Raw genomic sequence first — 60,807 nt, 5'->3', positions numbered from 1 at the left:
AGAAATTAGAGAAGTGTATCTATTAGTAAATGAGTGTGTGAGCGGATTATTCATGGCTGCAAATATCCCAGCTGCAGAAGTGCTACGTTTTTATTTCTAGCTGCTTTTTGTGGCAAATTAAAGAATTTTGAATAGCAAGGAAGTAATTAAGACCTAATAAAGCAACTTGTGCCTGCCGCTGCAGCGAGGATTGTAGCAGCATCCCTCACAAACTCCACAAAGCTGTTCACCTGGATAAAGTTACTCCATGTTTGCAGAACTGCAGCTTAAGGCAGCACGAAAATACCCGAACACACGCAGCATCTGGACAGAAACAAGGTACCATATTCAGTGATGGAGCAGGGATGTGTATCAGCTGATGCCCTTCACCATGGGACTTTGTTTTTGGTAAGTCATCAAGGTCCTGCAGCCCCAAGGAACCATCACTGTCATCCCCTTGACCCCCAGCAGTGCCCATTGGAGGGGCGCAGCAGGACTATGGAAGTAAGATGGGGGGCTGAAAGTGCCTGTGATTTTACTGCCATTGCCAACCCCACCACAAAGCGGCTGTTAATTGTTATGCTTGGCACCTCCAGGCAACCTGGCTACATCTGGTTGGCTGCCTGCCAAGTGTGCGAGCAAACGTGTAGTTCTGGGGAGACACGTTGTCACGCTAATGGTCTTATGTGGAGTTTTAAGTAGAGTGGGGACCTGCGGCTCTCCAAGCAGGAGAAGCATTTCACTCTCCTCTAATTAGGCTGATTTCTTGAACCAGGGCACTGGAGCGGGGCTGTGATTCATGGAGGAAGGGACAGCTCTGCAGGCTGTTTGCCAAACCCGCTGCGGGTGAAGGAAAGAGGTGACTTAGCAGGAGCCCCCATGCAAGGAAGCTGGAGGCACGCTGCCACACTGAGCCTTCTGCTACAGCCTCTCCTACAGCCACCACTGGTTTTGTGGCTCTTAGGCGGCCAATACACCATGGCACAAGCCAAGACATGGAACAGGGGAGAGATGTGAGATCCAAATGTTAGCCAGGTTCTGTATCCACTGGGAAAGCCTATAGCAAAGGAATGAGGGTAGTTTCCAGAAGAAGAGTGGAGATCAAGAGAGGAGAGAAAAATACATTGTGACAAACTTCATCTGAGAGGTGGCTGATGCCTACTGAACCACCAGAGTGTGGACGCTCCGATAGGAAATTTCAGCAGAGAATATAAGTGTTTCTGTATTTCTGAACAAAGAAAAATTAAAACTGGCATGGCTATAAATACAGCCATGTGAGAGCGCGCTGCCTGGAGGGCCCTGCAATGATAAATGGCTGTTGAATGCTATTTAGGGCACGGAGGCCTAAGGAAGTGCCAGAGAACTAAATATCTAGTCAAGTCTTGGCACCTTCACTAATGAGTTCAAAGGAGGATGGCAAAGGGAGCAGCTCCAGGCTCCCTACTGATCCACGGCTGGTGAAGTCCCCATCCTGGAAAACAGCTCTGATAGGCACAAGCTGCAGCAGTGTCACTGCAGAAACTCCCCCATCACAACAGGGTGATGATGGCCTCATTAGGAGGCACATTCACTAAAATACATTAAGCAGATCATTTAGAGTAGGGACGTGTCCAGGAGGTAGCACAAAAGTGGGCCATGGCATGTAGAATTGGTTGTGACAACCCACCGGAACATTAGGAAAATATAATGGGCATTGAAACCAAAAGGATTTGATGGGATGCACCATGTTGGAAAGCCTCTGGTGAGAAAGCCTTATGGAGCTGGGCTGTCCAAGAAGCCTGATCTCCATGCCCAGTTTCAGTCCCTCTGCTAAGTCATAAAAGGGTTTTCAAATCAGAGTGATTCCCTGGCCAAACACCAATGAAATTCTGACTTGTTATTCCTGCCTGGTATGTAAACACATTTCGAAGGGCTGCAGTGGTGAAGGAGAAGGAATCTCCTTTCCAAGCCAGCTCCCTAGCAGGGAGCAGCAGCTGTGCTCCCTGGGCACCAGCCCTGCTGCGGAAAGTTGCTGCTCCTGGTCTGTGGGGAAGAGGGAAGGAAGCAGCTCTGGAGTTTGGTGTTTGAACTTGCCTCAAGCTGCTGACGCAGCTTTATTGCTTGGTGGGCTGAACTGTGCAGCATCCCTGTCCTCCTGCCTGCCCCCAGGCTGCCCTTTGGCTGTTCTGGGGGAACCAGAAGAAATCAGGGATAACAAAATAACCCAGGGAGAAAAGAGATTAAATAAAAAAAGGTGGTTTTCAGCCAGATCAGTTCCCCAGCTGGGCCTGGCGAACGGACTCACGTGCAGCTGAGCTGCTTGCAGGGCTGAGTGTTGGAGCCATTCCCACTGCAGGGGTTGTCCAATGGACAGTAGGCTGGAGGGGTGCAAGGGGGCCTGGGAAACACGGGCAAGACACAGCACACCCTTGCTGAGTGGGGGCCTGGCCAGGACTGCTTGCGGGAGGAGGTGGAGTGGGAAACACATCTCTGAGGACCGGGTGATGGCAGCGTGGGGATGTGGGCAACATCAGATTTTGCTACCCTGAGGGTAGAAAAGGGCTGAAGAGAGGAGGGTAGAGAGGGATAGTGCAAGCACAGAAAGCAGAGGAGGACCCAAGTACCTGGCTATGCTGCTTCCACTGGTCCTGGCCACTCACGGCAATAGCAAAGGTGGACCAAAGCTTCCTGACATCAGGTGGCTCCAAGAGCTGGTGCTTGCCCAGCAGCTGAGGAGGGCTGCACTGTGCTAGCATGGGCTTGGCAGGTCGAGGACTATAAAATGAATTCAGCTCCCTTCTAACAGCTGGTACCCAAGGAAAGATGTGTGGTGTCCCTGTTTCTGCAGAGCCAAGGACAAGACTCCCTGGTCTCCTGAACTCAGCTTCCATGCACTGGCTATGTCTGTTCACAGAGATGTATGGTAATATCTTGCTCATTCCCAGCTCCCTCACTCTCCTCTTGAGTCCCCAAATACCTCTAGTTTATCACTCCAGCAGCAGTGGCGTTCCCATGAGAGAGCAAATGTCATTGCTCACTAACCAAGGCATGTCTAAGAGATACTTTCTCCCTTGTTCCAGCTACACTGAGTGTGCAGGCTGGCTGGAAATGAGAAAGACCAGGGGAGACTGGCCCCGTGGGGGGTGCATTCTCCCTGTGGCATTGACCTGCTGCTCCTGGGGATGATCAACAATGGGGATAGAGTCAATACTCTGTTATCCGCAACACAGGGAAGGCAGCCAGGGCTCACAGGGAGCTGGCAGGAAGATGGAGGAGCTGAAGGGATGCAGCAGAGTTTTCAGTACCTTTATTAAATGTGTCTAAAACATGAGGCCAAACCATTCACTTATGGTCTGGCTGATGTGCCAAATTTTGACCACGGTGACTGCTACCATAGGGAGATCAGACGCCATAGAAAGACTGCCAGCACAAACTCTCTGCGTGCTGCATTCCTCCTACACCCATGCAAAAGGCTGCTACGGCCTCACAAGAGTGTGATGCAAAAGCATAAGGCTGCAAGTCCCAGCAAAGGAAAACTGCACTTGAAGAGCTGCTCTCAGCTATTCTGCAGGAGCCGGAGCCTGTGTGTATGTCCTGCCCCAAAACACTTCTGCTTATTCCCAAATGTCCCTGCCCATGGCAGGGGGTTGGAACTAAACGATCTTAAGGTCATTTCCAGCCCAAACCATTCTGTGATTCTGTGAAATACCTGTGAAACACCATACCTGGCCACTGCATTAAAGCAGATACCTGAAGGCAAGAGAGGATTGTAAGGGGGTATGAGGGTGGAATGAGGTAGTGTCATGGTTTGAGCATGTTTTGAGCCTGGGTCAGGTGTCCTGTCTCTCCTTCCTCCCAGACTCCCCCTGGCTGGAAAAAACCTTGAACAAAAACACCCTCAAAACATGCTCAAACCATGACAGGTAGCCATAAAACCACCACCAGCACCATGATGAATCTTGCTAATTTAGCTAAACCCCTATATTTATTCACTGATCCATAAGGCCTTGATTAGAGATTGGCTTGGAAGACATTTGTCTTAGATTAAACACAGGGAAAATCTCGTGCTTCTGGGAAGGCTCTGCTCTGTGTCACTCGCAGGTGTTCAAACACCATGAATCAGATCCCCTGATATTCTTGTGTGTGGCTGAAAATAAAAAGAAAATAAGACCAGCTCCCTTCCATTTGTGTTCTGCTCTCCTGGCCCCCGAGGTGCCTCAGGTAGCTTCTCCAGGCAGCTCTTTGCAACCCCCATGGCTCAAACCTCCTAGAAAACAAAAGGGGCAGAGCGGGGGGGATGCAGCTGGGGGATGTCTCCTCCTCACCCTCCTTCCCAGCTTGTGATTTCTCCCATTCCATTGATGCTAAATGCAACTTCACCAGGCCTAAGCTTGTTCTGTACTTAAGGCATCTGTGGTATTTTGGACACATGCATGTTCCTCCCACCCTCCAGTTTCCGTGAGCCATCTAATGGGCTACTGCTTGGCCTTGGGTGGGTGAGCACTTCCCCTCAGCACCAGCACATCTGCTCAGCCTTGGCTGTGAGCAGTGGGCTTTACATGAGTGATCTGGCAGCCCAGGGGCACCCAAACTTGAACTAAACCATGGGAACATCCCTCTACATCCCCATCAGCCTCAACTGTGAAAGCAGCAGCCAGGGAAGACCTTTTAAATACAGGCCGCTGATCCCTCTTAAACCTGGGGGAAAGTTCCACCAACATCTAAACCCTGCCTCCTTTCACCTGCAAAGATTATTCACTACAGGAAAAACAGGTTTAAATAAGCAAAAAGAAAAATAAAAGAACACTTGAAAGGGAAATAGTTTTGCAAATTGAGACCCAAAGAATCCCGGAGGTATTTGATGCTTGAACAGCTGAATGAGATGCCATTCTGCAAGGAGAAGCATTTGGACTCATCTATTTATTTAAATTGGCATCGAGACGCTGCTCAAATTTGCTGCCTACAGCTATCCATCAGCTGGGATCCAGCGCGATGGCAATGGCACTGCAGGCATGGGGGGAAGCAGAGCCCTCCTCGCTCAGCACCTTCCTCGGGAGGGTCTTCTTCCACACAGCAGGCACAGCAGTGAGGATAGGTGAGGGAGGGGATGGCATAAACCTCAGAAACCCCAAAATGCATCATCCTCTACTCCAGCCAAGATATCCTAAGCTGGATGCCATTGCATGGGCAGCAGTGAGGCGACCCATGGGGCTGGGACCATCCTTAACTTCCTCAGGCTGTGATCTTTCTGATATCACATCAACTGGTGTTAAAACAGCCCAGCAGCAAAGAGAGCAATAATTCACCCAGTGTTTTGGCCCTCAGCCGACAGTGCATAACCAAAGAAGGGAAACCCATCTCTGGGGCACCTGCGAGATGGGGCAGCCCATGGCAAGTTGCCCCAGATGAATTTGTGAGGAGGAGTTAGCAAAAGGCAGGAGCAGCCTGTCAAACCAGTCCCTCCTGAGGGTCTTACAGCACCGGTAACTATTTATACATGCCCAGACAAGTCATCAGCAGTCTCCGGGATGGGATGTAGACCCCGTGCAGTGCTGTGGAGCTTGGGCTGGCAGCCCAGACATGCTGCTGTCTCCCTGCAGGGGGTGCACACAAATTGGATAGCTGCTTTTTCCACCCTGTGGCAAGCCGGGATGGAACAGTTTTGGCCCTGGCATGGGACAACAGCCAAGAGAAGGAGTCAATAGCACTCTGGAGCATCCTCATCTCCCAGGTGCGAGACTCTGCTGAGCAGGAGTGGAATGGAAAAGGTGCTAATGGAAAAGGTGCTGATTTGGACGGGTGGGTCCTCCAAATACAGGACCCACATTGGAGGATCCTGCCAGCCCCTCTCCTGCTTCGTGACCCAAACACAACCACTGCAGCTGGTGGGGACAAAGGGTTGTTGGGGCAGAAAGCAGCAGGAAGTGGGAATTAATTGCATGAGGTTTGACAGGCTCACATAGGACCAGACCACCTCGTTTTTGGCCGCCAGCCTCTTCCTGGCCTCTGGCAGCTCAGGATGTATGAAACAGCCTGTGGGTTACTGCAGCCTGTCAGGACTGACCCACAAAGAGAGAGGCAGCTAGGGAAGTAAGAATGGTGTTTCCCATCTCCAGCAGGCCCTAAGCTCAGCTGCATTCAAGGAGAGGTCTGTTGGTTCAAGGTGGAAATAAAAGTGAGCTAAACCCAATCCAGGCTTTGCTTAACCACGCTACACCCTTTTCTCTGGGGGTCTGCTGACATTTTATGTTCCCAGACTAATGCCAGACATTTTCTGTGGGCCAGATGGCTTTCCCAATGAAGAGCTGTGATAAAAACCTTACCTGTTCTATCATGGGGCACTTCCTCTTTACCCTCACATAATCCAGGAATGGGCTTTATTTGGTATATTTACAGCTGCAAAGAAACAGCACCTGGGTAGAACATCTCACCAAACCAAAAGGAAACCCCCACAATTAAAATGCAGCTACAGAAAACATGTGAAACCCGAGATATGGAACAAATCCCAGCTTGAATCTTCTGGTTCCAAGACCTGCGTAGAGCCCATTGAGCTTGAGCTAATATCTATTCACAACATGCAAGAAGCAAAGACAAATAGGAATGGCCCAGAGCTAAAGTTACACAGTGCTGCATCCGGAGACAGTAACAGCCCTCTCTCATGCTCCAGCACCCAGATAAAACACCGGCCCCACTCCCTGTGTACGTGCCTCTGCGGTGCCTCCCTCATCACACTCTCCTGGAAACTCACATCCTTTCTTCAGGGATTGCAGGAACACCACCAATGTGAGCATGCAGCCCTCTGCAAACCGGGGAGGTTTCTGGCAACTGGACTTGTGGCTTGGAAAGCATCTTGTGTATTCCTGGCCCTGTGGCAGCATGGTGGTGCTGGTGCATGTTGCATCCTGAGGGCTGGTGGTTGCACAGAACCATTTCTGCTACCCCAGCCCCCAGCTCATCCCCAGCAGGGAGCCAGCGGGGGACCCAGCAGCTCCTGGCCAGGTATGGGTGTTCCTCCCATGGCTGGAGGGATAACATGCAGCCCCCTCCTACATGTTGCTGCCATGGACATGCCTCCCAGCATGCCATTTAATTCTGGTGCTGCATCTAGGGAGGAAGACGAGCAAGCTCTTTGTAGCACTCAGATGCCATCAGACCTTTTGGTGTCCTTTCCTTCCCACGTCTCACTCCGCTTTCAGGGTGTTTTCCTAATTTTGCATTTCTGAGCTATCAGGAATCTGTCCTGACTTGGAAGATGAGTAAACCTCTGCTGAGAGCTCTGGGAGCTGCAAGGCCCTGGGCAGGGACCGTGGGTTTCCACAAGAGCATGTGAGGCTGGGCAGAGCAAGAAGCTCACAGTACCAGAACCACATTAGCCCTGCAATGAGCTGTCACCCTGAGCTGGGTTTAATAGTTTAGTTAGGTTAATGAGCCAGGGAGAGCTGATTGGGTTCAAGCCCCAGCCATGTGGCTCAGTCACTGTAGGAGCACCATGGTTAAGCCAATGCAGCCAAATTTTGCCATGGGGGTCCTGCCAGTGATGATCCTGATCACCTTCCCACCTGCACCCATCACCTCTCCCAAGACAGTCCAAATGATTCTGTCTGGGATGCTTTGATAAGCCTCTGTGTCTCACAGGTACTTCAGAAAGGAGCAATAACTGGGGGGCTGACAGGACAGGCACATGAGGGGACAGCAAATGGTGCACATGATGTAGTTGCCCATTGCCACATGTAGACAGCAGCCCCCACCTTGGGGTACCCTTTGAAGAGACAGGCAGCTGCTGTCCTTCCAGGATGCCTCTCTTCTCCACATCCCCATCTCCCAGGGTGGAGGAGCCACGAGTTAGTCAATATGACCCAGGTCAAATGCAGGCAGCACACAAGAGTGGTGTGGGACATGCTGAGGTCTCCCTCCTTGTCCCAGCTACTGCCCCAGCCCAGACTTGGGGCACGGAGCTGCCCTGGCTGCTCACTACTTGTAAGGGATGTTATTTGGATGTAAGCACCTGCTTGTACCTGCCTCCAGCTCTCCTTTGCCAGCAGTGAGGGAGCCGTACCTTTGAGACAACTCTGTCCAGCACTGATAGCTGCTCTCTGCAATGTTATCAAAGGCCTTATCAACGCATGAAGCTGGCACTGGTTGGAATAAAATTGGTTTCAAGCCTGTTTTCTTTACAATTCCCTGGCTGGGCATGCTTGTATCAGTCACAGGGGCCAGGGAAATCGATACAGCCCCAGTCAAAGCGCATTCACTCAGCAGCATTTTAACTCGTTCAGCTGTAAATCCTACCCTGCCTTTGCCTGTGTCAGAGGCTGGATGAGGGAAGGCTGGGTGGCAGCACCCACTGGGCTCACAGAGGTCAGCCGTAATGTGAAACAGCCTCTTCTTGCCCGGGGCTGTGCTTACAGGGTCTATAGAGCTCCCAGCCATCATCCCCTTCCCAAATCCACTTGCCATGTCTCTGCATGGCTGGGTGAGTTACAGCCTGTGGCTTTTTGATAGATGTAATCCTGATGAGATAACAAAAGATGCTGAATCAAGGGAACCTCAGATTGGCATCAAATGCTAGGAGGGGAGAGCAATGAAAGCAGAAGGGGTAGGTGGACTGGCACATGACCTGAGAGTGCCGAGGCAAGGATGTGGTTTCAGCAAGGCTGTGATGGGAACCATGCCATGGGGAGCAAACTCCAGAAAACACCATCCCAGGAGCAATTCTGCAAGTGGATGAGGATGGCTGCAGTTTAATGTGGCTTTCCCACTTCTGACCTTAGTCACAATTTAGACGCTTTGGGGCCATCCCCACACAAGAGGCAGCCAGAAAAAATTCACTGGCTGAGGTAGCCCACATGATCCTGACCAGCTCCTGCAGGAAACACCCAGGATCCCTTCCTGGGTGCCCCGAGGCAAATTTTTCCCACTCTCTGTGCTGCTGGCACTCCATAAACACTTTAAGCCCCTACAGCACAAGACAGAGTTATGATGTGCTGCTTTGCTGTAGCCACACTGAGCTTCCTGTGGTTGCACACACCATGTGCCATCCATCCCTTCACCACTTTTCTCACCCACTCGCTGCCCCAGCAGCTCTCCGCATCCCTCTGACTGCAGGCTGAGACCACGCTGCTTGACAAATGGCTCTGTGGCTAAACAGCTGAGCTGCAGGTATGTGCGAGGGGGTTGCTGCAAGTTGGGCTTCATGGAATGGGGAGGACATGGGCTCCAGGGTTTGGCCATGTGCAGTCTGGCAGCACCTTCCCACACGTTTCCAGGTCCCCTTGTTCAGCCCCAGAAGTTCCTGACTGAGTTAAACACTGAGATCCATACAGCAGGCTGCAGCACTGAGGGTTTTCATCCTCTTTGGGTACTGGAGGTGGCCAGTGTCAGCAGCACTGGGGTTCACCCCAGAGGCTAATGGAGGTTAAGGTTCATCTGGAGTGAATGGAAACAACAGAATAAAACAACTCCAAACTGCAGCTACCAGACAAAATACACCAGCGTGCCATTTTGCTTTCCTCCCACTCTGGTAAAGTGATGCTAAGCCTCATCTAAGCATGTCCAGGCATACTGCTGCTGCTCCACTGGATGGGTCTTTGGAAGGTGTTTCTCAACATATCCTAGTTTTGGCTGTGGCTATTGCCTGGGACTGCTGGAAGGGAATGATGTACCTGGAGATACCATGTCTGGTGAGTAATATGACATGAAGATGCTTAGGTCTGGAAGAGGCCCTGGGGTGGTGATTGAGGCTGACAAGGCTGGGGAGAGAACACAATGGCTTTGTCTCCCTCCTCAGCATCCCTGTGAGACCAGGGCTTCCTCCTCTGATGTGTGGGAACAGCTCTATTTTAGGGGATTTGGAAACTATACCTAAGTGGCAAATGAGAAACCCCTCTTTCCTGCACCGTGCTGCCTGTGCTGTCCCCATGTATTTCTCAGCCCTTCCTCAGGAGCTCCCAGCAGGCCAAGACTGCAGCAAGGTGAGATGTGAGGGGCACAAGAGATGGAGCTGCAGCAGGCTCAGAGAAGTGGAGAGGAGGGTGGTTTTGACCTGAGCCTTGATAAATGGGGAGAAATAGAGTGTAGGTGTCTGCAACACCACAAATTGGGGTCCAGAGAGGTGTGACAGGCGATAGCTGAGTGGTGTTGTGTGTGAGGAGGAGAGAGAAGCATGGATTGCTTCTCTCCAGGCATTTTTTCCCCCTCATGTTGTGATAATTATGTTTGCAAGACTAAATTAACACTCTTAAGTGTGAAAAGCAGAACTCAGCCCTGGGAAGAAAGGAGAAAACTGCCTCTCTCCAAGAGGACACCTGCTTCTCCTCGACCACAGCAACATCTCTGTGCACCCCCAAAGGAGGGCTGCTGCACCCAAATATGTGCACCCAGCATCTTCTCACAGTCCTTCCAGTCTCTGTGGCTGCATCACCCACAGAGTTGTGCTCCTTTAGGCTTTTTCTTTATCTTTATTCTGTCCAATTCTGCACACTGAAAAGAAAAAAAAACCAAAACACACCTCTGGTTTATTTGTTTTCCAAGGCTGAATGGTGATGACTTGTTGGCTCATGGTCCACCACGGGGAGAGCTGGCAGGTACTGGGCCCCCTGCAATTGGAGGCTAATCTGAGCTCAAGCAGTTACAAGAGCTCAAGAAATTGAGGTAGGCAACATTCTCCTTTTCTATTTGCTGTTGCTCCTGAAGGGAAGACATCAGAAAGCTCCCAACCAGGCAGCATTTCTTCCACAAGAAGGGCTTTCCGTCACAGTGAGAACAGGTGATTCAGGATAACAACACCCAGTGACACCGGGACTGCCAGCACCCTCCACTGTGTATATCCAATTGCTGTTGGAGACCTCTTCTGCCTCACTGCAGAAATGCCTCTGAAGACACTTTGGCATGTGCTTTTCTTGCCTACATTTGATTGAGTTGCCTACAAATGCTAGATTTGACAGATCTATGTAGAAACATACTCAGTTGATGCCAGGCCAAATGTTTGCTCATCTTTTCCTTCACCCTTCTTCCAACAAGCCACCACTGACTTGCTATTACTTATATTTCAGTTGTTCTTAGAGGAAGCGGTGAAAGCTTCGATACATCAAGTGGTCTAAAACCATCCAGCACAATACAGCCCCATGCTAAAGAGTTTGCAGGCCGGAGAGGCACAGTGTTAGCAGGTACCAGTGCTGTGACTTGGGGCGGGCAGGATGCTGATAACAGCAGATACCATCACATCCGTGTCCACTGCCTAGGGCAATTGTGCCATGGATGCTGACTGCCTTTGCCCTCCCAGCTGTGGAAAGATTGGACTTTTCATGTTGCCTGGAATCATCTACAGCAGGAGATGAAGGTGAAACTCAATCACTTTGCCTTTAAGATCGCAAACTGAAAACAAGCCAAATGCATTTCAGCAAATAATTCACAGAGCAGGGCTGCCAGAAACCCCTAAGTGAGAGCAAACAATCCTTATCTGGCAAAGTCCTACATTACTTAACACCAGTGCAAATTTAAAGGCATTTGTTTGTTTCTGTTACACACAAGGCATCTTTTCTGGGCGGATCCTCTTATTAGGGTTGGTCCCTGAGTATTTGTACCAGCACTTGTTCATCTTCCCACTTGCTCAGCTACAGCCTGATTGCCGAAGATGGGGATTGCCAGAAAGTGCATTTTTTTTCAAATCTGGGGCCTCAAAGTGCTCAAGGATGAGATAAATATCATTGTCTTGTGACCAATGATAGAAATGTCACTTGGTTGTTTTCCTCCCTGCCACCAGCAGTGCAAAATGAAGGGCATCGGATTTCTAGGCTGGCTGGCTCAAAGGAGTACTTTGTTCGTGAAGTCTAGCTCGAAAGGGTATTAAAAGGACTGTGATCTCAAAGGAGGGGGAGAGAGGTGACCTTTTGGTGATCTTCTGGGAAAGTGCAACGGTGAAAGTTCATCTCTATGACCATTAACTCCTCTCTGTAACTCAGTGTGAAGGAGTTAACCAATGGCAAATGACTTGCACACAGCGAACCTGAGAATGACTTACCAGCAATAGCCACTTGGTAAAAAAAATAACTTCATAGCTACCGAGTGGGAAGTGTTTATAGTTCCTCTTAGGAAAGGAACTGTCAGTTACCTCTTGCTATAGCAGCAAACCCTTAGGCACAGCCTCTTGAATGTGAACTGGGTTCAGCCAGAAGTGATGGAGAAGTTCCTTTCTACTCGCTACCCTTGACTGGCAGGTTGGAGCTACCCAGCCCTGCTGGGGTTGGTAAAGCCCAGCAAACACTTGACACCCTGCCTGGAGGCTCTTGCCTACACCACCCACATCTGGTGCTGCCCAAGAGGAAGAAAATAAAGCCATGTCACAGATTCCGACCACAAAACCCTAAAAACCCACACAGGGCAACGTTTTGTTTCAAAGCTTTGCACCGGACAAGACAGCAGTGTGGTCTGGGGAGGTGCAAATCATCACTGGGGCTGAGCACATCACCCAGGAGTCAGCTGCAAACACACAAGTGTGTCAGTTAGCAAACAGGCTGAGCTGAGGGCTTGGTTATGGTTGGGTGCTGTTTTATCTCGCTTCTTCCATCAGAGCTCATTTGCATGCAGAGTTTTGGAGTTTTAGAACATTTAAGGTTAACTCATTGCAATATGTTAATCGGCTGCTTTCCCAGAGGAGCAGCTGGTGAGAGTTAGGGAGCAAGGAGAGCAGAAGTAGCTCTGCCAGTGGCAGGATGAACAGTCTCTGCCACATGTGTGCCTGGGGTCGCTGCATGCCCAGGACATCTCTGCAGTGAGCTCAGCTCCTTCCCACCCCTGCCAGCCCCAGTGTTGTGTCCTGAGCACAATCCCTCTCTCTCACCCCGAAGAGGAGCAGGAAGCATCACACATCATGCAGGAGTGGTTTTCAGCTGCCCCATGGCCAGCAGGCACACAGGGGCATGCTCTGCTTCCTCTCTTCTGTCTGTCCCCTATTTCTGCACACCATGGATCTCATCTGAATTGCTTTGCTGTAAGATCCTTTCCTTGTTGCCAGATTTGGTTGAAATTGGCCGGTGGATTCAAACTGTATCGTGGGTGGCTGATAGACAGGCAGATAGACAACATGATTGTGAGAGCTTCATTTCTGTAAGAAATTGGGCTAAAAATTACTCTTTATCCCAAGGGAGCTTGTCCAGCATGTTTTAGACTGAAGTATGCAAAGCAGAGAGAAAACACTACACAGACAGCAATGGTTAGGGTGTTAATTCGAGATCTGCAGTCAAATTTCTTCCCTACCGCAGCCTCTCTGTTTGGCCTCCAGCAAATCACATAATTTTTCTAATCCTCTGTTGCTGTTACATAAAACAGAGCCAAAGGTTTGGGGTTTTTACCTTTCGGAAAGGGGGTGATGGCTAAGTAAATTAGAAACCAGGATGTGCTTGGATACTACAGGCGAGTCTACAGCCTCAGCCTGGAGTCGTCAGAGCATGTAAAACCATTTAAACTAATAGTAATAATAATAATACAAATAAAAAGACTTCTGCTGTCTGGACCCACAAACCCAGCACCACATGGGTCTGGAAATAAAGTCCTCCTCGGGAGAAGGTACAGATACAGCTCGGACGAGGCAAAGGAGGTACCAGCATGCTATTGCATCTGGTAACGTAATAGCACATGCTGAAACAACAACCTTCTGTACCATTCTGCCCCGGGGTTAGCCAGGGGAAGAAGAGCAAAACCTTGTCTTTCCTCACAAAAAGACTGAAAGGCAAAGCTAAAATTCCCCCAAATCTTTGCAGGGTGTAATAGAGGAGCAAACACCCCCAGGGAGGCGACGGGAGCTTGCCTCTCTAGTTATGAGTACCCAGCGTGGCAAACGCTGTTTGTCACAGGACAGGGGAGCTCTGGTACTGCAGCTGCCTCTCCAAGCACAGGGATGTTATTCTGCTTCTAGATTTGTGGTCTGATGTTCCTGAATATTTGCAATCTCTGGATGAGCCCATAAGCCTTTAGTTTTATCACATTAACATGGAAAATTGTTGGCTGTCCTCAAACTGCTCTTGCAAACAGTATATGATGCAAAGGGCTAATGTTCTGCAGGTGAAGGAGGTCCAAAATAGCAGTTTCCTTCCCATTAACACCAACAACCTGTGATGGGTGCTCGCTGGCTGAGGGAAATGAATTGATAATTACTGCCCATCCCTAATAGCATTTATACTCCCAGAGCTGAAATCACCCACACAAGCAAGGCCAATGCTGTCATTTGCCAGCTCTCTCAAAAAAACAGTTGTGGACTCGATGCAAATCAAATCACAGCTGCCAATCTCTCCCTGGAGATGCAGGGGGGGCTTCCTTCAAGCCCAGTTTTCTGCCAGGGACCCGATGGCTGTCCCAGAGGGCATTGTCCTGTGGGTGAGCGACCTCATCCTGGACTCACAGAGAAGAGGATGTTATTGTCTTGACAGTGTGTTCCCACCAGTATGCTCTTGCTGTCATTTGGATGGAGCCTTTTGGTATCCTCCTCAGTGCAGCATTGTGCTCTGCCGCAAAATTACCTTCCTCAGATCGTGAGAACTTCGCTTGCTGTCTCATTGTCTTCCTCCTCTCTTTCCCTCAGTACTTCCACAATACTCCTGAGGCACTTCTGAATCCAGCTGACCTCTGGCTGTCTTTAGCCATGCTTCTAGCTGAGTATGCAGTGGGGAAAATTCCCCTTCACTTATGCTCTTTGTTTGAGCTCCAGTGTGGTCTCCATCTTGGCCTTAAAACTCAAAATTAGGCCAGCCCTTTCCCAGGGAAGCCCTCTCTGGTGCCAGCTAGGTGAGATGAGGAGAATAGGCAGAAGATCTATATGCAGGGCAGGTTCTTGTGCATCCCCTTTGGACTGCTGCAAGGTCTGCCCAGGAGAACAGACGTGCTTCTCCCCAGCAAGCTGCCCAGCTCACCCATCTGATAAATGGCAGGTTGCAGGGGCGTTGGCATCAGTGCCTTCATTTCAATGCGCTGTTCTGCTAAATTCCCATCAAAACATAAGGAAGGGTGTACTCTGGTTCTGCATCCTTCTGACTTCCCGTTAGCTGTTGGCCGCAAGGGCTGAGGTCTCGTGCTTGCATTTCATCATGTTTGTAGCGGTACCGTTCAGCCTGGGGGGTTGTTTTGGGTTGGCTTGGCTTTAGCTTTCCTTTCCAAAGATGGGCCTGATGGGGAAGAAGGCAGGGAAAAGTTGAATAGAGAAAAGGCAGCTTTTGCGGCTGGGACGCAGGATCGGGAGTCAGCAGACGCAGGTTCTATTTCTGGCACCACAGCAAAACTTCCTGGATGTCGCTGGGCAAGGCAGCTCGCACATCCCCACCTCGCCTTGAACCTTCCTCCAGCCAAACCACGACGCTCCTGACCTCCCCCGCCCGCCGTGGCACGGGGAGGGATGCTACTGCCGCGCCGGGGCTGCGAAGCGGCACCGCGACGCTGCCTCGACCCCGCAGCATCCTTGGGGGTCACCGCCTGGCCCGGCACTCGCTACCGCAGCCCGCTCAATAAAGCACCCTCGGCCTCACCACGGACCGCCGGGGCCCCTCTGCCACAAGGCGCTCCTTTGTGCGGGGAGGCGGGGGGCGACCGGGCCGTGCTCCGGGGGGCTGTTCGGCGGCGGCCCCGGGGGGGCGGGCGGGCGCGCCGGGGGAGGAGACTGGCGGGGAGGGCGGCACAAAAGGGGCTGCTGCAGCCCTGCCCGCCGCTGCCGGCGGGGCTCGGCTCCGCATCGCATCCTTTCCCGCGGCCGGGAGGAGGTGCCGGGCCGTTCCGCGGCGGAGAAAGAGAAGGAGGAAAGCTAAGGAAGGCGGCGGGGGGCTGCGGGCTTGCCTCGCCTCGCCGCGGCCGGCGCCGAGCCATGCCGGGGGGCGGCGGGCGGGCCGGGGGCGAGCGGCAGCCTCGCCCCGCCGGGGGCCCGGCGGGCACCGACGCTGAGCCGGCCGGGGGTGAGTGAGTGAGCGGACGAGCGGGCGGTGGGGCGGCGGGGAGCAGCGCACACCCGCCCTCCCCGGTGGAGGCGCCCCGGGGCTGCGGGCAGCAGCGGCGGGACCCCCCTTTTCCCCGGTCTGTCCCCCACCCTCTGCTGCCGCCACCTGCAAGTTGTGCCTCGGCCCGGGGCTGCGGCGTCATCCCCTGCGGGCACTGCCGGGGAGGTTTCCCCGGAGAGCCCCCACCTCCCGCTCCTTATTTATTTATATTAGTGTTATTTTTTATTCTCTTCCCCGCACGTCCCCCCCCATAATCCCGGCATCCCCTGCTAGGGAGCATCGGTGGTGGGGAGGGAGGCGGGAGGCGATGCTGCCAGCCCCCTGCCCGCAGCCGCGGGCTCGCCGGGGATGGAGGCACCCTCTGGCCGGAGCACTGCAGCGAAGGCCCATCTGCTGCCCATGCTCGGCTTGCGAGGAGGGCACGGGCTGGGGGATGCGTGCCAAGCCTGCAGCAAGAGAGAAGGAGTAGCAGGAGTGTGTGCGTAGGAGGACAAACATACATACAAATGCATGTGTATGATCAGCATCAAACGTCCCCTCTCCCCCTGATCCCTCTCTGTGTCACGTTGCTACAGTCCCCCCGTTGGGGGCTGGCTGCAAAGGGACGTGGGTACCCAAGTTCTCTCCTCCACTCGTGCAGGGGGTTTCAGGTCGTTTGCGGGCTGGAAATAGGTGCATGTCCTGCTGGAGTGGCACAGGCTGCCGTAGCTCTGTCCTTGTGAGTTTTGCTCTTTGGGTGAGCGTGACAAGGGTGATGGGAAACACGGCATCTGCTGCAGCTCTAGACTTCTTCAGCGAAGGGGGGAGTGCGCCGCGGGATGGAGAGCACCCTTAGCCCGTGATTCTCCTCTGGGGATTTCCATAGGCTGCTTTTCTGTGAGCCATGTCTGGGTTGTTCCTGAGAGCCCTTGTTTCCCAGAGCCAAAGCTGGGGTCTCACGCTCACCCTCCCACCTTAGGGCAGAGCCTGGGTCAGGAGAGAGCCTGCCCTGTCTCCAGCACACAGCGTGGGTGCTGAGCACCTCCCTTCCAGGAGAATGGCCCTCCAGTTAACTCCAAATCCCTCCCCTTGAGTGGGAAGTTCAAGCCCGTGAAAACACTCGGTGGCACCACTGTTAACAACTACAACTTGAGGCGCTAGGAACCCCCAGCCCTCTGCAAGCTGAATTTCAAATTCCCACCTACTTCTGCCCCTGTCTTCCCCACTCCGGCAGGGTGTGAGTCAGCAGGAACTTTGCATGTCCCTTCCCCAAAGGGTGGCTCTCGTGCTCTGTAGATCCCACCTGCAGAATGGCGTTCGAGTCCAGCTGTGACTTTGGAAGAAGCGCCTTAGAATCCCTGTTGCCGAAACCTGGTTGCTGCCAGCTCCTCAGAGGAGAGCTGAAATCAAGCAGGGTGTGCCACTGCTTGACCCTCAGAGAGCAGAGAGATGCAGGTTCCCTGTCCTCCAGCACACCTCCAGTTTCCACAGCCCCCTAAACACAGCTGTAGCACCTGTGTAGTGCTGGGAATGTGTTCTCTCAGCTGCGGTGGACAAAGAGTAGCCCTTTGAGCTATTCCTGGGGAGCCTCCAGCCTCCCTGAAGTGTTATAAAGCAAGCTTTGAACGAAAGCTATTGCGAACTGCAGAAGAGGAGTGAAGCTGTGACTCTGCCACTGCAGGTCATAAAAGTCAAAAAAGATTTATAGCTACTCTACACCCTCAGGTGATTTTTGCAGTAGTGGTGAGAAATCCACGGTGAGGTATAATGTTCTCTCCCTATGAGGACTCTCAGTGATACCTGCATAGCTTGTTTATTAATGCTCTGGATACAGCAATTATATCCTTTGGAGAGGAGAGGGATTCTGGCTAGCTGCAGGCTAGTTTTCTTGCCCAGTTTCCTAGCTGTTGCTTTTTGTGCTGGCACACCTTTGGTTCTGGGTGCTGCTGAGATTCATCTCCATCGGAAGTGCCCAGAATGTGGGAGACCATTTCCAAAGTGGGTTCAGGGACTGTGGTGCTACCTGCCTCCCTCTCTCCCTGCAAGTGCTGGTAAGACTGGGAAAAGTTACCTATGTGGCATGCAGGGGTTGCCTTAGCAAGGAGGTCAAGAAGAGGAGGTGGAATATAGCATGTGTACTTGCATGGGCGTTAGCTTTAGGGGATGCTAACAACTGTAAACACTTACCTACAGTACTTGTGCCTGAGACCAGGATAGCTTGGTCTGGAGGGTTGCTGGAGCTGCTCTGTGGTCACAGAGCCTGCTTAACCTAGGCCAGGCACATGGCAGTGTGCACAGATACACCAGGTTTGTTTGCCTGGGGAGTGTACCTGTGAAGTTTGTGTGCTCCTGCAATTCCCATATACCTTGTTTACTTTCCTCCTCCTCCCACGTGCAACTGGTTAAGTATGGTGTGACTCTGTGGCCTGCCAGGTTGATGTACATGCTTCTTGTGTGTCTTCAAGGGAAGCTTGTGTGACAAACATGGGTGGGTGTTTGCTGGGTGCATGTAGCAATGCACTTGGATCCTGCTGGGTACAATTACCATGGAATGCATGCACTTTTGTAGTATTTATGCCTACAAGCAGTCATGGATATAGTAGTGGTTCAGGACAGTATGTGTAGATGTTATTGTGTATGTACAGTCTGTGAAGGATACCTTAGGAGAGACAAGTTTCTCACTCCCTCCCTTGCCTTGATCTGTCAGCAGCAAGTAGAGAGAAACTCAGTCTTGTGGCAGGGTTCGTAGCTGAGTTCTCAGCTTGCTGTGTCTGAGCTTCCTCTTAGCTTGAGAATAGAATCTTTAAGGTGCACCTGCTATCACAAATTGACATGCTCCTCCAGCCCCTGCATTGAATCATAAATGTGGAGGGAGGAAGTAAGGGAATTTCATAAGGAATAGATGGGGCAAGCTGGGCCAGCATTCATTCCTAAAGGCTGCCTAGGTTTTAGGTGGGGTTCATTGCTCTAAAATGAGCCCTTTGTACATTGTTGGAATCTGTGACCCAATCAGTGGGATGTAGCTGGAGGAGGTGGTGCTAACGAAGGCTGGTACTGCTGACAATTGCTCTTGCAGAGAGGAAGGCGGAGGGGGTACTGACTGGCACAAGAGCAGTCTCCATGTCTTTAGGTCAGTGTAAGGTGCCTCAAAGGGCTGGTTCATGCTCTCATCCCTGACAGTGGAAGTGAAGTGTGGCTACTTGTCCCCACCTGCTTTTCCCTGCAGTCACTGTCACCCATTATTTCTGCAACAAAAGGTCAGGCTGCACTGCATTCTTCTGACAACAGGATGGCATCTTGTGGTACTACAACGAAGTGTTACAGTGGGATGTGAAATCTGGGGAAGGTAGGCACATGGGGCAGTGCAATACAAGGGGACTTTGAGGAATGCCTCCTATTCTCCATCGTGATTGTTCTTGGAAAGGTAGTGACGTATCTGTGGTGCACACATGGACTGTGCTGTCAGGTCAGTGCTGCAGGCTGGCCTTGAGGAGCCTTGGCAAGGAGGTCAGAAAAGGGGGCAAGTCTGGGATTGTGGGCAGCTCTGGGTCAGTTTGGGGTGCTTTGGTAGAGTTAGGTACTGTATTGCTGGGATTGGGCTGTGCAGCACTATCAGTGCTGTATAGAGTGCCAGGACCAGATGCTTGGCCCAGGAGCCAGGGCAGAGGTGCAGTCCTGGACCTGCTGAGTTCCCCCTTTTCCTGGAGGAGGTGAGAAAAGATGCTGCATACTGGATCAGTGATGTAGGGTACATAAGAGCACTCCATGCCTGCATGCTTGTGGAATGGACTCTGACTGCAGCTCTTGGGAAGGCAGAAACAGGATTTCTTTACCTTCTTTTCCTGCCTTCTTTGTGCTCCCTGCGGTGCAAACCCTTTACTTCCCTCAAGCTCCTCCTAAAGCACAACAGGTACCTCCTGTTTTTCAAACCTCTGAACACCTGGAGCACGGTGGGTGTATTTTTGTGCTCAGAAACTTGCCTGGTAAACCTGATAGGTGAAAGGGAGTGCAGCACTGCACTCTGAGCTTTCATCAGGAGGGCTGAGGGAAGAAGCAACATAAAGGGAACTGGCTACCTTACAAAAAGCAAGGGCTTATTCTCAAGCCATGGTTTAGGAAGTGATTATTCCCTGCTTTAGAATAACAAAAATTACCTGAGCTGCTCACTGTGGGGGCCTTGGCCTTTCATGCCAAGATTACAGAGACCACCTCCACCCCCACCCCACCCCCCTCCAGATTTGAATAGGCAGCTTGATGGGCTCAGTTACCATTTCCAGTTTCCACAGCTAAGGGAGCGCCCAGGCCTGTGCCTAAATAGGCTTTTTTAAATGTTTTCTTTTGGCATTTTTCTTTTCTAAAAAATCGGGCATGCCTGTTGTGTATGACCAAACAGAACCCTGCCAGCATGCGTTTTCAGCCTGTAATGTGTAAGCACACAAGCAGCAGGAGAGGTGGATGTGGCCGTCCAGAGACGGGCAGTGGGGGCAGCTCCTCTTCCTGAGGATCATCCATGTCTTGCATTTTATGACAAGTTTTCTCTCTGAGGGCCTCAAAGCAACCCATTAAGCTTCTTTTAATTAAGCAAGCCCCTTACCTGGAGTAGAAGAGGTCTCTCCGATTTCCCATCGGGTAAACTGAGGCACGGAGCAAGGCTTTCACATCCTCATTGGCATAATCAGGGGCTCAGCAGGAGAGCAGTGACTGAAACGCACCACTTCCTGTGCTTGCTCTGTTGCCAGCCTCTCGGAAATCCCAGAGAACAGCCGGAAATCCCAGAAAACAGCCGGCTGCAGTGCTGAGCCAGGGGTTATCAATAACTTTCTAGTTGCTGCTTGGATCCTGCTATCCTTTTCACTGCAGATATCGCCTCCTTCTTGATCTGCTGCCTAATCTATAATCCCAGCTCCCTGCTGCCTTTCCCTTGGAGGCAGCTTTCCCGTTTGGTGTGTATACCCTTACAGGTGGGGCCAGGGTTAGCGAGAAGAATCAAACTCTCTCATCTCTTTCAGGTTTTTGGGGTAATTTTTATCTCGGAATATTGCTGATTGTGTCTTGCATGATACCAAAGCTGCAGCGAGCAGATTTGAAGCATACTGAAAGACTAATGCAAATTAGACCTGCAGCATAACGGCTTCAGCAACTGTGAAACCTATGATCTAAAAGCAGGTGTCTGCTACACTGACTTTACTGGTGCTAGGATCCCCTGTTTCAGCATGCAGATCCTGGAACTGAACAGAAAGCAAGAGAGACAGCATGGCAAAGAGACATGAAAGGGAATCTCTCTCCTAGATGCTGAGCCCTTTAAGAAAGAAGGGGAAGGTAAGCTAGAGCCCTGAGGTTTTAAGCTGGTTGTGCTGAGGCTGAAGAGAGGGCTATGGTAGTGCTTTCAATTCCTCCTTCCTCTGGCAGAAATGCTTCTAGCTGGGCAGCAGGGAAAAAGAGGAGGACAGAGGCCTATGCAGACTGAGCGTGTCGGGCACATGGACAGATCTCAGAGGCTGCAGGAGCTGGACAAAGGTAGGGCTTTGGAAGAAGGGTTTGCTTGCACGGGGCTGAGAGTGGATGGGGCTTGCTGTGTGTGAGGAAGTCCTGTTTTCATGGAGCTTAAAGTGCAAGGGCTGGCCCTGAGGCAGAGCAAAGGGCAGAGTAAATCAGGAGAGCGATGCCCTGGAGTGATCAGTGTGAGCTGCACTCTGTTGCTTAATGACCCCATTGTCGAGGGAAACCTCTGTGGCCCTGATACTCAGGGAGGCAATATCTCCCAAAGGCAAAGGAGTGGGACAGCAAAGCAGACCGTGACTGCTTTCAGCCCAGCCTTCCCTGTACATTATTTGTGCTAGCAGAACTGTTCCTTTTTTCCTGCCTCTGTAGTAGTTCAGTTCCCTTTTCTCCTTCCCACCTGCCCTGGCAGTCCTCTCCTCCCTGTCTCACTGTGCCGATGCTGACTGGCTGCTGCTCTCACCAAGTAACCATGATCAATCAAGGCAAGATGTACCAAGCAGCCTCACTTGAAGGGGACGTGATTTGTTGCTTTTTCTCTTGGGGCCATATGAGGTCCCTGGAGAAGAGGTGGGTTGAAGGAATTGCTATTTCCCCATCAGTCCTGTGTCCCCAGATGCCTCCTGTCATGCTGTTGTTTGGTGCAGCCAGCCTGTTAGTAAGTGGCCATTGTGCTTTCAGATATGTGCTATTGGCACAGAGCCTCTGTGGCCTTGAAATCCCTACACAGCAGCAACTTCTAGAGCAAGGGTTGACCACACCTGCATTCAGCTTGGCCAAGGGGATGATGGGATTGCTTTTGCATAATTTAGAAGTCTCTTAAATTATTTATAGTGCAGTTGTGCTATGGAACAGAGTCTTCTCGCTTCTCATGTGTATTGGGGGAAGAGGGGGAAGGGGTGTTTGTCAGCCATCCAGAGTCTACCACTTAGTGATGAGGAAGTGCTGTAGGTTTGCTTTCTGCCCATGTTTGTTCACATATGCCTCTGTGCAGCTTAGTTACCCTGAAAATCCAGTTCTGGTTTCCACATCACTTAGGAGTGTGTGTGATAGTGCAGAGCATCTCCATGACTTGGGGCTGTGTGAGAGGTGCCTGAGTTCAGAGCCATGTCTTTGCGGTAAAGAGATGGTGCCAAGCTGGAGACAGTGGGATTTGGTCCCTTGACTCAATTGCAGTGCTGTGGGTCTGGGACAGGGATCACTGGGACTGTTCTCTAAAACATTCAGGTGCTTGAGAGCATTTTTTTTTCCTTCCAAGGTCCACCTTGTCCTCCCAAAGTGTTTTTAGCTTTGGCACAACACGGTCTGTTGGACCTTACAAGAGCTCATCAGGACCTGAAGACATGAAAGGTCAGGTGGTTGAGCAGCAAACTGCGCAGCTGAAATTCCCATCGCTTCTCAGTGATTGAACCCTGAATGGCAGGCAGCTGAGGGCAGAGGGAGACAGGGGCAGGTTTTATAGAGGCTCTCGCAGCAGAGGAGCACCATGAAGATGAGCTGGGCAGGCTGAGCACCCACCTCAGCCAGGCATCAGCATCATGCCTCTTGGTCCTCTGCCTCACTGTGGCAGGTTGCTGTACCGCGCAGATGGGCTGTCCTGCTCCTGCCCTGCTTGTCCTGGTGACTTCAACATGACCATGGCTCCCCCTCTGCGTTGCGCATCTGTTTTCACAGTGTGCTCACACATTGGTGTTTTCCTGCTTGACCTGGCTGTGGCAGCTTCTCAAAAACCGAATTCAATATAAATGTTTGTGTTGCTGAAGACCTGAAAGGGAAGTGAAAGGGCTGAAGGTGGAAAAGGAAAAAACTTGGCCTGTAATCGAGTGATGGTGGCAGTGAGCTGCTGAGTCTACTGCACTGTTGAGCAGAAATGCTTCACTGATTTTATCTGTACAATGTCAGTTTGTGGCTCTTTCATTTGGGGAAGAGTTAGCCAAACAATCACCAGGTGTGCCATGGACAAGCCGTGCTGTCCCACCTGGCCCTGGCATGGTTTTCAGGTTCTTCAGCCTGAAACAAAACCTATTCTTTCGTTGACTGGTTTTACCTCACCAGGGATGTTGGCAACTGGCTAAATGCAAAATTTCTCCTCATCCTTCTCAAGAAATAAAACCATGTAAGGGAAGAATGGGAATGCAGATTGTCCCCAGAATGTGTGTGATGTCCAGAATGGCATTTTGTTTCATTGAAGACTAGTTCTCCCCCTCTTTTTCCCATAGACCCTGTCCCATATCTTTCCACTTGGTGTAATCTGGCAATCAGGGTGGTGGTGCTTTGCTCAGTGAAAGGGAATGTTGGTACAGAGGAAGTAAACATATTGTTGAGACCCAGGCCTACTGCAATGCCTGTAAACAAGATCCAGCCATCTGTGGGAGGCAGGAGAGAGATTTATGTGACCCTGAGTGAAGTGCATTATGAGGCTTTTGATTTCATTCTGGGAAACTGCCCCTTTTTGTGGTACCATATGCCTGTTACCGGCATAGAGCTGTTACTGAAGGTTTGATTCGTGTGGATTTAATCCGAGGGGCTGTGATGCTGCAGTCAGAATGATAACATAAGCAGGGGGTTGTCTCTGCAAGCCAGAGCCCGAGGTGCTCTGCAGAGCCCCCAAGCCTGTGCCCTTTGTCCACCCCGGAGGTGGGAGTCTGGGCTGATTTACTCCTGCCTTGGGGCGAGGCACTGAGGAGCTCTCTGCCTATCAGCACTTTCTTTCCGAAAATAATAGCCAAGTGGCGTGGCAGCGGGGGACCCGGGCGGCACTGTGTCGAGGTCTTGCTGAAGTCTTGAAAGAGGAAATGAAGAACAAAGGCAGAAGAGACAAATAAATAAGGGTCTGTTCTTGGTCCAACAAAAATCCCCATGGGTTCGTGTAACATTCTCGGGAAGACGCGACACTCCCAGGGCTGGAGTTAGGTTTTGGGAATAAAAGGGAAGGGGGAAGAGGCAAGAGAATGGGGAGTGTGGAGGGAGCCAGGGATGGGAAGGAGGGAGAGACACCCTGGAGAAACCTCTCTGCATGGAGTCAGGTTACTCCGGCTGTTCCTGGTGAAGAGGGGTTAATGCTCTTTGCATGGGATTGGCTGGTCACCAGACATTCAGGGAAGAGGGGGATCTGGGGGCTGCCAAGCAGGACCCCTGTGGCCTGAAAGGAGGGGAGGAGGGGAAGGAAGAGGCTGGGAATGCTCTTCCAAACAGTAATAGATCGGCTACTGTGGGAAAGTGAGCACACTGCCAAACCCCAAGTGGTTGGTGATGGATGGGGGAGGAAAGAGGGCGGGAATGGGTGGCCAGCTCTTCTCCGTGGCTGCTAGGATCTTGCTGCTGTTCCATGGCCTCTCGTTATTTATTGTCTTCCTGGGGTTTAATTACTCCCCTCCTTGATCCATCTTGGAGAGCTTTTATCCCTGGGATGCACAAACAACTGCCACCTGCTTCAAAAATAGCTGGAAGCAATGTGGTTCCTGCCTGCCTGCGTGGGTCTGTGCACTCTACCCATCACCATGGCATCAAGTGTTTCTTGCCTCCTTCCTCCTTTAACTGCCTCCCACGGGCCCACCGGGCACCCGTCTCACCTTCCTCTGGGCTGTTCAACCTGCATCTCCCTGTTGCTTGGGCTGTTACATGCTCCTCAGTGTCTCTCCTGCTTTCCTTTGCATAGGGTTTATGTGTATGGTGTGGCACATGGTTTGCCATGTGCTCCTCAGAGCCCAGGGTCCATGAGTGATTGTGGGCCAAAAGTAACGATGCTTGCAGCAGCAGAACGTGTTTGTACAAGCACTTGTCTTATTCATGACATGTGTCGGCAAGCACTTGCAATGTTTGTAGCAGTAGAAAGAACATATATTAGAACATTAGAACATGTTTGAGCAAGCACTTGCCTTATCCTGAAAAACAGTTGCATATGATTGGTTGAAAAGGCGCCTGATCAGTAAAGCCATTTCCTTATGATGGCTAGGCAGAATACGATAAAAGCCTGTAAGCTCACTCAATAAAGGTCTTTAGTTGCACCATGACTGGAGTCCATGTCTCATATGCCACAGGTGATCCTGACTTGGTGCTCCTCTTGGTGCTGTGCTCAGGATTTGCTTGGCAAACACAGATTGCCCGCCAGGATCAGCTTTGAAAGCAGTTACCTGCTGCTTCTTCCAGAGCCCTCCTTGAGATATAATCCTTCCCTGATGCTGGTGGGAAGAGTTAGCTCACAGTATTTGAACAGGGGCCTCAACAGATGTTTGCTTAAATTAACAGTGTTTTAAAGAAGTCCTGTAAGTTTGAGTGTCTTGAGGATGTATCTGCACAATACCACGGGTTTGGTGAGAAGTGAACTGATGCAATAATTCACAAAGTTCCTCCTGGTCAGCTGCTTGTTCTATGCCTAAGCATTTTCTTGAAGTTTATTTTTAACCTAGCTAGATCTGCTGCTGAATTGGCTTTAAAAGCAGACATTAATGCAATTGACAACTTGGATTCACACAACTGACAGCTGAGGGGTGGTGAGTGAGGGGAGAACCTATGAAACAACAGCCTGTGTTACCACATGCCTCACTTGGTCTCTGAAATATGATTTTCTTTTGTCCTGTGACAAAATGGTTTTGTCCTACCCTTCTCTGCAGGACACTGAGACTAGATGGGAGTTCTTCCATACTTCTTTAGTTACCCCATGGCCTGTCTGAGGACATAAGTTGCTTTTTCGTGTAGTTTTTTTTGTCCCTTTTTTCTTTCCTATTCCTCATCTCATGATGGAGCATTCCTTCCCCGTAAGATCCCAAAGTCAAGAAGCAGAAGAACTAGCCCACTCCGTTCACACTGCTGTAACTGCTGCAGTCTTGGAGCAGTGAGCACCCGCAGTACTGTATTTGGCTGGGAGAAGGACCTTGCAGCCTTGGTGTATGTGTACTACAGAGTGCAATGAGCAATGCCTCAGCTCATCCTCTGATGTCCTGAGAGACCCAATCTGGGAGCCAAATGGTGATGCAACCTCCAGGGCCATCACAGCAGTCTTCGTGGAACCAGATGTTTTGAGGAGGCAGGAAGCAGGGCTGAGGAAGAGTCCAGGATATTAAGAGTAAGTGAAGGAGAGAAGAGGATAGGAGAGTTGCTGCTTCTATCCAGCATACTGGTGCTAAGAAATTTAAACCATGGCTTCTGAGAGCATGTGAAGGATCAGAGTGTGTTGAGGTATTTCTGGATCCATGGAAATTTCTATACTGAGAATGGCTTTAGCTGGAGAGGGATTAGTTACAAGGGAGCCCAGTACAGCTGAAGGATACTGAGAGGAAGTAGTGTTGGAACTAGATGATCTTAAGGTTCTTTCTAACCCTAACTATTCTATGATTTGATAGATTCCAGGGGAATTTTTTAGCTTGAAGTTTTCTTTAGCATCTTGTACCCTTGTGGTGTCTACATGCTTCTTGGATAAAATTAATTTGGTGTCTCATAGACCATTATTGGATTTTAGTAGACCTTTCTAAGTCTTCTCTGAGCAGATCTTTTAAACTGGGGGTTGGAGAATTATATAATTATGCTGCTATTAGTATTATGGTAGTTACAGTAAGAACAATCTGTTCGAGTGGAGGGTTTTATAATGGACTCTGAAGGTGTTCAGACACTGGTCTATCCTGCTGACTTATGGAAGAACGGTCTTGAGCCAAAATTCTGTTAACAAAGACCACTTTACCTCCAGGTCCTGTGTACTCTGTACAGAGGGTTAAGAGCTGCTTTGTTCCAGGCTGTACAGTTATCTCACTGAGGCTGGAGATGTGGCATCTGAAATAGCCAAGGCTTAGTTCACCAAAGAGCAGGACAAGACACTCAAGAGAACAGCTGAAACAGTGAAAGCCCGTGGGAAGTGTGGAGTCTAAAAGTACTGTGCTTCCAGGAACTGAAGAGGTGAGCAGCCACAGTACTTAAAAAGACAGAGGCTTTATGTTGCATCTGCCTTAGTTTCTGTATGCAGCAGATCTTAGCTGCTGGCACGGAGCAATTGGGTTTCCCACAGGAATGCGTAGTAGAAGACACCTGCTTTCTTTTTGACCACAGATGCTACTGATCTTCTGAGGCCTTGCAAGATCTTGCACACATCTGGAGGCTTGTGGCTGATGTGATGTACCTCTTGTGTCTGCCTTCACTGGCAAGGGAGAAGGCAATGCCTTTATTTATCAGCTGTTTCCTCATCCTTCCCATGCCAACCCCACCTTTAGGTGTCTCTTTTTTTTCCACCAAGTTTTCTTCCTGCTTGATGCCACCCATTAATACTGTGTGGATGGCACCTCTGGAAGTCACAAGGATGCTGTGGTATGGCACCATATGGCTGCTAATTTGGCACCCTGTTGAGCGTGGCTGCCATGTATCTTTGCTGATCTCCCTGTTGAAAGGGGGGAGAGATGCTTAGGCCAGAGCCTCGTTCTCCCTTAGGCTGACCTGACTTGAAGAATCATAGAATCATAGAATAGTTAGGATTGGAAAGGACCTCAAGATCATCTAGTTCCAACCCCCTGCCATGGGCAGGGACACCTCACACTAAACCATGTCACCCAAGGCTTCATCCAACCCGGCCTTGAACACTGCCAGGGATGGAGCATTCACAACCTCCCTGGGCAACCCATTCCAGTACCTCACCACCCTAACAGTAAAGAATTTCTTCCTTATATCCAGTCTAAACCTCTGCTGTTTAAGTTTCAACCCGTTACCCCTTGTCCTATCACTACAGTCCCTAATGAAGAGTCCCTCCCCAGCATCCATGTAGGCCCCCTTCAGATACTGGAAGGCTGCTATGAGGTCTCCACGCAGCCTTCTCTTCTCCAGGCTGAACAGCCCCAACTTTCTCAGCCTGTCTTCGTATGGGAGGTGCTTCAGTCCCCTGATCATCCTCATGGCCCTCCTACCAGTGCTGGATGGCTTGCTCCAGCCGGTTGTGCTGGCAGCAAGTCAGTGTCACCTCATGGTTGGTTGCCTTGGAGCTGCAAAGGAAACGCATAGAGAGGTATTGCTGTTTCACATTAGTGCTGTGGGCAGCAGCTCTTGATGAAGGTCGTGGGAGAATGTTGCATTCTGTCCTTGGAACTCGAATGGAGGCTGATGCGGCCCTGCTTGCATTCAAACCACCTTGTGCTGTGACTGACAGATGTCCTCCTAGCTTGCAATCCCTGGAAAGGCCATGGCATCCTTCACTTGAGGCAAATGCTGAGGCCTAGCAACCCTCTGGTACATCCTGCTTCTCTCCGCCTTCCCTGCTGTCCAGCTTCGTAGGGTAATCTTCTCTTCCTATCCTTAAGCAAAGCACAGCTCTTCTTGCCCCTGAGCTAGTCTGTAGTGTTTCAGTTGTGGACAAATAGTGGGTTTTATAGTTTCTTACTTCTGTGGGTGTTTGCAGGACAAAAGTAACTTGAAATTATAGTGTTCTGAGGTACTGTGATGATGGCAGGTACGCCTTGTACTTCAGAAGCAGGGAGCCTGTTCATTTGTCCCTAGCTGGAGCAGAGAGTTTGGCCCTCAGTGTGGAGTGGGGGATGGAAGTCATTGCTGGATTTTAGTCGGCCATGTGAAAGCAATTCTAATGTGAATTGTTGCTTTGTGTTAAAGTGTCTGAGTGATGGGCAAGTATGGTACTCCATGGGTGTTATGGGATAACTTTAGGCACAGGAGACAAGCATCTCCTGTATCAGGGTTAAAAAGAAACTTCTACTCTGACTTGTCCTCCACAGCAGCTTTTCTCCTGTAACCACAGGAGAGATCTCTGAGTCCTGTGCCCTGATGAGGTGGAGTGTGGGGTAGTATGCATGCAGTGGCCCGTCGCATGGCCTGTTGCCAGCATCCTCCAGAAGAGAACATTAGGGCTGGTGAACTGCCAGCTCTTAGTGGTGCATATCTTTCTCCCTGGCTCCTTGAAAAATCAGGATGTGATTTCAGGATGATATAAATCAACTGGTCACTTGATATAATGGCAAAGTAAAACGGTAACAGGTGCCTGGGGATAACTCATGTGCATACCGCTTCTAGCTTCTCTCCTTCTCTGGAAGCCCTTCCCCTGCATGGCAGAGACATAACTTCAAGCAAGAGAATATCAAAGGGATCCCTTACAAAAAGAAGCTTTCAGCTTGTCTTGCTGAGACCGAATGTTGCTGAAAGCAGTTTATAACTGTGTGTTCCCTAAAGAGCTTTGTCTTAATGGAGCTGACTGTGCATACTCCTCCTGGCTTTTTCTTCTACTTGAACATTAAAGCTGCTCTTGCTGTTGTTTTTAACCTGACAGCAACTTGATCACTTTCTCTGAGATCAAGTTGACTTTTTCCCCCCCACTCCTCACTCAAAATTGTCAGAAGGGAAATATCTCTTCTTGCTGTTTTCTATATTCCTGGTAACTGATGGCTGCTTTGTGATGGAGCAGCTGGGCTCTTTGATGACAAGCTAAGATGTCTTCCTGACTGGTACCTCCTGTCTTATTTCCACCATACATAAATGTTCCGGATGGGGATGGTGGGCAGTAACATCTTCCTCCTCTGCTGGCCTTTGTCTCCAACTAGCTGCCACTCAAAGACACCTCTTTCACCGCAGCACTGACCAGAGGATATGGGAAGGCAAATGTGACCAATGGTTTTTAGCATTTCAGTCCACCCAGGGGTGCATGTCTGCTCTCCACTCCCTGGCAGAGGAATGCCTGGCATGTGAGAATGGAGGTGGTTCCTAGGGAAGAGGTTTCGAAGAGGACAAAGCTTGTTTCTTTTCTTCCCTCCTTTACAGGAGGGGATAGGAAATGAGTTTATGTTCCTACTCCCTAACAAAGACAACTGAGCAGGGAAAATTGCCTCCTGGGACATGTCAGCAGCAAAACAGCAGAGGGTACTGCGGGGCCAGCTTGCTTTGGCAGAGCTGCAGTGGTGGGCTGTGCACACCAGCAATAACAGGGAGGCAATGCAGCTGTGCACAGCTGAGTTTTGCCAATGGATGAAGAGCTGCAGAGCCGTGTGCTGAGCCTGACAGATATTGATGTATGCAAATGTCAAGTGAGGAAAATCTGCTTTACTTCCTAAAGCCGTGCATCCTGCTATGTTGACATGGCACACCACATCCCAGAAAGTGAAGGGGTTTGAATGTCAGGAGTTAAGACCTTTTGTCTGGGAATTTACTGTGGCATGTGGAGCATCACGGCCGTCTGGGAAGGAGACAGAGATGTGCCTTGTGTGACTCCTTCAGCACCTACCCTCTGGGCTGGGCTGGCCAAGAGGAAGCTGGCTGCCCTGCCTTTGTGTGTCCTGCAGGAACTGGAGTGAAACCACCAGTACCTGGCAGCCATTGGGGTTGCCTTATTGGAGCAGACCAGCCATTTATCTTGCCCAGGTTTTAGCATCTGAGAGAGCAACCTGATGTCTGGATGTGATGCCTTGGAGAAAGAGCAGGATGCCTGACTGGGAAAAGCTGTACTAATTTACCAGCAAGGGATGCTTCCTCCTGACAACCAGTTGCTGTTAATTTGGTGTTTTCCATTTCCATGTGCCCTTTGCTTCCCCACACTTCAAGACACATGAAGAACTGGTGACATGCCAGGAAAAGGCACTGGATAATCCTCTACCTTGCAAGTGATCTCACTGCTCCAGCAAGATATTAATAGAGCCTTAAGGAAAAAAGAAATATAAATACCCTAAACACAAGAAGATGCTTTGGGTGTTCCTGCAGCTCCTTGTTTTGCCCCCATGAAGAAAGTTTGTTAGCAAGGCCCAAGATGGTCCTTATGGCTTTGAACAGAAGAACATCAGCCCCTTTATGGCTGGGCCACCCCAAAGGTGGCCTTCCACCAGCTGGACCACAATCAGGTGTGTGCGGTCAGATTGTGGAGCTATGGAGGTGGGTGCAGAAGGTGAGGACCTGCCATGACCCCTGAGGAGAGCCACTGTATCCTTCTTTCCATTCTGCCTGACAAGATGTCCTTCTGGGAGGATGCAAAGCCAGGACCCTGTCCCTCTGCTGACCTGTGCCATGTCAAAGTATATAAAAACCCCATAATAAATGTTAACAAATAGGATCAAGGGATCTCTTTTTCTTACTTCTTTTTTTACTTCCCTCCCACGCCAGTGCTGTAACTTTTCCACCAGCTTCAGGCTTGTGATCCCCCCCTTCATAGCTTGGTGTGAGACTCCTCACTCTGCCACCCAAGCATGGAGGACAGTGTTGGTGGACGGTGGTTCTCACTAAAAAGGTAACCACAAAGCATCCAGAAATGCTTTTCACTGAGCTGTAAGGTATAACTGTGGTCAACCCCTCTACCCAAGTCTGCATCTGAGCCATCTGTAAAGAGCCAAATATGTTTTCTTTTGGGCAGTTGCCATCTGTCTAAATGCTTTATGGCTTTTCACTTTAGTATTAAATTCCCTCCAAGTTAATCAGTAAACGCACTTTGCTGTATCCTACTTAACATCCTCTGAAACAGCGGCAGTGGGATGGGTTCTTCTTTCCTCTGCTCCTGCCTGGGGACACGTGTCAGCCGTGAGGAGCCCTGCCCAGGGGAGCAGGACAACCCCTGTATGGGGCAGCTTCCCTGTGTCCCCAGGAGTGGGAACCACCTCCTGCAGAGGAGCGGCTGGCATTGCTGTGCCGGGTGGAGGGTTTGTAAGTGATGGCGTGGGCCATGTGGTGCCTGTTGGGAACTTTGGCCCTGGAAGGGGGATGGTGGATGGCAGAGAGTTGCCACGGGGGAGCATGTTGTAGAGGGGGTATGGTGGTATGTGTGGTGTGGGGGGGGTTCGGAGGGAGTCCCTGGGTCTCTGCCTCTTTGCCTGCTGTTGCACAGAGGATTTCATGCTCTAGGGAAGAGAGGACAGCCTCTGCTTTGCAAAGAGCTTTTGGTGACCTTGTTCTCTTGCCCACCTTTGCCCCAACCTTCTCCTCCCTAAAGAGCAGAGGGCAAGGCCTCTTCTTTTCCTTGGTGAAGCATTGGGTGAGCTTACTTTTTTTCTTTGTTCTTTCTCTTGTTTTTTTCTTTCCTCTTTTTTCTAGATTGTAGTATTCAATCACTTCTCTGCCTGACAACAGCTCTGTGCTCCATGCCTGGGCTGGAGGAGGGGAGGTGGTGTAGGGAGAGGGTGAAGGCAGTATGTCATATTGTTTGGAGGGAAGGGTTCTGTGCTGCTGGTTTCCTGCTGGCCTGACATGGATCTGTTATGATGGCACTATATTACTAGTGGAGACAGCTAGGTGTTTGTTTTAGCCACCTTGATCCAGACGCAAAAAAACTCCTGTGTCTGGTACCCAAAACAAAAAGCAATGGGCAACATTTGGGAATACGTTGGACTTGAGAAGGATGGGGGAAGACTAAAAGTAACAAAATCTCATTTATTTTTGTTTCCTGTCCCCCACATGAACCTGGGTAGCATTTCCTAGGAATGAGTGTGGTTTTCAGGGCGTGTGTTGAGCAAACACTGAAATAATCTGGGGAGTGTAGGTGTTTTCTTGGTTCTGGCAGCCTGACTGATGATCTCGGTCCTTTAAGACTTCAAGACATTTCAGATGTGTACCCTTTACTCTGTCTCATCCTTCCTGCTCTCTACTTTCTCTTCATCTTCCTCCAACACCCTGGGGATGCAGGGTCTGAGGAGGCCTGCGTTCATTTTGTTTCTGTCAATGAATAGGGACAAATATGCCAAGTGTGGTGAGTTCACTAGATCATGTATTCCTGTTGTTGTGGGTTTCCCATTTTTCTACCCTGTCACTGGTGCCTTTCTTGTCTTTGTGCATTTATAAGACTGTGACTCCTCTAGGAGAGGTTCAGCTTGGTGTAACCCAGCCGAGGCAAAAAAGCCCACTGAAGATGGCAGGAGTGGGGGGAGTATTCTTAGATTCAAGTCTTGAAGGTGCATGCTGAGTTTAGACCAGCTTTCTGCCATCCCCAGCCTGTCTTTCTACCAGTGGTAAGCTTTTTGCACCTCAGTAACTACTGAATGTGACTTTCCTTTTCATGGCTTTTCCACAGGATGAAGATGAGTCGCCATAAGCTCTTTCTGACTCTCTGCATGGCTGGTCTCTGCCTCATCTCCTTCTTGCACTTCCTCAAGGCCCTTTCCTATGTCACCTTCCCCCGGGAACTGGCTTCGCTTAGTCCCAACCTTGTCTCCAGCTTCTTCTGGAACAATGCCCCTGTCACACCTCAGGTCAGCCCTGAGCCAGGGGGCGCAGAGTTGCTCCGCACACCCCTGTACTCGCACTCCCCGTTGCTCCAGCCCCTGCCACCCAGCAGAGCCAGCGAAGAGCTGCACAAAGCCAAGTTTGTGCTGCCAGAAGACACAACAGAGTATTTCGTCCGTACCAAAGCTGGTGGCATTTGCTTTAAACCAGGCACCAAGGTGCTGGAGAAGCCACCCGTGGGAGGGCGGCTGGAGGAGCGAGTGGATGGTGCGGCATCGGGGCGGCCAGCTCGCAAGCCGCTGAGCGCCACTGGGACCAAGCGGCGCAAGTGGGTAGAGTGTGTGTGCCTGCCTGGCTGGCATGGCCCCAGCTGCGGGGTCCCCACCGTGGTTCAGTACTCTAACCTGCCCACCAAGGACCGCCTTGTGCCACGGGAGGTCCCCCGGCGCGTCATCAATGCTATCAATGTCAACCATGAGTTTGACCTGCTGGATGTCCGCTTCCATGAGCTGGGAGATGTGGTGGATGCCTTTGTGGTGTGCGAGTCGAACTTCACAGCCTATGGAGAGCCGCGACCCCTCAAGTTCCGTGAGATGCTCCTCAACGGCTCCTTTGACTACATCCGCCACAAAGTGCTCTACGTCTTCCTGGACCACTTCCCACCTGGAGGCCGCCAGGATGGCTGGATTGCCGATGATTACCTGCGCACCTTTCTCACCCGGGACGGCATCTCGCGCCTCCACAACCTGCGCCCGGATGATGTCTTCATCATCGATGATGCTGATGAGATCCCAGCCCGTGATGGCGTGCTCTTCCTCAAGCTCTATGACGGCTGGACAGAGCCCTTTGCCTTTCACATGCGCAAGTCACTCTACGGCTTCTTCTGGAAGCAACCAGGTACCTTGGAGGTGGTCTCAGGCTGCACCATGGGGATGCTCCAGGCTGTCTATGCTAACGACGGGATCCGTCTGCGGCGCCGCGAGTACTACACCATGCCTGGCTTTCGGCAGTACGAGAACAGCACAGGACACATCCTGGTGCAGTGGTCACTGGGCAGCCCTCTCCACTTTGCTGGCTGGCACTGCTCCTGGTGTTTCACCCCAGAGGGGATCTACTTCAAACTGGTGTCGGCCCAGAATGGGGACTTCCCCCGCTGGGGTGACTACGAGGATAAACGAGACCTCAATTATATCCGGGAGCTGATCCGAACTGGTGGCTGGTTTGATGGTACTACACAGGAGTATCCTCCTGCTGATCCCAAGGAGCAGATGTATGCTCCCAAGTACCTGCTCAAGAACTACCAGCGGTTCCGCTACTTGTTGGAGAACCCCTACCGAAAAGTGGAGGGTGCTGGGTGAGAGCACTGGGGCTCGTGTGGGAAATCAGAACTTCACAACAAAGGGAAAGAGTCGGGTGTTTTAATCTGTTCCTTTCTTTGTTTTCTTTGGTTCTGGGTGGGAAGTGCCATTTCTCTGGGGTCTCTGCCCTCCCGCCCTTCCTTCTCTTATTTCCTTCATCCCAGAATGATTCCTGGGGACACTCTTATATGAAGGGAGGCATGGGCAGGTGGAGGAGAGATGGTGGGGACCTACTCTGGCGGTAGGATAAAGGCTTGCATCTCCTGAACTTCTCCTGCTGATTGGAGAGACTCTCGGCAGCCAGCTGGTGGGTTTTCCTCAGTGGGAAGCTGGGAGGGTCCCATGGGGAGAGAGGGCAGCTGCTCCTGTCCACCCTTGTCCTTTGTGGATTGGAGCAAGCACAGATGCAAGATTGAGCTATTCAGTGAGCATGTGAGTCAGCAGGCACAAACCAATGCGAGTGGTCACGTGTGCAGATGTGTGTCACAGGCATTTTTTGGATGAGTGAATGTGCAAAAGCATCTCAGTATGCATTTATTTTTTGTATACCTCCGTGTTCAAAGAGTATTTTGGAGAAGAGAAATCCTTTGCTTCCAAGGTGTTCTCCCGAAGATGCAGCCTCTTTCCACAGGCTCAATGCATCTGTCCTGGGCTCTGTCTTGCCCTGATGCTCAACCAGTCCTGGAGCAGGCACACAGGAAGCAGAGGGAAAAGATTATTTTATTTTTTTTTTATTATTATTATTTTCTTTTACTCCTTTTTCACCCCTGCCCCAACAACACTGCACTGGCTTGGCCACAGGCACTGAAGCATCTTCCCTGCAGTACATGCGTGTACTGGGGCTGGGACAAGCTGCAGGGGAAATGAATCAGACAGTGGGAGTGTATGTTTACAAGTGCATGGTTTCATATGTGCATGAGTGCTAACATGCATGGTTTTGGTATGCATGTGGGCATTCGTTACCAGTACTGAAAGGGAAGGGGACAGAGTTGGGCTTGGGTATGTGTGCTTTTAGAAAATGGGGGGATCTAGAAGCTGCAATCTTCATCTTGGCATGGATGACTTTTTGGGGAATTCAGAGCAGTGCTAAAACACATGGCACTGTTGTGTGCCTCTTTGGCTGCCTCTGCAGTCTTGTGGGCTGTGCCTGCTGCAGGATTGGTGCTTGCATGTGTTGGCTGTTCCTTCTTGCTGTGGGGTAAAAGGGAGAGGAGAAGGGCAAAGCTCTGAGTCAGCAATGGGTGCTGTGGGGAAAGACAGAGCCTGCCAAGGCACAGGATCCATCTGTCTGCTGTTCAGGTATGAGGGAGCTCATGGAGCTCTGGGCAGACCCACCCTAGGCCAAGAGACTCTTGGGACCACGATGCTATCCAGAGAGTGTGTGCAGCCTGGGCCATGCAGACAAGACCATACAGAGGAACAGGGATATCTATCTAGTGTTTGACAGTGATGGGTACAGTCAGTATCTGGCCTGTCATCATATTGAATTGATTCAGCTCATTGAGGAGGCAGATCTATGTCTCCACCTTTACCACTCTTCCCACCCTTCCCTAACAGTTGGCTTGACAGGGTGCCCAGTGCCTGGGCTGTAGCAGGCAGAGGGTGACAAACATGATGAACTTGCCCTATTAGCTTTGCAGTGGAAAGACTAGCTCATGTTCCAAGCAGAGAAGTGAGGATCATAGGAGGAGAAGGAGGAGGAAAATGTTGGCATAAGGAGGAGTGACCCTGAAATCAGGCCAGCTGTGCTGAAGCAGGAGGGTTTCCATTGCCATTAACTCACCCCATCAGGGCTCCACATTCCTGTGTTGTCCAGCCCATTCCCACCCTTGTGCCTAATTCTTTGTATCGCTCTCTTTTTCCTTCCTATTACCATCTTTAGAGCAGTGAAAAGCATCTATAAAAATAACTTGATTGCCAAATAAGACCGAGACTGGAGCAGGATGAAGACGAACATCTTTTTCTGATCAAACTGAGATGAAGTGTATCTTAGCTCCTTCCACATCTCATGTGCTATAGTGCCTGCTTAGGTGAAAAAGATCCTCTTTCTGTTGTTGTTCATGCTGGGTCTTTCCCACAGACAGGAAAGCTTCTTTGGGAACTGAGTGGAGAGCAGCTTTGGAAGGCAGAATGCTGTTTCCCGAAAGGGAAGCTGTGGCTCTTCTAAGTCCAGATTTGTTGATGCAGCAGGAGGGAGTCTTTCAGAATCATAGGGTCCTTGTGCCAAGCAGCTGTGTGGAGGTGTTTAGTGTAGAGTGATGATAGAGAAATGGGGACCGAGCTGGCAAAGGAGGAGCCTACATTGAACAAGATGAGAGCAGCAGCACTGAGGCTGCAGCACAAGGGGAATGTGCTGAGGAGGGGGGCAGCCAGAGGAGAGCAGGTGTGTGTTAGCTCTCGGGATTCAGTAGCAGAAAAGTATGGAAGGAAGGAGCTATTTCTCATTTTCACTCTTGCAAAAGAGCCTGAGGTCTACTCTCAGACCTTTGGCTTTGCTTTAAGTGACAACAGCACAAACCCAATGGCAGGCCTTGCTGACAACAAAAGACAAGGCAGTACATGGGTGTTTTGGCAGCACCAGAGCCCCATGAAGCAGGGGCTAAAGTGCATGTGTGCTGGGGCTGTACCTTGTTTTCTTCTATAGTGGGAGCAGCCTCTCCTCTGATACCAGCCCTTCCCATTAATAGGTGTCCTTGTGGATTTTTACTGCACTGCACATTACTGTTTTGCTGCTGAGGTATCTTGGGAGTTCCAGATTAGCCCATGCCTGCAATATCTGCATCTCCTGTTCTTGAACTATAGCCTGTTGCCTTCTCTCACCTCTCTTCCATTATTTGCTCCATCTTTTCCTCTGAATTGCTTCTCCCTTCTGCCCCCTTGGCAGAAGGTCCTGCTGGAATAGCAGTGCTGGGGCTCTTCTGCAGGACTCTGGCCCTGTGCTCCTCCTGAACTTACTCTCCTCCTTATTCTTAGGAAATGAAATATAAAACAGACTTCTGTTGTGGTGGGAGGAAGGGGCTTTACAGATGAAATGCATTCTTTTTTGTTTCTCAACAGTCATTTAAGCACTTTTTGATTTAAGGCCAAACCAGTCAATGTTTCTATCTATTTATCTGGCTAATCCTGTGTTTATTATCCTTAGGGAACTAGAGTGCTTGTCATTAAAATCTGCCCTCTTGTCCCTGGAGGCGACGGGTACTAGCAAGCTGACTTTTGCACAGTCATTTTCCAACGTGGTGGTTTGTCCTCTGTCCAGCCCTGCCTTGTACTGCTGTGCTGGCACATCCGTAACCAGTGCTCAGGGGGTCAGCCGCCCTCCCAGACAACCTCCACAAGAGAGAACCCTTGTGGGGTGGTGAGAGCAGCAAAGAAGGCAGGTTTGTATTGGATTCTCATTTCCTGGTCCTGAATTCTGAGGTGAGCATTGAGGCTCCTTGATTTTGCCTGAACGAGGTTCTCAGGTTTGAGAAAGGAAGGACTAGAAAACTCCATCCTGCCCATGCGCTGGAACTGAGATCAGACCACCCTGTTGCAGCCATGTGCAGCAGAGCCGCGCGCCCACTGTCCCTTTGGCAGCAAAGCTGGCATGTGGAGGGAGGAAAAGCATCACCAGCCTTTCCTTGCAGCACTCTTCTGCCTCTGTGATTTTCTTCCCCAAAACCTTTCCACCTTCAAATTGACTGGTGTAAAGAAGGGCCAGGTAGTAGATGAAGCAGTGTGTGACACCCCCAAACCTTGCTCTTTCTTTCTGCCCATCTCTGTTGTTGCCTTTCTTTATGCTTCCCACCTAAAAAAGGGATTGTGTGCCTATGCATGGCTTTGGACCAGGGAAGTCATCTTCCTCTTTTGCCTGCAGTGAAGGAGAGGACATGGGCTTTGATGGACCTGCAGCAAATGAGCTTGCTAAAGCAGAGGGTACAGGGCAGGTTGGCTGTCTTTGCCCCTTTGAAGGGCTAGGGTAATACCATAACCAAGTGACAGACAGAAAAGATGGAATGTTTTTGTGCCTGTGTGGTTGCTGTGAAGGAAAACACACTCATGTCCACTCTTGCTGTTGCTTTCTCTGATCCCTGTGTCCTCCTGAGGTGTTTGCTGTCATGCAGCTCAGGGCAACCTGCTCTTATGTCTCTGACAGGTAAACAAGGGTACCTTGTGGCTTCTGGGTATTGTACAAGTTGGGGTGGAGGGAGAGAGAGCAGTACGCATATCTGTTCCCCTCTGTGCTCCTTGGTGTGTCCTTGTGGGATGGTAGTGTCTTTTCCCCTCCTGAATATCCCCCAGGCTCTGTCCCTGTCTCCCAGCTCCTGCCAGCAATCTCTGTGGCTGCTATGCCTCTGCACTGTGAAGATATCTGTCCAGGGTCACTCCTGGTCCTATTAGCGAACACTGGTGGTGAAGAGGGAAGGGATGGCTCATCCTGGCTTCACTGACCTCAAACCATGGCAAGAAAGAAGGGAAGTGAATGGGAAAATGGATCCTGAATCCCTCCATTACTGTGTTCCCTCCACCCCTCCCAAAAAATCATCACTCTGATTTCTAAGACGTTGGAAAAACTCGCTCTTATTATGGAAAGAGAGGGGGAGCTGGAGGTAAGGGGGTGGCAGGAGGGGCTCAGATCCAGCACCAAGAAAGGAGAGCTGTTTCTAATGCAATACACTGACATTTAAAGCTTTGGGGACTACAGATAATGGATTAAGAAGGGATGTGAAATACTCTGAGACTGAAAATCCAAACCACTGTTTTTTTCTTCCTGTGTGGATGATGATGAAATTTCATCCCGGAGGTAGTCCAGCAGCACTTCTGAGCCTGTGGTCCACCTGGACCTACTGGTGGTGTTGCCCCTGGGGTGGCTCCAGAACACCCTGCTTTGGCAAAGAATGCGTGGACTTGCCAAAAATAAAATCAAATGAAAAATAAGAGCATCTGCAAAGCTCCTTTCCACTCTGTAATTTATAAACAGCAAGTAATAATGGACTTTTTGTAAGGATAAATCAAATGTACATTCTGAAATCATTTTCTCTGTAAATGGTTGGACTTCATTTCACCCTTAAAGGGATGCTTAAAAGGAGGAGATAATAATAAAAAATAAAAACTTTACAAAGTACAAAAGGAAACCATGTTGTGTGTGTGTGGCAGCTTTTATTTCTGATCAGGTGGGCTGGAAAATGGGGTGAGGGAAGTTGCTTCCCTCCTTGGCAGGACTCTGCTCCTGCGGAGGGAGATTGTGGAGGAGCCTGGCTGGTCTGGGGAGTGATTCCTGGTTTTGTGGGTCCAGGTCAGACTTAATCTTCTGCGTAATGTGCAAGTATGGGCACATAAAGGCACATGAGCAGGAAATGATGGCTGCCAAGTGGCTCTCAGAAGAGCTAGTTAATGTGGGAATCAACATCAACACTCATGAAATGGTCCCTTGTGACCATCTTCCCTCCTTTGGATGCATCCACTTTTTCAAGTAAAGCTGTGGAAACCCTGGAGCCCCACATTAAACCTCTCCACTGCAGAAACATCTCTCTGGCGGCTGACTTTGGGCACGACGCACAAGAGAATGTGACCTTGTTTTACCTTATTTTTAAACCTGTCTAATGTAATTTTGGCTGTTTCCCATTACACAGTATCAAAGGCTGGTCCTGCTCTGAATCCTCCAAAGCATCGGGCCTCAGCAGTGCCTCTGGAAAGGGCCTTTCACAAGCTCACGTGCCATTGACGGCTCTTTCACTTTTCACCTCTTCAAGTGTCTTGTAGTTCAGGTTCATTCCTGGTCCCTTTTAGAGATAGTGACCGTAAACATCATAGGTTATTTCCTTACAGTGATTAGCTCCAGCACATTCCCTCTTCTTTCTTGCTTCAAAATCAGCCTGATGTTTTCAGTTCTCCTCTTGGGGAAGGGTCTCCTTCAGGTTAGAGACTTGCACTGTGCATTGCTTAACACCTTTCTGCTGCTTCTTGTCTCTGGAACGAAAGGCCTGAAATAAACATGCTACCCCAAATTAGCAATTAAAATTTTCTATTAAGAATTTTTAATGTTCTTAGTGATTGCTGCATTTTTGTGCCCAAGTAGGGGATAATCTAAAAATAGATGATTGCCAGAATGCCTGAACTTCAAATTTTTCAAGAGAGGAAGAGAAGAATATAAGCTTAGGCCAATGATAATTCAGTGAGACAGTTTAAGAAATGAGAGTTGACTAGGTTAGAAGGTTCTCCCATGTTATTTTTCTTGCCTCCAACACGAAATCTTTTACTGGCACTTACATTATTTTAAGAAGAAATATAAATGGCGTTTCTTGAGTTTCTTGCGAGATTTTAAAAAAAGGCATTGGGAGAATCCATGTCTTTCTTCCCTGGAAAGCCCAAGCTTATTCTGTGGAAGCTCAATGTACCTCTGTGAGCAGGGACTTGTATCTCCCACAAACCAGTCTGCGGTAGACACCCTCATTTGCAGGTTCAGTGCTGACAGTCAGATGAGTGAGAGGGACACGTAGCTCCACCGCCAGCCTTACATACCATGCCTTGGAGAGTCCCTCAATACATCAAAAGGGATCTTGGTTCATGCACCCTGGTTATGGAAATGGAGCCTTAAGACCGTATTGAGCCAGGAGTGTGCAAGATATCCAATTCCAAGTAAATCCCATGTGTTTTGCAGAGTTTCAGTACCCCAGCATGTGTTACATGGAGAGATGCTCTAGCATGACCTGCCTGGGAATAAGCCATTTCTCCCAAGCTCTCATTGTATGTCAGCAATGCCCAGTGCACCAGTGCTCGGTGCAGACCAGGTCTCTGGCAGACCCTCTGTCTGGCTTCCAGAGGGGTTGGCTCTGGCTGATTCCACATCAATGCCTGCAGCAGGTTAGCTGATCAGGGGAAGGACATGCTGTTTCCAGACACCATGGTGCTTGGAAACTAAGTGACTTCAATATAAGCTTACAGCACCTTTTGGAAAGCTGGAGAGGGGATACCAAGAGCCTGGCTTGCTGGCTGTTTGTTTTCGTTGCTCGGATACATTTGTTCCCAGTGTAAGGGCACAGCTTAATATGCTGTTTAGCAGGGACAGTTAATTTTTAATTATTAGTTCAGTTGAATATCATTACTTCTAAATCTCGCTGCTTTAGTGGCTCAGTGGGAGAAGCACTGAGGTCCCTCCTGGCTGGCAGGCGGCCCATGGAGCAGCCAGGGACAGAGTCACCCCAGCCCTGGAGAGCGTCACCAGCAAATGGCTTCACGCTCACGTACCCCCAGCTGCAGGCACCAGCTGCCCTGCTTTCCACGGCACCGCGTCACAGAAGATCTGGCCACAGCCACGACTGAAGGGAGGCATATTCTTGTTTCCTGGCACTGGCACATGTTTCTGCGGCTCATGGGCACACTCATACCCCGGCTGTGTTAGACCTTCACCCTGTAGCAAGCTTTGCAGGGCAAACCAGCCTCAGAGGAGCCATGCAGAACTGTCCCATCAGGGGAAAGTGCTCCAGGTCACTGAGTCGAGAGGCTGACATAAGGGATGTAACGCATGGACAATGGGGAGAGGAGCCTGGCTTGGGGCCAGGCTGCTGCAAGCTTTGCCTTTGTAGCTGCAGCACGGACAAGCACGTTCAGCAAAAGAGTAAAAGATCAGTCCACTTCAGCTAATGCTGCTGTAAGCATCTCTGAGAGCACCAAACACAAACCCTTACTTGGAACTAAGGAAAATTTGGCAGTCCTGACATTTCCAGTGTTTCTGGGTGTGCTTTTATTTCTTAAGCAAAGTGAGAAGAGAAAATAGTCATTACCATCTTTTGAAATTCATTAGAGCTACGCAAGAATACAGATCTTTCAGGGCCATCTCTCTCCTCACCCTGCCAAATGAAATGCAAAATAAAACTCCATTGTTTTGCTCCTATGTTTCTTGTGCCTTATGGCTTGAATCGTGGATGTTCTTGGCTGGAGTCCATCCCAGTAACGATTTAATTTGGGAACCACACTTCACCTTTCTAAAAATAAGGAAAACTGAGAAGAAGACCAAGGAGGCTGTGCTGAATAAAGATCTGAAATGACTTCTCTGGGATCTCAAAGAAAATATGTTACCCAGAGAACGCATAAAATCAAATATTATAAGCCTGCCTCTATGCAGCAAACTCTTTCCTGGCATTTTAGCCCTGTTCTACAGTCTGGACTTTTTCCAAAGAGAGAGCAACAAATCATCACTCATATCTTTTTTATTTTTTCCCCTCAGACACTTAGTGAGAACCAGGCACATACACAAAAATAAAAGAATGTAGAAAACATTTACCCACTTCTGTTTGGTTCCCAGTGTTTTTAAAGCATTTGACTCAAACTGTTACCCAGAACTGACTGTCAAACTATTGCAGAACCAAAACCAGACAGATTTCCCCAAATGAGACAGAAATAAATCTAAGTGCCCATGACTTAATGGGACAAGATGTGCAATAGGTGCTTTCACCTAGAAGAAGAAGAAAAGCAGCAGGATATAGCAGCTCTGCCCTTCTCAGGCTATATGTATATACATGGGTCAAAGCCCACATGATGCTGAGGGTCCTGATACCCCTTATACAAACTGAATCCCATGTTCGTGCTGGGAGGACCTCACTGCACCATGCAGCAGGTGGAGGAGCACACAAAGCCTGGGGTCAGCACGTGGACCCCTGCTCAGGGGGGAATGGTGCCACCAGCTGCAAGCTCTCAGCTCTCTGCAGACACTTCTGCTGCAGAAAGCCCATGAGGCTGTCAGAGTGATGCAAAACTGCAAGGATAACAGGGCTCACAAAACCAGGGTCTGAATGGCTCTGGAAACCTGCAGCACGCAGCTGGTGCACAGTGAAAAATGGGAAGGGGGGGTGGGGTAATAAATAAAAAGAAGTCCCAACAAACCCAGCCACAGGGAAATTTGGCTGAAGAAACAGGAGTTGTGCTGAGAATGGAGGTGAATGCAGACCAATGGCAAAAATACTCCAGCAGCATTTTAAGTTGTTAGGTGGTAAACCTAAGCTTCCCCAGTGACCATCAGTGCAGTCCCTTGCAGCAGCAGCAGCTCTGCATCGAACAGGAGACCACTCACCACTGCCAATGTTTGAGGCTCCCTGGGCTGCAGGGCTGGAGGCTGGGGAGCTGAAAAGTCCCACTTCAGCAGCAGCAGGGCTGGAAGCCTTTCCTTTCTTGCTCCCTGTCAAAAATACACCCTAAGTGTGGCTAGTTACTCTCTGTTACTAAAATGTGGGTCTTGTCTGTAAATCAGGAATGTCCCTTGAAAGGTGCCACCAGAGCCACCATTGGTCCCCTGCCCCTCCTGGCTCATTGCAGCTGGAGAGCAGGAGCTCGAAAGCCATTATTCTTCATGATTACTTGAGAAAAAGTAAAGAACTAGGACTGCAATGCAAGGGAGAGCTGTGGAACAGTTAGGCAGGCAAAAGGCCTCTGGCCATGTCCATTTACTACTAGATATTAAGGGTATTGAGCCCATGCTCAGATGGCAGTTGTGAGTCACTGCCCATCTTCCCTCACATGTTTTGGGATTGTTTTCTGGCTCCTGTAAGATGCCAGAGTTCTGTTTCCAAGCACAGCTTTTTTCCTGACCCTGAAGAGCCCATCCAAGATGCCATTTGTTCTGCAGGTCATGTTCACCTCCCTGCTGCCCAGGGGATGCCCTGCTCCCTGCTGGGAATGGTCCTGCCCTTGCAAAATGGGTGACAGGAAGCCCTGCGGATGGCACTTGACTCCCAGGAGCAGAGACCGCAAGCTGGGCTTGGAGGTGGCTGCTGCTTTTGGTGGCTGTCAGAGCCCATTGCAGGAGCCACTTGAAGAGGAAGACTGGCTGCAAGCATGAGAACACAGCAGAGGAGGGGCGGCCCCAGGGGCTCGCAGGAAGGCAGGGGATGGAGGGATGTGTCTGTGCCTTACCCCGGGTAACAACATGGGTTATTGTGCCCTGTCGCCCATGCTGTCTTTGGTATTTCACAAGATCACTGAGTCCTTTGGGGAAACAAAGGCCATTATTGTTCTCCAGGTGCACAGCTAAGCTGTGTTTCCTCCTCTCTGCCTGCACCTCACCCCATAGGGGCAAGTAAATTAATTTCCTTTCTTGCACAGGCACAGGCTGGAGTCACGGGAGCACCCCATTCCCAGTGGGGTGACGGGCAAAGAAGCCATCAGGCAATAGGCTCTGCAGGAAATAGGGCAGCAGGGACAGCATCCCATCTGGGCGGCAGGACTTTGTGGATGCTGGCTGGGTCCCCACCAGCATGGATGCATGTGGTGGGTCAGCAGAGGATCTGACCAGGTTGAGAAACACATCAGGAAGTGGGCACAGCAAGTGGTCCCGGGTGGGGGTAAGGGGGGGAAAGGGCAGTGGCTGGAGGAGTTCACAACACGCACACAAAGCTGCTGGCGAGGGGCCAGGAGCTGGTGGCCAGACGGAGGTGGGGGGGAAACAAAACTACTAAAACAGGCACTACCCAAGGGGGCCTGCTGGGGAGGGGGAGCTTGTGGAGGCCTGCAGTCCTTGGCTGCCATAGCCAGAGGGCAACAAGGAGAGGATTAGGTCTGTAAGTACATCAGGGGTTTGCTGCATGTAGCTGCGCGGGTTTTGATCCAGACTTGAGATCTGGGCCTGGGCTCATCGGCGCACCTGCCCAGTGGCGACAGAGCCTTGTGAGGAATGAAGTATCTCTGTGGATCAACAACCCAAAGAGGAAGCAGGAAGCTGGGAGGAAGGTTCAAAGATCGATTTTCATTCTGGCAGAAGGGTAGGGAATGTGAGCGCTGCCTCCGAGGTCCTGGATAGCTCAGTGTATGAACTGACAATCTGGAAACAAAGATGAGCAATATACCAAACATTTTTAAGATATGACTCAAAGCTATGGACTCTTGAGGAGATCAGAAAAGGCTGTAAGTGAAAGCACTAATGTGGCAAATGGGCAACACCACATGTTTGCCAAGGCTTAACTGGGCACGTGCAAAGTCAGACAGAAGAAAACAAATCACACGTAAGTATTACAAAGCTCCAGATGGTCTCCAGCAGCTCAGGAAGGGATCTGGATGTCACACAAGCCCTGGTTCTGTGAGTAGCTGCAGCTTAAAAAAAAAGACCAAAAACCAACCTAGCACACACAAAATATTAGCATGCAGAAGGAATAAGGGGAGAATAATGTGGAAAATATGATAATGCTATTATGTAAATCACTAGCATGGCCTCTCTGGGAATACTGTCTGCAGTTCAAGTAAGCCTTTCTCAGAAAGGTCTGATTAGGTGCATGGCAAACTCATTCACGAAGAGAGATCAAGATGATTGGGGTTGTTTATCTCGGAAAGGAAATGAACAAAAGGAGATTGGCACAGACCAGGCCAGTCCGGAGCTTCTGGTTTTCTTCCTGTTCAATTCTATCACTGTCATATCTGATGCATGAGAAATGCATGAAGTGATGTGGCTCTTCTCTGTCACACACAGTTTGCTCTTTCTCTTACCCTCTTCACCAGAGAAGGTATGACACATGTGGTAGTGTTTCGTGTTTTGGTAGGATCTGGGGAGGAGGAGGACGTGCCTAAGGAAGAATCATTACTCCGAAGAGTAGGAATAAGGTAGGGAAGGCAAGAATGGAAAAGGAGGATTTGCACGTTGACAAAGCGGCAGAAGGACCTGGCTTCAAGAGGCTCCTTCCATCTCCTCAGGCAGACCCTGGAGAGGCTGCCAACTACTGCCCTTCTCCCGGAACCCTAGATGCTCCTAGACCAGGCCCTGGGGTTCCTTGGAGGCAAAGATAAGGAGCTTGAATTTGGTTGGCTATTCAGTAAAAAGCATCAGGGTGGTCGGAGGTACCTTCAGACTGAAGAAATGAAGAAACCTGCTCTACTTACCCAACATTACCATGCACAGCCAGCAGCGACCACAACAGCCTGTGCTATGGATGCTGACATGCTGCTGCAGTGTTGCTCACACGAGGCCGTTTGATGGCATTTAGGCCTCTCAGACCCAGAGCAGCAAACGGAAAAGCCCTATTAGCGCTGTTCTGGGCCACGGGAAGCACGCCTAAGGGCACACAGAGCAGCCAAGGCCAACAACCCAGCCCATTTCACCACAGCACACGAAGTCCAGGCTGCTAACCACACCCTCCATGGCAGTACAGCCCGGCTGCCCCAGCCTGGGCTGTCCCCGGCCAGCCCTGGCCCCTCCAGGCCACACCGCGGGGGTCTCACTCGTGCCCTCAGCCCTTCCCCAAAGCCTCTCAGGGTGTCTCCGCCGCCTCATCACGAAGCGGTCACCCCCTGAGGGACACGGTCCCCTCGAGCCGAGCCCAACCGGGACCGGGATGGGGGCAGTCCCGCTCCCCGCCGGCAGGGGGCAGCCTCCGGGCGTGGGCTCGCAGCGAGGAGCGTCCCCTCCCCCTCTCCATCAGGCGGCAAGCACTGAGCGGCGCCCGGCCGGTAGGGGGAGCTAGCGCCGCGCCGCCACAGCGGCAGCCGGAAGGGACGGTTTGGGCCCCGGCGAGCTCGCACGACGATTGGCGGAGGCCGGGGTCGTGCTCCGGAAGCGGCTTGGCCATGTTGGTGGGTGACCCCGGGAGCGGAGCCGGGAGGCCGGCAGCGGTGGGGTCTGCCGGTGGGCAGCGGTTACCGTGAGGGACCCGGTCCGGCACGGTGAGTGCGCGGCTCTGGGCTTCAGGGCCTAGTGTGGGGTACATCCCAGTGCGGGGCCTCTGCGGGGAGCGGGGCCTGCCGGCGGCCCCCCACAGCAGCAGCAGGGCCCCATTACAGAGCCCGTTATATGGGGCGCGCTGTTGGACGGTGACGTCTCTCTGGGAGGGAAAAGCTGACTGGGATCCCGCTCTTGGGCATTTCCCTAGGTTGCCGTTCCCGCGAACATCCCCCATGGCAGCGTGGTCCCGGCAGGCTGTGCTGACCCTGTACCGCGCTCTGCTGCGCCACGGTCGTGGGCTGCGCTACACCGACCGGGATTTCTACCTGGCTTTCATCCGCCGCGAGTTCCGCAAGAACCAGGGGCTGCAGCGGCTGGAGGACAAGGAAAGGCAGTTGGAGAAGGGGCAAGCTTTCCTGCAGAGCAAGCTCGGGGGCCTGGTCTAAAGAGTCCCTATCGTTCCTTTTGGCCCCACTGCCCTCTTCCTTCCAAATCCCCTCGCCAACCGAAAGAGATGATTAACACTCCCTAACCACCATTGCTTTGAAGAAGTCGGGAAGGTGCCTTCACAGGCACAGCAGGAGGGCCCTCCTGTTCTCGTTACAAATGCATTAGGTCACAGGTAGGTCATTTACAATGATACAACCATGTTCTTTGTATTGCTGTTACAGTTACCTTTGTGAAAGTGCATTTTTTCTGCCTAGGGATGAAGAGTGTCTGGGTTCCTGGTTCATCCTGGTTCATTCATACTGAGGTTGTAGCTTGGTCTTAGAAAGACCCAAGGAGAGTTTTAAACCACTTAAATCAGGCAGAGTCTGAGCTTTTGACACTGGCTTAGAAAACAGAATTTGATTCAGATTGTGAGAGTTTTGTGTTTTCATGCTGGTTGACTGAGGATCCATCTATGGGTATAGCGGTGACAAAGTGTTTTTTACATGTTGTTGGCCAGGGAGACTCTTCAGAATCATAGAATAGTTAGGGTTGGAAAGGACCTTAAGATCATCTAGTTCCAACCCCCTGCCATGGGCAGGGACACCTCACACTAAACCATATCACCCAAGGCTTCATCCAACCCGGCCTTGAACACTGCCAGGGATGGAGCATTCATAACCTCCCTGGGCAACCCATTCCAGTGCCTCACCACCCTCACAGTAAAGAATTTCTTCCTTGTATCCAATCTAAATCTCCCCTGTTTAAGTTTTAACCTGTTACCCCTTGTCCTGTCTTTGAAGTTAAACATCAAGATGAGGTTAAGTGGGAAACAAAAGTACGGGTGTAAGAAAACATTAATGTTCGTTGTCCAGAAACTGATTCTGGGAGTGGATTCTCTGAAGCTTTTGATTTGTTAGGGATAAGCGGTTGACCATTCCTGCATTGACTTGTCTGTGAGCAAAACTACATGCGTTAGAGTAAGAAAATAAATTAGCATAAAAAGCACCATGCTTTGTTTTGAGAAGCCCAGATTTAAAAGACCTGAATGGTCATAGATTTTTACATAATATATGGGATTTTATTGCAAAATATTGCTCAAGTATTACTTTCTTTTTTAAAAAAAGTATTAGGTGATTGCACAGTTATAGAATGATAAAATGGTTTGTGTTGGAAAGGACCTTAAGATCATGTACTTCTAACCCCTGCCATGAGCAGGGATGCCTCACACTAGACCTCACACCACCAGACCATGTCCAACTTGGGCCTTGAACACTGCCAGGGATGGAGCATTTACCACTCCTTTAGGCAGCCTATTTCAGTGCCTCAGCACCCTCATAGTAAAGAACTTCTTCCTTATATCTAACCTAAACTTCCCCTGTGTAAGTTTGAACCCATTACCCCTTGTCCTATCACTACAGACCCTGATGAAGAGTCCTTCTCAGCATCCTTGTAGGCTCCCTGCTTTGATGATTAGAACCCCCGCGTCAACTCTGGGATGTCTTTCTCCAGGTTATAAATGGAGCTGGAAGCAAAAGAAATGCTGTCATTGCAGAGCTTGGTCAATACTGTTACCATGTGTCTGAGAATAAGCAGCTTTTTGAAGGAAGATAATTAAAGAGGCTGCAGAATTAGGTAGGCTCTTCCTATGGCTCTGTGCTAACAGCCCAAGAGCTGTGAGCGTGGGGTGGAGGAGAAGGGAGTGAACCGTTGGGGTTATGTGTTTTGACCTGTTTGCTTAATGCTTCTGCTCCTTCCAGGTGAGATGGCGGGCGCTGGGCAGCGCAAAGGGAAGAAAGATGACAACGGCATCGGCACAGCCATTGACTTTGTGCTGTCCAATGCTCGGCTTGTGCTGGGTGTGGGTGGAGCTGCCATGCTGGGCATCGCCACACTGGCTGTCAAACGGGTGAGCATGGGAGCACTGGGGCCCTGGAAAGAGGGAATGGGAAAAGCCCCCAGGTTTCCTGGGGCTAGGATGGATGGTGCTAGGCTGGATAAAATGCAAGTGATAAGCTCTTAATGACTCAAACTGTGCCTGCTGATGTTGCTTTAGATGTACGACCGGGCAATCAGTGCTCCCAGCAGCCCCACTCGCTTGAGCCAGTCAGGAAAGAGGAGCTGGGAAGAGCCAAACTGGCTGGGCTCCTCTTCACGCTTACTGACCCAGGACATGAAGACTAGCCTCAGCCGTTCCCTGCAGACCCTTCCCACTGATCCTTCAACAGCAGACACAGGTAAGGCACAGAGGGATACTTCTGCATTACAGAGTCATCCAGGCCTGTAAACCTTGTATGCATTTAAAGGATCACAGGAAAGAGAATGCTCTGTGTATCTCAGGGTTCTGATATTTTCTTTTAAGCAAGTCTATTAGTAACTTCAAGAATTAAAGTCAGATTGGAAAGTAGTAAATAATAGTCATCTGTTTGCATTCTTCATTCCTCTTATGGTTATGAGCTTTATTTTCCCTTAGTCTTTTATCTTTCAAGCTGAAAACTGGGCAATCTTTCCTGATTAAAAAAAAAAAAAAACATTCCATTCCTTTCAAGCTCTTTGTTGCTTTTCTGGACTATTCCAGGTTTATTGTGTTTTTTTTTTTTTAAGAGCGGAATACGCAAACTGCGAACATACTAGCGTTTTATAACAGTATTTTCAACGTTATTTCTACCATTTTCCTAATAATTTCTGTAATGCTGTTTGCCTGTTTAGTGCTGTTTATCACTAAGTTAGTCTTCAACAGGCTATGAAAAGTGACCTGCAATTCTCCTTCTGAGTGGGACAGTAAGTAATTTAGAGTCTCTCAGTGTTTGTTATATGTGTTTGCTTGTTTTTTCTCACTGATTTTATCTTCTACCCCTGATCACTTCAGGAAACATATACTTGGAGATTTAAAATGAAAATTAGAATCAGGCTTTCAACTTGATTTCCAGATTCTCTGAGGGAAAGTCAGCTTCAGGATGGCAATGGATTTTCTGCTGAGGATTAGGCACAGCTAGGCAGCTGTGTTAAATGGGGTCTGGATCATTTGATGAGAATCCCCAAAGACGAGGATTGAGGAATACAACCACTGTTGATGGTGTTTTGCGTTTTTGACTTAGATATGACTTAAAATGGAAAAATAAGTGATTTTTGTTTCATGAACAGGCAATGAAGTCTGGTTCCCTGTGGTTTTGTGGGCCATTTCCTTTTCACACAAAACCTCAGATCTGTCCAAAGCCTCCAGTGGGACAAGAGACAGCAGCTGCTGAGGTTGGGCGAGATGTGTTTGTGTGCAGCTTGGTCAGCCATTCTGCATGTGCTGTGTGGCCAAATGCCTGTTGCCGAACAGCTGTGCAACAGCTGATTGCCTTAGTGGGACCACTGACTTGAGGTTTCTCCTGCACCTGTTAGATACTAGAGCCCTTCCAAAGACCTCTTAGGTCTGTAATTCTCATTGATAACTTCTGAAATTCTTGGTCCGTATTAAAGGAATTCTGAAAGGTAGATGGCAACACTGCATTTCTTTAGGAAGCCAGTCAGAAAAAAGGGCTTGGAGAATGTATGCAGGTTAGACACTGCTTAATAATGCAGGCAGCAGCATGAAGCATTGTATTGTGCCTAAGAGTGGGCCCTCTGTTCTTTGGTCAGTGACAGCTTGAGGGAAGTTTGAGTTTGGGGCTATGACTGCCTGAGCTCTGCTGGCCCCAAGGTCTGTCACTGCATCATCCTGATAAGTGTTGGTCAGGCTCCTAACAACTATTTCATTACACGGTGGTGTGATCTTCTCTGATCTTATTCACTAGTCAGGACTGGGTTTTGCTGATAATCTGTAAAAATCCATTATAATGTTAAAAACTTAATGAGATCATGATGGTTATTGAAGAGTGTCTTACCCACTGGTCTGGCATTGTGCTGAGAGCTTCTGAAATGGTAACAGTGCTCAATTTTTGATGGAATTGAACTGGAGTGCTGGCCACATAACCATTAACATCATGTGCAAGGAAGTAATCTTAGTCTGTTCTGGCTAAACTCCAAATCTAGTAATTTGTTTTTATCTAGTTTTTTGCTTGTAGTAGTATCTTTTGAAGTTTCTCAGCACCTCCCTGTGGAGACAGTGTTCTCACAGGAGAATGGATATTTGGTACATGAGCTCTGAATAACTTCGAGGGATACAGCAAGGCCATGGAAGGCCCGAGGAAGCCTAAGCAAGCAAGATAAGAAGAAGCTGTAATTCACTGAGTTATGAGAACTGTGGACTGTTGGCAAGCGTTCGAGGTCAAGTTCTCACACCTGTGCTTAACCAATTATATGTTAGTCACTAAGGGTCTTCAAGACAAGTATCCAATCATGATATGCCAAATTGCTGTAGGTGTGTGTAAGCAATAGTATCTAAGGAGTTAATGCTTTGCAATAAATGGCTTTTTGTCTGGTCATACTGATCTCTGACTGAGTCCGTTCCGCGGCACCTCCCTTTTGACTGGTACCTGTGTAAAGCACGCAAAATGTCCGCTAAACACTTTTTGAGTCTTCGGAGGCGGCACTTCGTGCTGCAGATTTTCTTCTGCGGATCACTTCATGGTGAGACACTGCAGAGGATCAACAGTTTTCCTTCTGTCTTGCAGACTTTTTCCGACCCACAAAGCCCAAGCCATCTGCCAAGAGGAGTCAAGTGGAGCTGAAAAAATCTCGCCTTCGCCTGTCTCTGCAAGAAAAGCTTTTTGCATATTACCGAAGGAAGGTGGCTATCCCAGCGGATGAGCAGGCCCGGGCCAAGCAGGCAGCTGTGGATATCTGTGCTGAGCTGCGCAGCTTCCTACGTGCCAAGCTGCCGGACATGCCACTGCGTGACATGTACCTCAGTGGCAGCCTCTATGATGATCTGCAGGTAATTCCTGGGGCCACATGACCGGTCATTATCCAGAAGGCTGATGAGGCAGGGGCATCTCAGGCTTCCCTCTTGGCAGTGCTGTGTCAGCACAGCATTACTCTGTAATAAGGCTCCTGGTGTCGCCTTTCCCACAGTGGAGCCAGGCATTTATTTCTGCAGTACTGTTGGAACAGGCGTGACCAGGCTGCTCTGGCGCTGTTGGCAAAGCATTTGCTTTCTGCTGGTTTATTTCTCTGGATTATCTCAGCCCTTCTTTCCTTCCCCTCTGACTCTCCCTTTAGCTGTTTGTTTCTTGCTGTTTCTGTGGTAGACCTGTGTTTTCTCTCAGTCCCTTCTGTCTCCTTCCACATACATGATATTCCCCTAGAACTCCCGTGTATTCATACTGGTCTTCCATTGGACAGCAGCCCCTGCTGCATACCTTCCTGATGTGAAGGTGCCCATGGCTGTAGTGAGTGATTCAGAGGTACACTTTTTTGTTTGAGTCAGAGCTCTGGAGCGAAGCGTCGAGGGTCCAGTGAAATTTAGATCTGAGGTCTTAATCACATTGGTGAAAAGGGATGGTTAGTGACCTTTATCCAAACAACGTAGCAGACCAGGTGAGAGCAGTACCTGGTTGTACAGTGGGATAATTAAACTTTGCCAATTTAAGTTTGGCTAGAAACTTTATACTCTGCTTCCTGTTTTATATTACCATGTGCTGCTGTGCCCTGGGCCAGCTGCATCTCACATCCAAGGAGTGGACTTAGAGTAATAGGAGGCAAAATGAGTCATCTATACGCAGTCCATGATAGGTCCTGAAGTATTTAAAGATTTCAAAGAAGGACATACTGTATAAGCATTAGCTGGGGTTTTACATTGGAGTTATCCCCCTGATCATGGGAAATAGTCCTTCAGAATGTCCTTTGACAAAAGGAGGCAGTGCATCCCATACAGAGAGGAGAGTAAAGACAGCTGAATCCTTACTCCAGGTTCCTTTGAACAGAAGGCTATTTAAAGGTGGTGGATAAAAGTGAGTGGAGAGGGACAGCATGTTCTTTACTGACTCTTCTCTCTTGTGAAAGGTAGTGACAGCTGACCATATCCAGCTTATTGTGCCTCTGATGCTGGAGCAGAACCTGTGGTCGTGCATCCCTGGGGAGGACACTATCATGAACATTCCTGGCTTCTACTTGGTGCGTCGGGAAAACCCAGAGTACTTTCCACGTGGAAGCAGCTACTGGGACCGCTGTGTGGTGGGGGGTTACCTTTCCCCCAAAACTGTAGCGGACACCTTTGAGAAAGTTGTAGCTGGTTCCATCAACTGGCCAGCAATTGGGACTCTCTTGGATTACGTGATCCGTCCAGCAGCTCCCCCAGCTGATTTGACACTGGAAGTCCAGTATGATCCAGAACGACACCTATATATTGATTTCCTTCCATCCCTGACTCTGGGTGACATCATCCTTGTGGCCAAACCCCATAGATTGGCCCAGAATGACAATTTGTGGCGACTGAGCCTGCGGCCAGCAGAAACAGCTCGTCTCCGGGCCCTGGACCAGTGCGATTCTGGCTGCCGTTGCTTATGCCTGAAGATCTTGAAAGCGGTATGCAAGTCAAACCCAGCCCTGGGTCACCTCACTGCCAGCCAGCTCACCAATGTCATCCTGCACCTATGCCAAGAAGAGTCTGACTGGTCCCAGGACATGCTGGCTGATCGTTTTTTGCAGACGCTGAAGGGGTTGATCCGATACTTGGAGGCAGGAGTCCTCCCTAGTGCTCTAAACCCCAAGGTGAACTTGTTTTCAGAGCTCACCCCTGAAGAAGTGGATGAGTTGGGCTATACTCTCTACAGCTCTCTGTCAGAGCCAGAGGTCTTGCTGCAGACATAATGGGGCCTTACCTAGAGAAGTATTGATAGGGTTTAGCCACAATGGATTTTGATTACCACAAAATATGTCTCCTCCATCTCTCTCTCTTTCTCTTTCCTCTCCCTCCCCCACCCCCCCTACCTCCCCCACTCCCTTCCTTTTGGTTCATTCTTATTTCCTGCTGTGGAGTACGTGCTCCCACTGAATTTCTTGGTGCTACTGGTCCATTTCCACCATCTCTGCCCCAACAGGTACCCACTGGCTACAGAAAAAGGGGCTAAAAAACTGCAGCTGTTAAGATCCTCACAGCCATTCTGCCAATATTTTAAGTGTCTACCAAAAAAAAACAAAACAAACTATGCACTTCTTTTTCCTGTAGTGCAGTTACTGCAGTTGAGTTCATTTTGGTCTGAAGAAGGTGGAACTGGGCTGGTAAATCCAGTGACAATTTCAGCAGACTTGCATTGAGATCCTTTCCTCCAGCCTGACTTTGCCCTATGTTTCTTTTTCCCTCCTGTTCCACATTGTCTCCTCTTTTATTTTTTGGGTTTTTAGGTCTTTTTGGTCCCTTTGACCCAGTCATGCAGGGCAGACTGAGGGAGGTGTTTTGGATAGGGTTGTTTTTTTGTATTTCTGATGACACTGGCAGTATTTAGGGCTGTAGAGCTTGGAACAGGAGAATGCCCAGGGATTCTGCTCCTACAGAGCCTTCTCATCCTTGGCAGGAGTAAGGGCTGAGGCTTTTCCGGTCTGCTGCAACACAGCTTCCAGTATGGGCAGTTCTCACTGAAGCCATCATAAGGGAACAAGAAGCCTTTGTGGTCTGGCTGTGTTATGAGGCCGAAGGAGCAGGGCTTGCTATTCCTGCCTAGCCAGATCTGTTGGATGTCGCTGGTGGGAATGGCCCTGGGGAATGGAGAACAGGGCAGCTCCTTGGATGTCTCTGGCCTAGAGGAGGAGAGGCTGATCATGGGGGAGGGGTGGGAGACACACATGGGAACAGGGATTATTTTTTTCATCTTTTTCCCAGGAGATTATGGCTGTTCTGCTTTATAAGGGGTGGAAGCAGGACTACATGCCTCAAAGGGCTCTGTGATAAGCACACGTAAGCCAGATTCTCACCAGCCTTAGATCTGTGAAGGTGACAGGACTGAACTGATGTCATCAGCAAGTCTCTGTCTCATACACTGTTATTAGGGTACATATGCAGAGATGGCATTTGGAGATACGTTGTCTTTGCCATCTGCTTTCAGTGTGTGTTTTAGTCTCCTCCCCAGCCACCTCAGAACTGAGGCTGTCCATCCCCTTCCTCATTCCCATGCGCTGACTTTCCAGTGCTCCCAGTTTACAATTACTCTTGGAAAGCTGGTGAGGGCACACCTTCCCGTTCTGTTTGGATCTGTTAGTAATGCAGTTTTGCCCACTCCTGCTTACAGCTGCTGTCAAGCTGTTCTCTTTTAGCTGCCCTCTCGCTGCTGACCATGGTATGGGTTTCAAGGGGCAGCTGTGGCACTGCTGGTCTCCTGAACTAGCCATGTAGTCTTTCTGTACTCTTCATTAAGCCTTCTGGCCTCCTGACTTCAAAGAGGGGGAAAGAAGTTGTCCTCCCGAGTCTCTCTCAAAGATCAGTTGTCATTACAGAAGCATACTTTTTCCCTTTAGCACCTTTTTCCCCCTTGTTGTCCAGCCTCCCTTGCCAATGGAAGGAGGTACTGCACCAGCAGTTTGGAGGGAGCGGGAATTCTTTTTTCTTCCCTTCCTCTCAGGGCTTCCCCCATTTGACAGCGAAGTTTCGAGATGAGTTTCAGGAGCAGAACCATAGAGGGGAGTCTTTAGTCCTTGCTTTCTTTTTAGGGGCAGTGCTGGTGAGATGAGGGAAGGAGCATCTTTCCCTGGACAATCTGTCCATTTTAGCCAGGATGTCAGATAGTATTCCTATACAGCGATAATGCAATGTTAAGTTATTTAATCCTTAGGTACTGCTATTTTCTAGACTGCCAGATGAATACTTTGAAGTCTGTGTGTGTATATAAAGTCCGTAAGTGTATAAAAGGTTAACACAAGTTTCGTTTGTATGATTCTGTGTTTTGTAAGTTTTGCAGCAGTCAGTGTTGGTCAGCTGTTGATTGCTTTTCACTCTGGTTCCCAGATTTTCTTCTCCTCTTCCTTTCCCTGCCTTCCACTGCCTTTCTGATGTCAGCCTTCCTAGCCTAAAAGCAAACAGATGAGACTTGGAGCCTATGAGCTATTGGGGGAAATTCCCTTTTCTTCTAATTACTTGAAGGTCAACAAAAATATTAAAATATGTGGGTTGTCAGGAGTCCCCTGTAAGTTCATTTCTTCAGTGTCATCTCACCCCTTCACTTGGTGCTGACTCCAATACCATGGTCTTCACATTGAATGCTGTTGAGCAGCAGCATGGTTTGGAATGATCAAAACTATAGAAACAAAGAAAGGTGAAGCATAAACAGAAGGAAGCCAATGTCTAAGCTGGCTTGTGTCACATACATGTCTCTTTTTACACATGAATGCTTTTACTTCTTCCTGGCAACCTAATGAATTAATATTTTATGGCCATTTCTTGCTGCTATTGAGCTCAATTTGTGTATCAAATGGAGACTGAAGCTGCCTTCTTGCCTTTTCTGTAGCCTTTGCTCCACTTCACTTGAATCACTCCCATCAGTTCTTCCCTTCAGTTGTACCCTCCTCTGAGCTAGCCACAAGCCCGTTCTCGGGAGGCAAATGCTCACTTCCTACAGGCAGCTACCCCAGTGGGCAATAGCTGCCCTGGCAGTGGCAGTCTCAGTAGAGGCCAAAGATGTAATGTGTCACAGGGACACTGCAACGAGGAGTATTTCAAGAGTGGGGTCAGGCATAAAGGAGCAACAGAGGCCAGGAAGAAGGAGTAGGGTAAATCTTCAAGAAGCTTACATAATGCTAAGCTACATAATTACACCCAGCCTGTGTGTCAGACAGACTGTTGCAGCATCTTTAGAACTGGCACCTTTCAGTATTAAATGCTGTATATGTGTGGATGTACAGCCCAGAGGGCTGTCTCACCTATAGGTAGGCTCCTTCCTAGTCAAAGCTATAGCACAAAGCAGGGGGACCTAAAGATGAATGTGAAGAGGGCAGCTCCCAGCCACCTTCGTGGCAGAGCTGCTCAGAGACAAATTGATTGTAAGAGGCCCGGTGTGTGCATTTGGTTGCTTGCTGCCTGGGCTCTTAAAGATGCTTCCCACAAGATTGTCATCTTGTTCCCTGTAACCATGGGGCGAGGACCAGCTTGCTTAGCTGTGGGGTTTCACTGTTGCTGAGCTCCACTGTTAATCCTTAAAGTCAGATGGATTTTGTTTCCCACGTGTTTGAAAGCAATTATGAAAGAAAGAGGCTGCTTTCTGCCTCCTGGTGAGCTGCCGTCAGGGCCCTTATTCTTAGCATGTGGATACTTGCAATGAGAAATGAAGAGATGATGCCCCATCTCTCCCAGGCCTGGAGGCTGCAGATTTGTAAAGGGGAAAGTCTTAAGTGCATGGTCTGTGACAGAGTGCGTGAGATTCTGGAATAAAATGACTTTCCACAGTTTCCTGGTTGTCTCTGGTGTGTTTATAAACAAAAGAGCATCTCTCAGTGCATCACCTTCACCCTGACACAATTCTGCACCGCACCAGTGGCGTGGAGTCAGTCTTCGCTTGGAGACTGATGTGCCCCTTGGTGATTCACTTGCTTTCCCTTTGTGGCTCTCTGCAACTCCTCTTGAGAGAGCAGTCAGCTCGGTGCTGCAGCTTTCTGGCTCCTGGCAGCATTCACACCAGTCACAAGATGATGCATAATTATGGCACTGCACCTCCCATCCTTTCTCTGATAGCTGCATGCCTGGGCAGGCATCTGCTTTTCATGTGGTTCCCCAGACTTCGCTGGCTTCTGTACCTCTTAACATTAAACTTTCCTGTACAAGCTCCCCTGCCCTTGCTCAGTCGTGTTTCTTTCTCTGTGCCCATCCTCTCCCTGGCCAGATGCGCTCCCCCACTTATCCAAGCATCAGCCTTGAGGCAGTGAGGAAGCCACTGTGCCAGGGGTCTGTGATCTAATCTAAGCTCTTCCAAGTAAGACCCAGATTTATGTGCCTGCTTAGGGTGTGGCAGAAGTGTTGAATGTCAAGTAAAGCACAAAGTGATGCTGCTTTTGATGGATCCCAGGCTCCTTACTTGTGGGAAGGCATTCTATGGGGACATTGTCCTGTGAGCCTTGTTTTAATGAGGACTTGGCAATTAGCATTTAACAATCTTGGAGGCTCAGGGGAGACCTTAGAGCAGCTTCCAGTACCTAAAAGGGGCCTACAAGAAATCTAGAGAGGGACTTTTTACAAGGACATGTAGTGACAGAACAAGGGAGAATGGCTTTGAACTAAAAGGGTAAACTTAGGTCAGCCATGAGGACAAAGTTCTTCCCTGTGAGGGTGGTGAAGCACTGGCACAGGCTGCCCAGAGAAGCTGTGGCTGCCCCATCCCTGGCAGTGTTCAAGGCCAGATTGGACAGGGTTTGGAGCAACCTGGTCTGGTGGAAGGTGTCCTTGCCCATGGCAGGGGTTGGAACTGGATGAGTTTTAAGGTCCCTTCCAATTCAAACCAGTCTGAGATTCTGTGATACAAAGGGAATCTACATCTCTAAAGCTTTTTTTTTTCTGATACCCCTCACCTATAGTGTTTTGGGCTTTTTCCGTTAATCTGTTCTGTGGTAGAAACAGATCATATGAGATCAAGCACATTACACATCATATGGAGCCTTATGGGAACAGCTAAAATGAGCTGCTTTGTGCAATCTGTGCCAGACATTACAGCCTCAAGTTAATGCCCCTGGAAAGCCTAGAGCTTGCAATACATGTTTAATGTATGCAGTGGTTTGCACTTTTGCATAAAAGCTGTCCTGGCATGAACACGGAGGAAAGATCAAAAGATATGGATTTGTTTAATGTAGTGAAGAAATAATTGAGGGGAGTTAGGGTAATTATTTCAAGTATGGAAAAGGTTGCTACAAAGAACAGCATAAGTGGTTCTCCGGGCTGCAAAGACTCTGTGTCTCTCCTCTTCTTAGCCTAAGGAACAAACAGCTTAGGAGGAAGATGAATTCTGGAAAAGCAAAATATTGTACGTGCTTTGTTATATAACCACAGCTCTGTCCTGGAAATGAAGCAGTAAAATTACATTTTACTGATTTATTTTTGCCTGTCCTCATTTTAAACAAATAAATACATAAACTCCAGCCTGACTGTCCTGTGGCTGATCTTAGGCTGGGGGAGAGGGGGAGAGGATGACTGTACCCCAGATATGAGATTATCATGTTAAAGCATTGAACTAGATTATGAATGTTTCTTTTCTTCCCCAAAGACTTCATTGCCTCTGAGGGGATTTTTAAGGTTTATTTTAATACTCTAAATTCTGGAAAAGATGCAGACAGCTGCTGTTTTTTAAATTTAGTTTCATGGAAAAAAGAGGGGCCTCTTCCAAATGAGGAGGCTCTCTTTCAGGTAAGGTAAAATATGTTGATCTGCTCCCTGCACTTGGGTATGATTCGATGGCTCCAGAATGGTTCACTGAATCTGCAACTGCATCTTGAAACGCAGGGCTTTGCTCACAGATGCAGCAAGCAAGAAATGGGAGATTTCCCCTCCTGCCAGTGAAACCCAGTATTGGCTCCCAGCCGTAGGAGGACTGCTGCAGTCTAGACACTTGGAGAACTGTTCGAGGTATCTGGATCTTACCTTCTTTATCCTTGTCAGGCTGAGTTATGGTCTGAGTGGTTTGAGAAATACCCTCCCGCTCTCTTTTTTAAGATTCAACTTAAAATAGCTCTCATGTAACAGGTATGTCCCCTACACAATGGGAGATAGCAGAGTCTGAAAGTTTTTCTAATGTACTCTGAGAAGGGCAGCATTATCCACAAGTCACAGAGCCAGAAATGTGGTGACGAGCAGGCTAATAATGTCTTCGTAAGTATGTGATCCTGTGGAATAATCCTGCAAAGGTAAGGCAAAAAAAGAGTGGTCTAACCAACAGGTAAGGCACAGAAGATCTGAAATCATTCTGTACATGATAGCGTTCTCATCATTTTATGAATAGCAGGAGAGTGGGAGACAGTTTGGCTCGTGGAACTCAAACTT

At 49.7% G+C, this 60,807-nt stretch overlaps 2 protein-coding genes across 3 annotated transcripts; both read left to right on the top strand.

Moving 5' to 3' along the window:
* The first annotated feature begins 15,799 nt into the window (after window positions 1-15,799).
* MGAT3 (beta-1,4-mannosyl-glycoprotein 4-beta-N-acetylglucosaminyltransferase) lies at window positions 15,800-39,996 on the top strand. Of its 2 annotated transcripts, none has more exons than XM_034063024.1 (2): window positions 15,800-15,890; window positions 33,373-39,996. In XM_034063024.1, the coding sequence occupies exon 2, from the start codon at window positions 33,374-33,376 to the stop codon at window positions 34,880-34,882; it is 1,509 nt and encodes a 502-aa protein (XP_033918915.1). In that variant the 5' UTR covers window positions 15,800-15,890; window position 33,373; the 3' UTR covers window positions 34,883-39,996. The 2 variants fall into 2 exon arrangements, with proteins under 2 accessions (XP_033918915.1, XP_005150396.1); XM_005150339.3 differs by lacking the exon at window positions 15,800-15,890 and adding an exon at window positions 21,322-21,428.
* A 7,387-nt stretch (window positions 39,997-47,383) lies between these two features.
* Window positions 47,384-58,233, top strand: MIEF1 (mitochondrial elongation factor 1). The gene is made up of 7 exons (XM_005150338.3): window positions 47,384-47,503; window positions 47,710-48,123; window positions 49,443-49,565; window positions 49,691-49,839; window positions 49,987-50,167; window positions 52,532-52,794; window positions 53,862-58,233. Exons 4-7 carry the CDS (start codon window positions 49,696-49,698, stop codon window positions 54,666-54,668), a joined length of 1,395 nt encoding a protein of 464 aa, XP_005150395.1. The 5' UTR covers window positions 47,384-47,503; window positions 47,710-48,123; window positions 49,443-49,565; window positions 49,691-49,695; the 3' UTR covers window positions 54,669-58,233.
* Window positions 58,234-60,807: the final 2,574 nt, after the last annotated feature.

Source organism: Melopsittacus undulatus, chromosome 5 (genome assembly GCF_012275295.1).
Source record: "Melopsittacus undulatus isolate bMelUnd1 chromosome 5, bMelUnd1.mat.Z, whole genome shotgun sequence".
Taxonomy (NCBI): Eukaryota; Metazoa; Chordata; class Aves; order Psittaciformes; family Psittaculidae; genus Melopsittacus; species Melopsittacus undulatus.
Note: the sequence above shows the minus strand (reverse complement) of the source record. Positions and strands in the feature narration are given on the sequence as shown.

Bases quoted from the DNA above. Each gene is read 5' to 3' on its own strand.
- MIEF1 (XM_005150338.3), top strand. From the start codon at position 49,696: ATGGCGGGCGCTGGGCAGCGCAAAGGGAAGAAAGATGACAACGGCATC. The intron at 50,168-52,531 runs GTAAGGCACAGA...TCTGTCTTGCAG, and splicing joins TCCTTCAACAGCAGACACAG to ACTTTTTCCGACCCACAAAG. The intron at 52,795-53,861 runs GTAATTCCTGGG...CTCTTGTGAAAG, and splicing joins GCCTCTATGATGATCTGCAG to GTAGTGACAGCTGACCATAT.
- MGAT3 (XM_034063024.1), top strand. From the start codon at position 33,374: ATGAAGATGAGTCGCCATAAGCTCTTTCTGACTCTCTGCATGGCTGGT.